Source organism: Cydia pomonella, chromosome 13 (genome assembly GCF_033807575.1).
Source record: "Cydia pomonella isolate Wapato2018A chromosome 13, ilCydPomo1, whole genome shotgun sequence".
NCBI lineage: Eukaryota > Metazoa > Arthropoda > Insecta > Lepidoptera > Tortricidae > Cydia > Cydia pomonella.
The window spans coordinates 17,706,989-17,779,077 of record NC_084715.1 but is presented as its reverse complement, the minus strand read 5'-3'; the positions used below and the strand labels follow the sequence as shown (position 1 = coordinate 17,779,077).

General features: G+C 36.7%; 2 protein-coding genes, 2 long non-coding RNA genes and 1 other non-coding gene across 6 annotated transcripts in view; 3 read left to right on the top strand and 2 right to left on the bottom strand.

The window, feature by feature from the left end:
• LOC133524578 (uncharacterized) overlaps positions 1-383 on the bottom strand; it is a 513-nt gene extending 130 nt beyond the window's left edge. The window contains exon 1 of the mRNA XM_061860660.1: positions 1-383. This exon is cut by the window's left edge and continues 130 nt beyond it. Coding sequence (XP_061716644.1) covers positions 1-383 — 383 coding nt within the window.
• A 13,864-nt stretch (positions 384-14,247) lies between these two features.
• Positions 14,248-20,280, top strand: LOC133524444 (uncharacterized). The gene is made up of 2 exons (XM_061860484.1): positions 14,248-14,772; positions 19,552-20,280. Exons 1-2 carry the CDS (start codon positions 14,264-14,266, stop codon positions 19,565-19,567), a joined length of 525 nt encoding a protein of 174 aa, XP_061716468.1. The 5' UTR covers positions 14,248-14,263; the 3' UTR covers positions 19,568-20,280.
• An 885-nt stretch (positions 20,281-21,165) lies between these two features.
• LOC133524446 (uncharacterized) lies at positions 21,166-32,205 on the top strand. 2 transcript variants are annotated; one of them, XR_009800377.1, is made up of 2 exons: positions 21,166-25,095; positions 31,973-32,205. It is a non-coding gene; the product is annotated as an uncharacterized LOC133524446 (long non-coding RNA). The 2 variants fall into 2 exon arrangements; XR_009800378.1 differs by lacking the exon at positions 21,166-25,095 and adding an exon at positions 26,179-26,316.
• A 3,208-nt stretch (positions 32,206-35,413) lies between these two features.
• Positions 35,414-42,488, bottom strand: LOC133524447 (uncharacterized). Its single transcript, XR_009800379.1, has 2 exons — positions 40,830-42,488; positions 35,414-39,961 (listed from the first exon to the last, which is right to left on the bottom strand). It is a non-coding gene; the product is annotated as an uncharacterized LOC133524447 (long non-coding RNA).
• A 20,876-nt stretch (positions 42,489-63,364) lies between these two features.
• Trnaa-agc (transfer RNA alanine (anticodon AGC)) lies at positions 63,365-63,437 on the top strand. Its single transcript has one exon. It is a non-coding gene; the product is annotated as a tRNA-Ala (tRNA).
• The last annotated feature ends 8,652 nt before the right edge of the window (positions 63,438-72,089 follow it).

Here is a 72,089-nt window from a genome sequence, read left to right as displayed (position 1 = left end):
TCATCTTGGAGCCCCTCATTGACCCAATGGCCCAAGTACTTAAAACGAGTCACTCTATTCAGGGAGCAGCCACAAAGGTTCACTTCTGGTACTGAGGTGGGAACTTTGTTTCCAGCTTTATACACTAGTAACTCGTTTTTTGCAGTGTTATACTTAAGGCCATGGGTCACTGCGTACTCCTCACACATGCTTACCAGCTTCCTTAGGCCACTAATAGCAGGGCTCAACAGCACCATGTGTTCAGCGTAACTGATATTATTAATGGTGACTCCGCCGATCGAGCATCCGCCACCAGTGCCACTGAGCCCCACTATCAGGTCGTTCACGTACAGATTAGGCGAGCTCAATCCACCTTGCCTGACACCGCATTCCAATCTGTACATATCTGAGAGTACACCTGCCCATTTCACTTGATTGGTTTGATTTCCATACCAATATTGGAAAAGATTGATTACCTCCTTTGGCAAACTTGTCTCATTGTATAGTTTCCCCCACCGAACATCATACGAGACTAGGTCAAATGCCTTTGACAGGTCTAAGAAACAGGCATACACTGGTGTACTACGGTCAGTGTAATACTGGACGGTTTGCTTAAGGCACATGATCGCGCTTTCTGTCGAAAGGCTCGGCTTGAAGCCGAATGAACATCATGTGACGTGATGTGTGATGCCAGCAAGCGATCGAGCAAACTGTCCAGAACCTTAGCTATAACTGTAGCCAAGGAAATGGGCCTATAGTTGGACCTGTCAGAGGCATCTCCAGTCTTGTTTTTCATAATCGGGACAACCACTGTCTTTATGAGAGCATCCGGGAGGTAACAATGCGATATACACAGGTTAAAGAGCATCTTAAGGACCCTGGGCATATGTGCACCACCATATTGCAAATGCTCAATGCTTAGACCATCATGACCGGGGAATTTTCCCCTCGTCATGGACCTGATCGCTTGGTCACGATATAGTACCATAGATTTTTTTTTTTAATTTTAATGTCGTAAGTATGCTTACAGAGAGAGTGGTCGTTGGCTGTATGGAATATTTCCTTTGTCAGTCTAATTTCAGTGAGCAACTTTAACAAGTTAGAGCAACGGACTGTCACGAAGTAATGTAGGGAGGAGGTGAAGGTCGTTGCGATTCAAGATGGTGAAGACGTCTCGAGAATATTTTTTTGTGTTTTGCTCATTTATGTTGTATAAAGTGTAATATTGATAGCTTATTAATCTTATTATGCAGTGAACTATCATGGAAGTGTGCATCTAATGAAAAACTAATCTTGAAACGCGTTTAACCATGTTTTAATCAACACCCGGCAATGCATCGTGGCTTTTAGTAAAGTCCAGCTATCTTTTACTAAAAGCTACTACCGAAACTTGACATTGGCAAAATCATTATAGATTTGATGGAAGCCATATTTTAAAAGAAGAAGTATATAGGTATGGTATAAAGATGTTGACGACGGCAAGGTTTTATTAAAAATATATTAAATTATGTAAATGAATAACAAGATGTCTTTTTATTATGTATTTCTAATTCCCGTTTCATTTACACACAATATTCCTATAATAAAATGCGTATTTTAATTAACAATATAATACATTATCAACACTACATGCGATAATACCAAGCGGTCCGAAAATCGATGATCTCCTTTTCGTAGTGTTATATAATAATAGAAAAGATATAGCTTAGTGTGTAATATTGTGAGCAATGATTCCCACATGAACAATTCCAATGTGTATACGAAATAACTCAGGCGTTAAGTAAGGCAAGGATCAACCGCAATTAATATGGTATTGTCATTGTCCCAGTAGAAAGTATTACTGCAATGTTCTGCCGCCGGAGTTAGGAGTCCGTCTTTTCCAATATTGGTATTATGGAAATCAAACGGAGGATGCTGAGATTTTTATTGATCCATCCTTCCTCTGTCGTTACTCCAACAAATAAATCTAATGTAAAATGTTACGTACCTGCTTACGTATATTTTAGTGTTCATTCACACTTGTGATTTGACTGTTCGTAACGCAATGTAAACGTCTCGCAGATGAGGGCTTCCCCGCCTTGGTCTATAATTAATTTTATGTAAGTCTACGTAGCTCGAAACTGCCCGAGTCGCATATCAATATGATGCTATGTTGGTAAATTTATTAATTGTGCCGATAGAGCAATGCGTTATTGTTAACCTTTTGAACGCCAAGAACCCCTAAAGGTGTCGTGTGCTGCCGTGCCCGCAGCGCCAAGGACACCTATAGGTATTATGGTGGACGCTGTCAAAGTAACCTTCACACTTTCGAGTAAGGTTTATATTAGCTCGCTTGCGCCCGGGAGCTTGGCGTTTGAGTGATGTTTGTGTTTATGCCATGAAGCGGTCAAAGGGTTAAAGCGACTGAGAAATATTTTAATTTCTAGAACGAAAAATAATGGTAGACATATTTTAGATCCATGAGCGTTTTTTGTACAAAATTATGTCATAACTGAAGGCCTTTGGTCAGATTCACTTTACCACAGGTATAGGTTACCAATTACCATGGAGGTTCAGTACCCCTAGTGTAAATATTTTCGACAGCGAAACGTGACGTACGCGTTTGCGTTAAGTGTCATTTTGTATGAGATTTTTGACTTTCCAAAACGTCCCGCTTGGCGCGCTGTTCAAAAACCCATACAAAATGAGACTTAACGCAAACGCGTACGTCACGTTTCGCTATCGACTAGATTTACACTAGGGGTACTGATCTATATCAATTAAAAATACCATTGGCACTAAGATTTAAATTTAGAACCAAATCCCCTCCTTTATTTGTTTTCAAATATAGTTTCGTACTAAAAAAAGCAGAATTTGTTATAAATCTCGAAACAACCTAACTAGGTACTATGATACTTTGAAAAATATACTATACCTACCTAAGAATGTAATATTACATAATGAACGACAGACTATTCGCGGCGGGTTGATTCATTAATTTTATAGAAATACACTCATGAAATAGATATTTATTGTCTGCGACGTCTGCGATGACGATTGCACGACCTAATTGAGGAACTCATACTTACTAATTCAGAACGCTTTTTAATACGTATAGGTACTTATCTTAGGCAATTTGCGAAGTTACTTCGATATTATAGACAGTGTTTTACAAGGAACTCGAAAGATTTTAACAGTGTATTGGAGATCATATTTAAAGACTAAAATGTAAACTTTACTGGAAATCGCCTACATTCAGAGTAAATGCAAAAAAAAACAGATTTTTGTTATTACGCCTTTTCGATGATGTCGCTACTATGGGGCGTGATCTAAATATAGGCATTGATAGGTGTAAAAAAGAGACACGAAAAAAGTAAAAATTCGTTTTAGTGATAGGTTTATTAATAACATTTGATTTTTATATACAAATACATTTAAAAACTCAACCAAAATGTTTTTGGGGAAATTGGCCTACTACATGTTGTTCCTCGTACGTCCAAGCAAATTACTTCAATCACACGTTCATGCTCCACATATGGGTCACTAAGAAAACAAACTACCTACTTTAATTATAACAATAACTTTCTATATGCTGTTGTGTAACTAGCCAAAAATTTTATTATTTAAGAATTATACTTATATTATCTCGCAGTGTGAAGTTATACCAATCTACGAGTAAGTGCGTACCTGTACCCCTAGTGTAAATTTATCCGATATCGATACGTGACGTACGCGTTTGCGTTAAGTCTCATTTTGTATGGGATTTTGAGTTTCCAAAACGTCCCGCTTGGCGCGCTGTTTTTAAATCCCATACAACATGAGACTTAACGCAAACGCGTATTACGTCACGTTTCGCTATCGAATAAATGTACACTAGGGGCTCTGGTCGTATCTTCGTGACCCATATGTGGGTCAATGGACGTGTGGAAATAGTTCAACGTGACCCATATATGGGGCACTGGACTGTAAACGTAGAAAGGGTAAATCTCAAATTTCAAACTATTGCGCCTCGATCAACGAAATCGTAATAATAGCCGAAAACACGTCTGTACAAAGCGAGATGAAACCTATAACGCGGTAGGCCCTCAGATGTGTGTGGTTTCTAATAGTAGTTATGTAAATGATACGTAATGAAAGGTATTACACCTGATTTGAGTATGGATTTATAATCTACTTATCATCAGGGGCGGCGTTTGGCCACCGCCTATAGCCTCGCGGGCCGAGTGGCCTCGCGGCCCGATGGTTTATGCATAATTCGGACACCAGAGGGCCTCGCAATATGTTCCTTCAAGTTCCTTGCTTATCATAAGACAACATGAGTATTTTTATGCCTAATTATGTACAGTTACATACACTGCTGTACTTACAGACATGATGTATTATAAGCTCTATATGATATATTCAGGGACCTTATGTTATGGCCGCCATTGCGGCATTGACCACACTGTATGCAATTGACATATCATATTGAATAAAATGACATCTCTAATGAAGAAATTGTAGAAAATATAAATCCATACCCTTGAAACATACGTGTACGTGTGTTTATATGAACTTCTTCCTCACGTTTTCCCGGCATTTTGCCACGGCTCATGGGAGCCTGGGGTCCGCTTGGCAACTAATCTCTAGAATTGGCGTAGGCACTAGTTTTTGCCAAAGCGACTGCCATCTGACCTTCCAACCCAGAGACTAAACTAGGCCTTATTGGGATAAGTCCGGTTTCCTCACGATGTTTTCCTTTGCCGAAAAGCGCCTGGTAAATATCAAATGATATTTCGTAATCGTACATAAGTTCTGTAAAACTCATTGGTACGAGCCATGTTTATATGAACTTATTCCCATTAATTAATGTAAAGGTTAGATTTCATCATATAAATTATTATTACGTTATTTTGTTATACTGAATGAATGGCCGCCGCAAATATTACTCAATGAAATGCCTACACCGCTACGCAGTGTCAAGTTCACCGAACTCGTCACAGACCGGCATGCTGCCTTGACCTGTAGACTTATTTATAATTGTGGCAAAATATTTGTTTAACACGTCAGAACGACAAAATTACACTATTTACTGTCTTTAAGCATATGGATTGTATGGACAATTGGACGAGCAAAGAATGATTTCAAAAAATACATTTCTACATTGATGCGAGCTAATAGATACCTTAATATCAATAACATCTAATATCCTTAATGCGAAAGGTAGGTAGGTAGGTAGAAAGGTCTAATATCAAATATAAGTTTTTAGCAAAAATAGCACTTCAGATAATAAGCTTTTATCGCTGATCGTACTTTTCCATCCACAGGCAAGTAATACTCATCGAAACATTTCTAACAACCCCAAATTCAATTAGGTTGCGATGTTTTATTACAGAGTTCCTATGTCCACTTCATGTCTCCATCATCAGATCAGCTCCATGGTACCATAATATTGCATTGTCAGCCGATTTACATATGCCATTGCATGCAAATTTTCAGCTTCATTGGAAACCGGAAAGAAGGTCAAATTTCACTTCCAAGATTTCACCCGTACATGTAGGTACATTGCAGGTTAAATAAAAGCTTTTAATAAGTCAAGTTTAAGTTCGTTTAGGCGTCGAATTCGCACGATCCCCAATATCGCAGTTGCAAATTTAATTTTGAGCCCCGATAATTTTCCCTATAAAAGCCTTTTCACTACTGGTTAATCGTTAACATATCTACCACTTAACACTAATGCATAAGGAGAAATTGCGACATACAGGTTCTGCCATGAGTCAGAGGAGACTGCAATGCACATTCTCTGCTCCTGTGGACCACTAATGTCAAAAAGAAGTACCCACCTAGGGCGGCACGTATTGCAACCCTATGAGGTACAGAACATTACGGCCCAAAGAATCTGGAATTTCCTGGATTCAACGGGCATTAGTAATGAACTTTAAAGGGCTGTCACAATAGACCAATGCCTGGTCGACGTGGCATTCAAAGGCCCACAAACTACAATAATAATAATAATAAGGAGAAATTGTTATGCATGAGTATGGTGGAGTTGAAGGTTTGGTGTAAAAAGTAGGTAACTTACTATAAAAAACATAACGCAAGTGCCTCAATAGTCCTGATTTAGGTGTGGCAGGTATCTCTCTTACTCCTACATATTCGAGGAATACAGAGGCAGGAATTTCAATTAACGATATTTGTGGTAGGCCCTCAGTTTCGTTCACAGGCTTTAAGAGGGAAGAATAGGTTTGCGATCCTAACGAAATAATGGCACTTTTTCTATGAAATTCCATTTCGGGAGAATACGGTATCCACTAACTAAATCTTAATAAATCACTTTGATTTTGATGTCGATCCCTTCACAATAATATATTCTAGGTTTATAGGTTTCGCTTAAAATAAATGTTTTTTTTTTGTATTGCATATTTAAAAAAAACGGAGAACCTATAAACCTAGTTTTTCATTGTGTCAATATCATACAAAAATCATGGAGAATAGAAAATATTTAGAAGTGGAAAAACATTTTCTCTTTTCGTATGGACACTCGTACGTGGTATCTTCCCTCTTAAGTACCGACCGGTTTTGACGACCGGTTCGGCCTAGTGGGTAGTGACCCTGCCTATGAAGCTGATGGTCCCGGGTTCAAATCCTGGTAAGGGCATTTATTCGTGTAATGAGCATGGAAATTTCTTCCTGAGTCATGGGTGTTTTCTGTGTATTTAAGTATTTATAAATATTTATATATTATATATATCGTTGCCTAAGTACCCTCAACACAAGCCTTATTGAGCTTACTGTGGGACTTAGTCAATTTGTGTAATAATGTCCTATAATATTTATTTATTTATTTATTTATTTAAGTACCAGCTAAGGAAGCCAAGATCATGGCCATGACCTGCACCTATGCCGTTGACGTGATTTTATATGTAATAATATATACTCGTGTGACGTAAAAAAGGATGCCTTCGAGTCATTTCACCCGGGTTTACCTGTGTTACGCCATTGCCAGCGACCTCGATGTCATCGGCCATGCTGACGCAGATAACCCTTTTATATTAAGGCTTGCTCTGTAAGTTAAATCCGCAAAAACGTCTACTGATGTCACCTTATACTGTGGTGCAACATCAATGATGTATCAACCAAAGGTTAATAAATAATCCTATAATGTAACGTGTTAATTCAATTCAGTCTTTGAGTAAAATGGCTTCTTCGATATTTCCGATCATGACGAGCCAACGTCAAAGTGGGGTCCACGTGGGATCGAAAAATATTTTAGGTTATGAATAAATTTCAGCAGCCTGTGTACAGTATAATCGATAAATTATGGCCTCTAGGGCCCTTGCCAGACACGGTTATGGGTAGATAATAAAAAGTGTGCTCAGTAGTTGCTTTTAGTAAAGTGATAGCAGCGGCGGTATCATGGTTCCATTTTTAGGGTTCCGTAGCCAAATGGCAAAAAACGGAACCCTTATAGATTCGTCATGTCCGTCTGTCTGTCCGATTCTGTCACAGCCACTTTTTTCCGAAACTATAAAAGCTATACTGTTCAAACTTGGTAAGTAGATGTATCCTATGAACCGCATTATGATGTTTACACAAAAATAGAAAAAAAAACAATAAATTTTGGGGGTTCCCCGTACTTATAACTGAAACTCAAAAAATCTTTTTTCATCAAACCCATACGTGTGGGGTATCTATAGATAGGTCTTTAAAAATGATATTGAGGTTTCTAATATCATTTTTTTCTAAACTGAATAGTTTGCGCGAGAGACACTTCCAAAGTGGTAAAAAGTGTGTCCCCCCCCCCCCCCCCCCCCCCGTAACTTCTAAAATAACAGAATGAAAAATCAAAAAAAAATATATGATATACATTGCTATGCAAACTTCCACCGAAAATTGGTTCGAACGAGATCTAGTAAGTAGTTTTTTTTAATACGTCATAAAAATTAAAAAAAAATTTTTTTTCATCAAACTCATACCTGTGGGGTATCTAGGGATAGGTCTTCAAAAATGATATTTAGGTTTCTAATATCATTTTTTTCTAAACTGAATAGTTTGCGCGAGAAACACTTCCAAAGTTAAAAAATGTGTGTCCCCCCCCCCCCCCTGTAACTTCTAAAATAACAGAATGAAAAGTCTAAAAAAAATATATGATATACATTACCATGCAAACTTCCACCGAAAATTGGTTTGAACCAGATCTAGTAAGTAGTTTTTTTTAATACGTCATAAATAAATAAATAAATAAATAAATATTATAGGACATTATTACACAAATTGACTAAGTCCCACAGTAAGCTCAATAAGGCTTGTGTTGAGGGTACTTAGACAACGATATATATAATATATAAATATTTATAAATATAGAAATCACCCATGACTCAGGAACAAATATCCATGCTTATCACACGAATAAATGCCCTTACCAGGATTTGAACCCGGGACCATCGGCTTCATAGGCAGGGTCACTTCCCACTAGGCCAGATCAGTCGTCAAAATGGTACGGAACCCTTCATGGGCGAGTCCGACTCGCACTTGGCCGCTTTTTATCACTTGTCACTATGCCCGTCACTTTCGCGCTTAAATACTTGTTAGAACGTGACAGTTAAGGTGACAAATGATAAAGAGCCGACCATCTTAGCTCTACAGGACTTTACAAATAGCCAAGATAGAATTCCGGGTGTTGACTAAAGAATGGTAAAACACGTTTCTAGATTAATTCTTCATTACTTGCAAATTTTCATGTTAGTTCACTGTATAATAAGCTATCAATATTACACTTTAAACAGCATTATTGAAAAAAAAAAGTCGCGACGACTTCGCAATTTTGAAGTTCAACCGAATAACGTGTCCTTGAAATGTATTCCAACATTCTCTTGGATTTGTTAGACCTGTACCCCAAAAGCATAAAATTGTTGTAGTAATTCACCGAATCGCATTTCACCTCGATCTCATATTTAATTTTCGCATTGTGTCTCAATAGTTTTTTTTTCTAGTGGCTATAAGTTTTAGTCGCATTTCACCTCGACCGTGCATTTAAACATCGCGTTGTGACTCAATCGTTTATTACTTTAGTCGCATTTCACCTCGATCGTGTATTGTATTGGCGACGTGATTCAACGCAACGTCAACGTCACATAGATAAAATTTTAATGAGTTTGATAGCACTTGCGGCTTAATCCTACAAGTACAAAACGTGTTTAAAAAAACACTTAATTTTAGTGCAAGCATCAAATTAACGTATCAAGTTAAATAGAGTCCCAAACAAACGTCGATCGCGGCGAAATGCCTCTTCGGTAACATACTACACGAAAAATTAAATACTACAAATTAATTATACTAATGTCAAAGGCTACGGGAAAAAGTGCGTCAAGTAAAAAAATCCAGTGATATCTTTTTCATTCAAGGTGAAATGCGATTCGGTGAATTACTACAACAATTTTATGTTTTCGGGGTACAGGTCTAACAAATCTTCTCTCGGTGTTTCTTCTCAATGTCAAATTAATCACGATACGGATTGTCAGGATTACGTGTCCAAGTTGCGGTTCTTTTATCTTTAATTTTGAGTAAATAATATAGAAGGAAATATTAAAGGAAGAAGACGCCAGGAAAAGCTGAGATATGCATATATGAATCAGGCTAAGGAGAAGATTAATGTAGGGTCGTATCAGGAGCTCAAAACATTAGGGGAGAAAAGGCTTGGATGGCGGTTACTATATTTTGCTGATTGTTCAACAAAAGGTCTCCGAAAAAATATGATTAAAATTTGAATCATCCAAGTATTTATCAGTTACAAGTTAAATTATTACATTATGTTACGTAGACGCTTTAAGGGTCCCACTGGTTACCAAGTTCGCCGGACGATATTGGCCTCTCGGTTATTTACGATTGTGAGCTTTTGCGAATGACAGAGGCCAATATCGTCCGGCGAACTGGCAATCACTAGGTCCCTTAACAGTGTATTTATAGCTAATGAATATTATCAACTAAAATTGTTATTTTATTTACTTATTCTCTTTTGGGTAGAAGTCAATTAAGTTATTATCGTGCAACAGGACAGATTGAGGACGTTAAAACGTAATATATATATATATATATAGCTGAACTCTAGGGGACTTTTCAACCTGGTTCATTTGTGTGAATCAACTTTTTCTTGTATTTTGCTCATCAACTTTTGTAAGTTTTAACATGGTCAACAAGGTCCTTTATATATATGCCAGATCCGGCAGAAATAAAAAAGGCTAATTTTTATTTAAAAATCGGTTTACTCAGTGGACGAACTCATTTTCATACAAAAGTGTGTGACGGTTTTGTCCCCTGGGTCACTGCCCTTAAAAAAGTTATAAAATAACAAATCATGACAAAAAATATTGCATTACGTAGCTTGTTTATCTGTTCCTATGTGATAAGAAAAAAATAATTACATTAAATCCGAATAATTTTTTTATCACTAAGTCAAAGTAGGTCAAATTTTTCTAACAAATAAAGTTGATTCAACCAATTATATTCACTTATACTATGTTAATACTAGGTACCCTAGACTTTAAATAAGTCAAGGGATGCCCCTTACTTAAACGAAGTGACAAGTTTAGGGATGTCCCGTAGGATCTATAGGTTCACTCAATATAATGAGTCATGCAATTTCTGATATAATTGTTTAGTGTGATTCACGCATACACACCAGTTAATTAGGCGTTATCTAGACTTGTGGCCATATAAGGCATAATCTTTGTAAGGTGACAGTACAGTCAGCTTCTATATTATTTCTGTCAACTGTCAGTGCGAAGTAAATAATATCTTTTCACCACACCAACTGGTAAAAGCTCACTGCATTGTTCAAAAACTAACGAGAAAGTTGCATTTTATCCACATGTGGGGCAAAGTAATCAGATGCACATTTTGAGTTGTTTCCTTATGTTAGCTAGCAGAATTGACTTTTAAATGATGATATTGAATGATATTTTCTTATAACGTTCACTTGGATTTGATTTGGTTTGATTTGGTATTTCGTAATTAGTTTTTTCCTCGCGTTGGCGTGGTGAAAAAAATTGTGCTTCACTCGGAGGCAAAGTTTGTTTAAGCCTCGTGCATTGATATCCTCGCAACGCTCAAGATTCGACTTCACAAACCACTTGCTAAGCTCTCGGTCCAATTTTAGAATCTTTCCTTTGCTCGGGTATCAATATTAGCACGAGCGGTTAAACAACAACTTTGCCCCTTGTAAAACAAATAACTTTTTTGTCATTATGTTCATATCAGAGTGTTTTTGTCTGCCCTAATTTTTTTTGACAAATTTATAATGAAGTCTTTCGACATTTCGATAATATGTTTGGCTGTTTCGTAAAGTCCTTTAGCTACAATCAATTACCAAAGCACCAGAAATAACATTAAAATATGCAGATAGATCGCCTGTTATATAATTATTTTCCTATTTATTTAGGCCATTTATATAGATCGCAGACCTTCGAAACCACCATTTTTCTCTGCCCCAACGTGACTATCGGCATCGAGACGAGAACAAATAGGAAACATTCATATGAATCCACCAATTCCCATCTGTGAATGGCGGGGACAAATGAGAAAACACCGTTTAGCGAAACGCTAGCTTACTAGTTTGAAGTGTCAATTTCGAGCTTTAGTTTCCATTCAAGCCTCAAGCTCTCACACCTCAAACAAGTAAACAAGCCGTGCATGGGTCAAACAGGAAAACAAAAACGATTAACGGGGTTAACGATTTAGATACATTTTCCTAAGACTTTAATCATTAAAACTTTTAAGAAGAGAAGGTTTTATTTATTATGCCTATAAGGAAATTTACAGTAAGACAATTAAGCTTTTGAATCCGTATGTTTTATGATCTTCAAAAAACGCATAACCTTCACACATACTTACTGAAAAAGTTTTTGACCCGCGTACTCTCTAGGGAGCAGCGCCTGCTTAATCACATTAAACGCTTCAGGCTGCACCTAACGCCAACAGCCATCATTTTATAGTGTTTTGTCAGAAAGATAATAAAATTTCATATATTTTCGATAAAACTGGCAGTAGTAAGGTTACAACCGAAAAAAACTTAAATTTTTTTTCGTCACTTATTTAAATTAAAATAGATTATCAGAAAAAAACATATCAGTTCTCATATCTTGTAGATTGGTATATATTTTTTTCTGCGCAGAAATAGTCATATTTAATATAAAATATGGTTCAGTGTAACTCAGTTTTACGGTATTTTGCGGGAGGAGGAGCCTTAAGTTTTCGATACAAGATACAAAGGTGGCAGATCCTCCAACGCGTAATGAAGTGTCCGTAAACTTTATGTGGCAGCACCTGCGTATAAGTGTTATGTGTCAAGTTTTAGTTTTCAAGTAGTTCACAAGATAGCAGACCATCCAGCATGGTCCCCTTATAAAACACCTCGTAAAGAGACTATAACCTGAACCTTTTTGCGTTATTCGCCTGTGAGTAAGAGCATTGCCTGTTGCGTCATGCGTCCACGCAGCTGAGTCAGTCAGCTACCTAATGACATGGGCGCCGGCAGCGGGGTGCAAGGTGGTGCACTTACACCCCTCTGGTAGAAAAGAAAATATATTAAAAAATTACATGTTTTTTACGCGTTTGCTCTGCACCAGCATTAGAGTATCAATGATTTTGATAGCATAACTCGGAACTATATAACACAAAACACAACAAAAATGACTGCATCGATTCTTCTATTCCATTTATTATGCACCTCCCTGAAAGTAATCCTGGTGGCGCCCATGCCTAATGATCCTGTATTCAATAGATCTATTCCTCTAGTTCACAATCTCTTAAGTAACTATACCACTTGATCACCCATACAAAAGGAGAAAACGTTTTTCCACTTCTAAACATTTTTATCAACACTGAAAAACTAGGTTTTTCAAAATGTGCATAACAAAAAAAAAAAAATTTAACTTCTAAACCTCAAATATTGTGCTGAAGCGATCGACATCAAAATCAAAGTGATTTGTTAAGATTTAGTCAGTGGAAAACGTTTTCTCTCGAAATGGAATTTCATAGAAAAAATACCGTTACTTCGTTAGATTCAAAAAGCTATTCTTCCCTCTTTAAATGAAATGCAAGCGTATAGATATCGGCTATATTTTAGACAACCTGCCATAACAACAGGTTTTTAAAACTTAGCTGTCTCTTTGCATATCGTGAAATGGTGATGCATTCGAACAAAAATGTATCCGGTGAGCTTACGCTATCAAGGTATTTTTAAGTCATGGTCAAGGTTTTCCCCACAGCAGTTCAGGCTGTGAGTTAATTTAGTAACTAAAGTCATCAAGAGTGCGTAATGTTTCATTGTTGAATTTCGTAATAGACTTTTCTTTTTTGTATATTTAGAATTGATCAAGCTTTAACGAAAAGCGTAAAATGATTAAGGATTAAAGACGCACATGTGATACCTCAGTAGTTGCAGGTGCACATGAGCTACAGTAACCGTTTACCATCAGACGGGATATATACTTGTTTGCAAAATTGGCGGGATACCGAATACGACCTTACGAGTATTTAAGAGGTTAAATAGGTTGGGCCAAATTTTTTTATCTTTAGTTTAAGTTGTTAGTAATTTTTATTATGTATGTTTATTTCTTTGTTTTTGGATACTAAAAGTATTTAAGAGGTTAAAAAGATAAACGGTTAGATGATATCTGTCGACAAGTACCAAAACATGGATAAGATTAGTACAGGATAATCGGCGGTGAGAGAAAAACCATTAAATTTGTAAACGTGAATAATATTAAAAGGAAACATCGATAAATGTACTATGTAATAAAAAAAGCTTTTTGATTATTACTTTCGACTTAATTTAATTTTTATTCCTAAGTGCCGCTTGTTGACTTTTCTCAATTTGATAAATCAATTACAGGATAAATAATAAATACATAAAAACTATAGTAAAATGTAGCCATTTAGGTACCTTCATTGAGTACATACTAGGAAACCAAAAATTAGACAGTCGTAGGTATATCAAAATACCTATATGATTATTCTTCCGGTTTAACGGGTTACCGGTCTTATCTAAGGTATTGCTTGATATTCTTTTCGATCTTTCTTTTGACATACTCAATTCATATTATAAGTATTTACGTAATACAGGGTATCAATTTAGTCATCTGCAATAATTCACGGGGTGAATATATAGGTCATACTAAGCAACTTTTATTATGGGGATACCGTTTCATACATTTTTGCTATTCTGACGTTGACCGTATGGAAGAGCCAATAGGGATTCAATGGGATTTAAAAATCATTATGCAATTTTCTCAACTATGGTATCCATTTACGTCATTATCATTTTATAATGCAAATGATACCCATAAATGATTTCCCAAGTACCACTAGTCTTTGGAAAATCCGTTTCCTTCTGAATTCGTCACATCACAAGGAAAGCCGGCGCCCGCGCACGCGCCTCTTTTACATAAAACCAGGCAAGGCTCTGTGTAGAGACATTCACGTCGTAGCACGCGACCAGAGCACACGTCCTCCAAAGAACTCCAAAACAACCATGTGGCCTATTACTGTCATTCTGTGCCTTTGCGCGTCAGCGTTAGTCGTAGCCATTCCGATTCAATCAGATAAATCGATCGCGAGTGAAATTGGTGTTTCTACAAGCGATATGGACCCTAGATTGGAAATACAAATACCGCAAGATGAAAAAGGAATATCTCAGTTACCTATGGAGTTGAATATGGAATCAGTGCCCAGTGATAGATTAAAGAAAAGGATGAAACGCAGCGTTATGCCTCGGATGTGTCCAAAAGGAAAAATCAGAATTAACGGGATTTGCATGCCAAGAGAGACGTGTGAAGAGTAAGTTCCTTTTGAATATTTTTGCATTTTGGGTTTGTTATTCTGCAGATAAATAAATATATTTACTATATAATAGGTATCCAATCATCATGTGGATAAACTCAAAAAAACTTCACAGAGTACTAATATTGCGGTTATGTGAAACTCTTGTTAATGTGATTGTCACATTGACTAGTTATTATATTTGACATAAAGTTAAGAATTGTTATTACTAATTTAAATACTGTTTGATTAGTGCCTAGCTGTAATGTTAAAAAAACTCGGCTATGAACATAAGTGATAACATTTCACAAGTTTTACACTAAGTAGTGTACATTCAAGAAATGTAGGTATCGATATAGTCAGTCAATATCATGATCAATCAGTATAAATAATAGTACAAAAATAGAATCTAAATATTTAAACATGTCATTCATGATACACAGTAAATTCTCAAGAAATGGGAATATCCGTTACTCCATTTATGATATAAGTCACATTTATAATTATATAATAGAATAGAATTACAAATCATTTAACTATTGAGTTGCTGTAAATGAGCATTAAAATAACTGCGGTCAGTTAATTAAGTGGTTAATATAAAGATTGCTTAAGGAAAACTGCAGCTTCTCTCCTTAACAAATAGGTACTATTTTGGGTAAGTATAGAAACGTTCTCTAAATTTATTTCTAAATATTTAACATTTGAATCGCGATATCTCAATTGCGGCTATGTTCAATAAAGGATATTATAGGTGACCCAAATTAGAATTTGAGGCGATCATAATCATGACCGTCATGTATAGGTATGTGCAAACAGTCACCACCGTTTAATTAAGCCTCCAAAGTTTTTACCACTTAGGGCCTGTTTCATAATTGAATTAATTGTTACTAACGTACCCTACGTTAGTAAGAATTATTTTACTGTTACTAACAAAAATTATTTTGCGTATCTGGCAGTATGCGTCGAATCCGATCTTATTGCGTATTTATGAAATAAATGATTTTTTTTATATCTAAGTAAAGTCCTGAGTGCTACTTGCTGCTTATCTGACGAATAAAGTCATCTTTGGCATTTCACAATTTTCAAATAAGCTTAACTGGTGCATAAAGTGCTAAGTTTTGCAGGAAGTATTATCTGGCAATTAATTAATTTGTTAATTAACTGCCAACACTTTACTTGGACATTGTGAGACAGGTCCTTATTGTGTAATTCCAATGGAGATCATTTGTTCCATCCACATTGTCTTAAATTAGGAAATTTAATTTAAAAACACTTATTAGAAACAAATTTAGATGAATAGATGACTGCATTCTGACCTCGCACAACATGAATTCATCAACCTTGCTCTCCGTCATCAAGATGGTTGGTCGGGAAATTCCCTTTAAATGTTAATTGTAGGCCATTGACCAACTATTTAAATGTTGGAGAGTCACAAGTCACAAAATAATACAGCGTGTACAGGACAATGATAAATGCAGCACATATATTATTTTAGTGAGGTACTAAATATTATGTAAGTTGTCTTCAAAATTTGAAAGCCATTTTTAAAGCACATGCCACATGGATATAGAAGGTGTCCATAAGAACTCGGCGACAAAACAACGCAACCTCATATAGTTTGTACTCTTTAATAGTCAAGTGCAGACGGCGATAAAAACTTGTATGAATTTTTTTGACTTATTGTAGATTATTTTTGTGTTGAATAGTATTATAACGATCGACTTCTTTTAAAGCTTACAACATAGTTCGTAAAAATAGATTTTTCCTCATTTATTAGTAATTGAAACGCACACGCTCTTAAGAGACCTTCGCATGGATGTAACGAGCAAAATGACGTGTGACCGTTGTTACAACTAACATTTAAAAGCCATTCAAAGTGCAAAAGTAGGCAACATGCAATAGGTATGATATAAAAAAACAATACGATGGCGCCGCACTTCTAGACGTTAATCAATGTTGATTAGTGTAATTAGTGATCGTAAATAATGAATTTACAACGTTCTTATGCTTTTGCTTAGACACACAAACTAGTAACGTTTGATAGGTAGCAGTACTTAACCAATACCTAGTAATGAATTATGGAAATTACTCATGCAGGCTTAGGTATGTACTTGAGGTTGTAAACAACATTATCGTCTAATTCCCTTCTAACAAGAGAGATGATTAGTGCCCAGACAGTTGTAGTCATCATCATCTCAGCCGGAAGATGTCCACACTGGACAAAGGCGGGGAGGCCTTTGTAAGGATCTCCATAACGAACGGTTAATCGCTGCCCTCGACCAACGGTTTCCCGCGACTTTAACTAGATCGTCTGTCCATCTAGTCTGGGGCCTTCCCACGCTTCTTCCTCCGGTACGTGCTCGCCACTCGAAAAACTATCTACCCCATCGGCCATCGGTTCAGCGAGCAATGTGGCCCACCCACTGCCACTTAAGTCTGGCAATTCTCTGAGCTATATTGACAACTTTGGTTCACCTGCGGATCGCCTCATTTCTGATTCGATCACGCAGAGAAACTCCGAGCATAGCTCGCTCCATTGCTCTTTGAGTGATTTTGTGGCTTCTTATGAGGCCTATTGTGAGTGATCACGTTTCTGTGCCTTACGTCACAGTTTTACTACTACTTTTACAACTGCATGTTTCTGTGCAGTTGTAGTAGTAGTAGTAGTAAAACATTTTATTGCACAAAACAAGTACATAACACAGAGAAAATACAGTAAATGTGTAAAAAGGCGAACTTATCCCCTGAAGGGATCTCTTTCAGCTAACCTTTAAATTAAATAAATTAAATTAAATATCGTTTATTTTCACCTTGCAAACTATTATACATACAATAATAAAAAAAATTTTTTTTTGAAACTGAGCAGTTGTTTTTCCACGAGAATAGACCGGTCATAAAATAGTACATTACGATACAAGTGCGAAAAATAGGAAATTCGAAACGAGTGGCGATAAATTAAAACACGACCGAAGGGAGTGTTTTAAATCGACACGAGTTGCGAATTACCTATTCGCACATGTATCGTACAACGTTTTACAGTACATATGGCCCTTTAAATGTTCGACACAGTAACGTAATATGCTACTTCTCGCACTAGTGCTATAAAGTAGCCCCATATGTACTGTAAAAACATATTTTTGATTAACATCTAGTGGTATAGTCTATTGGAATTAAATTCAGTTTGATTGAGAAAGCAATGGAACTAAATAAATGCTACTTGATGCTTTATGAAAGGTTCTAATTAGATTGAAACGGAGTGTACATTGTAATGCACAGTAGGCTTTAAGAGGTTAAATAAATTTACAGTATCATAACTGAATACTCTTATAATCTTGACCAAAATAATCGTGAAGTTTATTCAAGTCTAAACAGACATAAACACTCGCTAATAACTGTCATAGTAAGACTTTTTGACATTGATTGAGGAGATGACGTTAATTATATCAAACAAAACAAATTAAATTTGTTCTCCGAGATAAAATACAATGCAGTAGATACCTACTCATTGCATGCAAAGAAAATGGTTCATTATTATGGATGATCGAGTCGCTGTTTCTTTTTACAAACACATCAAAAACTGCATTCAGGATATTTTCAATTTTCACAAACTATTTTAACAAACATCACAGCGTTATTGAACATTTCTCGAAAGTGTTTTTCGCTATGTTGTATGCGTTAAAGTCTCGTTTAGCAAAAATAAAGTAATAAATAATTAATTACATGTATGACTTTATCAATCGCACATGACGAATAATTATTCAATACTTATATAATGATGTGTGTGTCACCGTTTACCAGTAACCGAAGCGAATTTAATCGCAGTCATGTCTGTGACAAATATTAGATCATTACGTATGAAATTGGCGTTTTGTATGGAGAACTTTAACGAAATTCGACTTTTCATACAATTAATTTTGCGGATTATTTCGTGATGGCATTTTCAAACCAAAGAAATTTTTTAAGGCACATTTTCTATCTCATATTTTTTTTTAATCTGTCCCGTCGGAAAAATATAAGTCATTTTAATACTCGAGCCGGCAGCACATGAAAAGAGCTGTTTTCAGGGCGGTATTCTGAATACACAAAACAATAAAAGTAGCCAATAATTGTATGAAAGATCGTTGTTATGTAGCGCACTAATGAACTCAAAAAATACTTCGAAGTTACTATTAAAATAAATAAACTATGACATGACTAATACTTGTGAACAAAAACGCCAATTTCATAGGTAATGACCCAATAGTTCACAGAAAGTTTACTTCACTGATGTTGTTAATAACTCTTACGTAAGACATTTATGGCAATCGACTTCTGCTATCCAAATTTAACACAAGTAGCTACTCATAATACCTACTGCCTTAGACAGTACAATAAAAACAAAAACATAATAATGCTCTTTTAATAAGTACAGTACATACCTATTTATTTACATATTTGCATGGCAAAATTTCATCTTCTCTATTTATTTATTTTAATTTTATTTATTTAAGTAATTAGATCACAATACTATACTTAATTACAAATGTATCGTTAAACCAACACAAGGACTTGTCTCGATATTCCATCCGTAGTAGATTGCCTGTTTTGTAGTCTTAGGGGCCCACTGATTACCAGTTCGCTGTACGATATCGGCCTGTCAGTTATTCGCGATTGTCAGCTTTTGCGAATAACTGACAGGCCGATCCCGTCCGGCCAGCTGGTAATCAGTGGGCCCCTTTACCATGTGCAATGTGTTGTCATTTACTTATATTACAGTTAAAATTACCATCAATTCATCTTTTTTTTTCTTTGTTTCAGAACGGGGGATTGCTAACAACATATGAGCAATGGCATCGGTGTTACAAGACTAGAACAGCTTTAAAAGCGGTGGCGATCTACATTTACTACGAAACGTGAATTTTGTTACCAGTGCCATTTAAAGAACAACCATTATCTTTATAATGTTACCTATTTGATGAAACTGATGAAACTATGAAGTGAAGAGCTATTTGGCGAAACATTTTTGTAACCGATGAAACTATGAAGTGAAGAGCTATTTGGCGAAACATTTTTGTGGTACAAAGGTGTGTTACGATATATTTGGTAACTTTAGCCGACACAAAAAACATTGTGGCTGTTTCATACATTTTAGCTGGCCATTTTCTATGGGAGGGTAAAAATTTTTTTTTCGCTATTTCATCCCATAGTAAAAGTTGCTCAGTATAATCCGAAAACCTCCCTGGCAATGGGAATGCACATATTTTTTGGCCACCTTGTATATTCGATGCTGATGCTAAATTGGAGTAAAAAAATACAGTCAACAGCAGGAGAAAACAAAAGAAGACTTACCAACGTGGACAGTTTAGTTAATTTAGCCGTTGTGTTTGATGGCGTTCGGTTATTTGGTACAGCAGGACTAATTTTGGTTGGCCAACGACTTCATTTAATTCTGATACTGTAAATTTATGTAAATATCTATCTGCTACACACCGCCGGCTTACCAAACGTCTAAATATACTATAAATAATTTGCGTACAACGAAGACAATTTTGATTATTTTTGACATTAAAGATAAAGATAGTTTATTTTCTAAGTAGGCATATTACAATGCGCGAACGTCAAATAAAGCTGCACCGGCAGTAATCCTACACCTCTGACCCGAGAATATTTAAATCCCTTCTAAATTGTAGGAGGGTATCCCAATATGGGACCGGCAAGAAACTCGGCATTAATTAATCATAATATATAATTATTTGAATGTAAGTACTTCAACTAGTCGGTAATGTATTTAATACCAAAAGTAAGTGTATACATATGTGTGTGTGAATGTTAACAGGGCAGAAAATAATTTGCTCATAAGTGATATCGTGTGCCATTTTTTTTGCTATACTGTTGAAAAATGTATAACAAGATGCTCTCTATAATTTATAAATTTTCAGTATTAATAAATAAGTATTATGGGACAGTCGCCATCAGATATATCGGAGCGGCCGAGGTACTCAAATATTTCTGAGCAGCAATAAATTTCAATAAATTCTTTACAGTAAATGAGGTCAATAACATCTGAACATCCAATTCGCCATAAATATATGAGCAGTGGTTTTTCAATTAAATCTGACCACACAACGAGACAATAATATCTGCACAGACAGGATGATCATAAAATCTGAACATTTAGGGAAAATATACCTTAAATCACTTAGCATACAGTTTAAATGTAATCGTACAGATGTAGTGAATATTCCTTTTACAAAATAAGTAGGTATACAAAATATAAATCTGCGAAAAGCAACTTCACGGTCTTGTTACAAGAGACACATTTGAATAAAATATTTTGGCAATTCACGAAAACGGTAACATACTGTCATTGCATATGTGTGTCTCACGTTTTGATCTGTCACTACGTCATTAATTCCGTGCAAGTATCAAATGTATTCTAGAGAATTAAGTCATTGTAAACGCTGTATAAATCATCTGTCAAGATGTTAAAGGCCTTATGATGAAGTTATTGTAAATATTATATAATTTAATCGTGATGTTCTTAATAAGAATTCTGTCCTTATGTAAGATATGTACTGAAAAATATATTCATAATTTACGTAATTTGTTTTTGTGTAGGTTTCACCAGCGCTTTGATCGCTGGGATAACATACCTAGATTGAATGGATTTTGAGCAATTTGCTTGCCTGTGTAAAGTATTATTTTTAATTTTATTGTCAAGTTATCACAATTAATGTTTGGAATTCAAATTAAGTTATTACAATTATTAAGATTTTACATTTCTTAATTAGGTATAAACTTTGTTTTGTTTGTTATACTCGCACTAGTAATCATTAGTAAAGGTTGTGTGTTGTGTGTTAATTGATAGTAGAATATACATGGAATGGCCAAATATGACTGTTTTGTTATGTCAAGCTGAATTCTAAAACAATTGTTTTTGTTGTAAAAATACACCATTTTTTTAAAGAAAGGTTTGTTTTTGTGTTTTTATCCATCTCCATATACTAACCCAAATTACCAACTATGATATCCTTTTATCTAGCTAGACTTATATAGACTGATGCCATAAAATTCATAGAATAATAGGTACCTATTTTTCCTCTTAGTGCCGCTCCTTACTCTCAACTATGGTCCCATCTGGCAGAAAGCACGAAACTTTGCATGCCTATAGATTTTAGGTTTATAAGAATAAATAGAAGCATAATATGAAAACCATAAACTATAAGTTATAACAAAATATTACCAAAGACAATATTGTAGAGAATTTTATGGAGAGTATACTTCTAGACATTTTTATTGTAGGTTTCACAGTTTAAATGAAAATTTATAAAAACTAAAAATGGCGATATAAAAGTGGGGGGAGGGATAGAAACAATAACTTCTTCTTCTTCTAAATCGGGCTAAGGAGCCGTACTATCTTAAGGCTGCACCCGACGCCAACGACCTCGCGCGTGTGGCCGGAGCTGATACCTCTTACCGCACCACCCGCTGCAAAAGATCGAGCGCGCAGAACTATACGTTTGAAATAGAATTTCACTTGCTCGCGCACAGGTCCGTCTAGCAACACGACTTGCCCCGCACTGACTTTACGGACGAGAGCGGGGTAGTGGTAGGCAGGAACCTAGGCGGGATTTAGGCTTATTTTTTTAGCATTTGAGGCATATTTTTATGAATTTGCAAAAAGCAAGAAAACCAAATCATTATAATATAGTGTTTTGTCAGAAAGATTGTAAAGTTTCATAAATTTTCGATAAAAGTTGCAGTATTCATAAAGATACAACTGAAAGAAATAGGGTTAATTTCAAGATTTTTTTTCTACACTTTTTTAAATTAAAATAGATTTCCAGAAAAACCACATCATTTCCCATGCCTTGTAGCTTGTTATTTTTTTTTTCTACTCAAAAGTTGTCATATTTAATATAAAAAATGGTTCAGAGTAACTTATTTTTACGGTATTTTGAAGGAGGAACCTTAATGCTCCTTTTTATTGAACTGGAAATCAGTGGGGCCCTTGAATAATGACACACCCACTCAAACATATTACAAAATATACTCTTGAACTGAGTCGATGTTTTAGACTTATGATTGCCAATTTCCGCTTCTACTTACCTACTCTTATATAGATGTGCCGTCAATAGAAGTAATAAATAAATCGTATCCAATTTAAGACGAAGATTTTCAAAAATTACCACGTTTCTATGCCATCAAAATTGATAAAATATTCATATACTACCAAGGAATTTGAACTGTGTCATTTTGTACATTCTGACAATAACAAAAATATGAGATTTCTATCAGTGTTCATATTGATTTTCACTTTGACAAAGTCGCCATCAGACCTATCGGAGCGGCCAAGGCGCTCATAAATATTTGAACACGCCTCTACTGTCAAGGCGTTTGAGTACATTATTTATTTAATCGTATGGCATTATACATATTATATAGATACTCGTATAGATAAATCACCTAACTCCAGAGAATTAACAGTCGTTCAGTTTAATCATGTCTTCCAGGGGGCCTCCACTACAACGAAGATGGGTACTCTTGGAAAATATGTCGGACTACTCTGTTCCTCGGCACCACAGTGACAGGCAGGAGTCTCCACCCAGCGGCAACGATATTTATATAGGACACAGCGACTGTGGCCGGTGCGCAATCCATTAAGGTTACACCATGTCCGCCTCAGCAGTTCAAACTCATCTATTTTCTTACCCAGAATAATCCCCGATCCAAACTTTCCATTCATAGCAGTAGTCCATAGTTGCGTCCACTCCCGGTTAGCGTTGTAGTCTTCTTTTTATCGGGGGTCTTAGCGGGGATTTAAATCTTCTCGGATCAGAGGTGTAGGGTTAGAGCCGGTGTAACTTTATTTGACATTCATAAGCGCATTGTAATATGCCTACTTGAATAATAAACTATCATATCTTTATCTTTTGAATGAGTCAACGCAATATTGTAGGAAGGGTTCCTGGACTTCAGGCGACTGTTTACTATTTACAGGTTGCGTGAATTCATTATGTATTTGTTAGAGTGCATGATGTTCGGAGTGCACCTCGGCTGTTCCGATATATCTGATGGCGACTTTGCGAAATGGTGCAGAAATCAAATTCCTTGAGTAATGTTATATACTTGCGGGCCTACCGCGAACCACGATCGACGTGGTGCCTCCCTGTCACACTAACGTACGAATTTATAAGTGCAATAGAGAGGCAACATATCGAACGTGGTTCGCAGTAGGCCCTCAATGATTACATAAGTACGGCACAGAGGCGGGGTGGTTAGTGACCCCATACGGGTTTTTAGACAGACACCCAAAGGAAAATTGAGCAAGCTAAGCTCGATGTTTCTCTGCAAGATAGAATTTGACTAGCCAGGTTTCTTGAATTCGGTTAATGAATATGTATATCTTAAAATGAGACTGAGTACAAAACACGGAAAAAGTACCTTAGGTTTCCTAAAACCTCATACAATTTTATGATCCTACATTTTCCTGTACAGAATAATTCATGTTTAGTTCCCACTATGCTTCTGTCTCGTTATGAAATTAATTGCGATGGTAACGCCATTTTGTTTTCAAAGACTGATTGTCCTAACCACTTACAAACACATTGATGCGTGTTCAGATAGGTCGGGCGCACATGACACTAAAATGATTTCCGTTGTATGACGTGGCCACCCTGTACCTTTACTAAGAGTCCAGGGGAAAAACGATGACATATTTTACGCCATATTGACACAATATAATATACCAGACTTTTAATTTAAAAATTTCGGGGACGGTGTCAAAATTTACCTACATATTTCCTAAGTTTTCAATAGTAATAGTTGCTTGACAATACCATTATGTAAATACCATAAATCCAATTAAAATTAACACTTGTTGTTTTTACTCATGAGTTTTCATATAAAGCCGTGATCGCTCCGAGCAAGACCAGTTATAATATAGCCGTAAAGCTGATCACATACTATCATGACGTCGCCTCTTATTTGTGCCTTCTGCGTGGCTACATTCGCGCACCTTATCGCGAGTCAACCAGTAAACGAAATTCATAAAAGGAAAATGAACGCGAGTGAAGAAATAAATAAAAATAACCAGTATAAAACTGCGCCAAGCGTTGGTGTGCCTAATCGTATAAATGAAGAATTTGATAAAAATGCAACGCAAATTAACTCACTTGAACCAGACAAAATAATTCACAGTGATTTAGAAACAGTTTTACCGAGTGGAAACATAGTGCGCACAACACAAATAGCTAAAAAACCGTACAGAAATGGACAACGAAGAGTGCGAAGACATATTTTTACAACTAAATGTCCTTCAAATAAGATAGCAATTGGATCAGAGTGTTTCACGTGTAAAGAGTACGTATTAAAATATTTACTTTATAAGTATTTTAGAAAAACCTATAATTGTTACTTAGTCGATTGCTTAAAATAAATATAAGAAGATCGTTAACAAAATTTAATTGTTGCTGTTCTATTTTTATACCTGTTTTACGCACACATAATCTTCACTTAACTGCCAAGAACATATTTTTAAAGTATTTGTTTATACAAATGTCACAAATGTCTACGTTTGTTTATACATTACGTCCAAGCTGATACTTATATGTAAACACTTTCCATAAATTAATCATTTTGAAATTTATTTAGTTAATGACAGGCGATTGAATAAAAAAAAATCAAATATTTCTCAAAAGTTTGTAGATAACGCATATCCGAGAAGCTCAAAAGTTTTACTATCGAGTGGCATGTGCATACGGTTATCTATTACTGGTGTAATTTTGAGCAGTGCATTATGAATTTATGACCGCTTGCGTACATCCGGTCATCGGTGCCGATGTATTCTTTCAATAGCTCCCAATAACTCTACCGCTATTCATTGGTACTTTAGGCCCCCATGACTCCGCCATTTGAACAATATTATAAAGTGAATCGACAAAACAGTTTCATATAAAATAACACTAGAATCTGTTGAGCAATTCGACATGTAGATGAGAACAGAGCTGAACAGCGAAACAAATATACGAAATCGTTTTTGCCTAAGCTGAAACGGAGACGCGTTCGCAGTTTGCGATGTTGAAAATTATGTAAATTTTACAATATTGCATGTTTTTTACATTATAACGTATTTATAACGTTAGTAAATTAACCCAGTCTTCAAACCCAGCGGCAACCACAGCCGCAAACATTGACGCCAATATAATCCTTTTACGTATGTAATTTTCGCCATGAGCGAAGTTACGGCTGCAAGTTTGCAGTCTGGTGGCAAAAGTAGCCGTGGCCACACGTAACAATGAAGCCAATCCTTCTGCTATGCGTCATAGCGATTTCTTCCGTCGCGTGTGATCCGTTATATCGAAATGTCAAAGAAGCAACTACAGTGTCCACGAACGCTATTAGTGAATCAAACAATCAACTACCTCCGATCCCTATACTGAACCAAAGTGAGCTTACAAAAGTTAATCATGTCAAAAAAGTTAGAAGGATGAAGAGAAGCATTACAGCAGTAATAATTAATGGAAAGAAAGTTTGTGCTCATGGCAGGATATTACTCGAAAATGAGTGTTTTACGTGCGAAGAGTGAGTTCTTAATTTGTCATTTCCTAATAAAATGCAAAATAAAGTGTTTATGTTGATCAACAGAAACAAGTTTTTCCAAAGGAAAAATCAACAACATACTACTTGGCTCATTAACATGATCTTGATTTGTTATGAAATAATACTTAATTTACAAAATAAGCGAGAAGAAGGATGTTAAATGTTAAATTTGTATCTGCAATAGGTACCTACACTAAGTAAAAATCTGTCTTTATTTTTCTCAGTATTATGATAATGAACCTGTTCACATTTCAAACCAACCTTGTACAAGAAATACATACCTAACTTACGTTTATTGACCTGATGTGAACGAAACTTTTGTACAAAATCTTTACACATATGTCAGGTGACAACCAGTACTCAAAAATCGCAAAAAAACTACCTTGTTTTGATACAAGTACGGTTCTTGATGGCCCTGAACTTGTGGTCTCTCCGTTTTTCGAAGATCAAGTACGCCATAGTAAATGTATGGTAAACGTGATCTTAGAAATCAGACAGGCTATAATTAGTGAGTTTTTGTTGTCGCGTGATGATATGATACTGTTGCGCCGTTTAGAAGCTAATTAATAAGACTTTTAATTTTAATACTTTTGTAGTTGCCATATAATCAAATGTAACTTCTTGTAAAACTGACTTCTTCAGTAGTTTTTAATTTTAAATAATAGATAAAATAGTACTCAAGTACTTAGATGTATGAACCATAAAATATCAAAGATGCATGATGCGATAAATATCAAAAATTGAAATTTTAATAAGTACTGATAGAGATACAAATCGTATTTTTTGTTAAGGTGGTTCGATTTTCATACAAAAAACAATCGCTATTTATTAATTAATTACACAATATTATTACATAAATAGTTGCGCATCTATCTACTTTCGAATATTCATTCGCGCTAAATTAATAGAAAAACTTTGTTTCATACAGAAATCATGCAATAATCAACGTTATATTTTTATAAATTTTACTCATGTGTGTGTGACAAATGTCGTGTACAAATACATTGCGGCGTTGCCACTCCATGCTTCGGACGGCCATCGGCGCGACGTTGCGATGTTTGACGCGTTTTTAGCTGACTCTGTCGACACTGACACTCAGTGTGACCAGGCGTACGATAATTGTCGTACATGTACGATAATTTGGGCGCCGGTATGACATAATGTTCCAAAGAGCATTATCGTACACTAAAGTACTATAATTTCAGCCCTTGGATGATGCCACCTTAAAAGTCTAGTAATTTGAAGCAAAATATGACACTCTCTCAGAAATAGGCTAAAATTACTATCTTTTGGGTGTTCGGCTCCTTGGTGTAAGTTTAAAGTTTAAAATGTCTCAATTTCCTGTATACTGTTTGAGTCTATCCCAAAAATACACAAACATAAACAGATTTTTTGCGCAATTTAGACGAAAATTGTCTTTTTTTTATTATTAATTGGAAATTTAAGCTTATTTTGCTAGACATTTTTAGGGGCTGCCTTTTTGATTGGCGTACGATATTTTTTTCAACGGTACAATAATATTGACACCCAAGTACGATAATTCTCTTCCGCTCGCCTGGCAACACTGCTGAAACTTGACAGGACCTGGGGGCCTACCGCGAAAACCTAAATTCGCAAATTGCGGGGATCTTTCTCTTTTACTCTCACTAAGACGTAATTAGAGTGACAGAGAAAAATGCCCGAAATTGACGAATTTGGATTTTCCCGGTAGCTGCCCTGGTGCTTGACGTACTTGATAGAAAACAACGCTGCCGCATGTTCTGAATTGTGATTTTATGTGTTTTTGGATTGAAAATGATAGCGACGTCTAAATCAAGTTACAAAAATCATCGATATTCTGGTCCGCGAAAAACCAGGAAAAGTGTAACTGGAGTCTACAAAAATGACCAATTCATAGAAAATATGACCTAGAAACTAGTTAATTTTTATAAAACTCAATTTTGCCCGAGATTGTACTTAGGCGAATACCTAAGGGAGCTAAGTGTATTGATCTTGAATAATTAGTTGGCTAATATATGACTCCAACATGATATGGACATTTACATCATAACTATTATACCTAGTTGGTTACTAAGTTCTGTTACTCGATTTCTTTCTTTCTTCCTAGCGTTGTCCCAGCATATTGCCACGGCTGAATGGAGCCTGGGGTCCGCTTTGACAACTAATCCCAAGATTTGGCGTAGGCAGTAGTTTTTACGAAAGCCACTGCCATCTGACCTTCCAACCCAGAGGGTAAAACTAAGCCTTGTTGGGATTAGTCCAGTTTCCTCACGATGTTTTCCTTCACCGAAAAGCGACTGGTAAATATCAAATGATATCTGTTCTGAAGTTCTGTTACTCGATTTGCAACCTCTTTATTCCCGTTAAAACAAATGCTACTGAAAAAATAAAAAATGGCATAATGTGGTGGATTTGTGAGCTATAATTATATACCACACATAACGCTTATCTCGTCGTATCTATAATGAATTGGGGCCTAAAAGAGAATCGTATTCCAATTTTTTGAAACGCTTGTATTACTTTCTATATTAACTAAAAGTTGCCTTAAAATTCAGCTTTTATACTAAAAACGGCTTTAAATATGTTAAATTAACAAAATATATTTTGACAGATGCTTTCGCGCCCAAAACGCTCTTTGAAAATTGTGTGACGTCACAGTTTATGGTTTGACACATAACTACATACACACGTAGAAGACACGAACTGTCAACTGATATTTGTCATTTGTTGTTAATCGCCTAACTGTCAACAGTGTCAATCCGAGAGTGTGACGTTATCAGAATCTTCAATGACGTTTCGAGTTTGGTCACGTGACGTGTGTCAAAAGATATTTTAAATTCAATATTTACAAAAATATGGTCATTACAGGTCCCCTAAAAGTAGTTTAACGTGTTCTTATAATCCAAAATAATTTATTGGGATACAATTATGCCCTAAGATTTGTAGATGGAAACAACCCTATTGCGTTGCACAAATGTGGGCACCCGCCAAACATGATTTTGGGTGTGTCATACTCAGGGGTAACACAGATTCATTTCTGTGAAAAAGGTGTGAAAACCGGAAACTGGAAACCGTTCTCGAACCAATAGTGAAGCCCTTAAGCCACACCCTATTTCAAAACCAGCCATGGATCTTTGAACAAGACTCAGCTCCTGCACATAAGGCAAAAACAACTCAAGCCTGGTTTCGAAGGAACAAAATTGACTTTGTTGCCCACGAAGACTGGCCGTCCTCCAGCCCGGACCTTAACCCCCTGGATTATACCATATAGCAGGTTATTGAGGAGAAAGCCTGTGCTAAACCCCACACCAATCTTAACTCCCTCAAGCGGGCCATAGTTAAGACAGTGACGGAGTTAGACATAAAAATCGTGCGTGCCGCTATTGATGACTGGCCTCGTCGTTTCAGGGCCTGTGTCAAAGCCAGAGGAGGCGATTTTGAATGATATTGTCATATGTGATTTTTGTGTACTTAATTTTACTTATTATTTTATAATATATACTTTATTAAACTTTCGTTGGTATATTTTATGTAGATAAAGATTATTGCAGTAACAGAATTTAATAACCAACTAGGTAGAAAACAATGCAATACATAAACACATAAATTGGATATGATGTGATCCGTTGAATGAAATGTCGAATGAAACTTCTAGTTGTGTCAAAATATCGGGAAATCAATAATATAAACAAACATGGTAAATATCTCATTTCTTTTTATAATGGTTATAAATAGAAGGCCATGCGATTTTGTAACTCACTGTAATTTAATTAAATGTATCGTAAAAAAAGGTTTTAATTCTACTGTAAAATAGTACCTACTTTTTTAAAGGCTGGGCAGTAAGGGACAAAGCGTTTTTTCCTGAAAAAAATACCGGAAAATCTGACTTACAAATTTGGACTTTCTTAGGTTCATTCTACTTAGAATCTTCTCCACCCTAGCATTAAAAAAAGATATCCTAAAATATCCATACCATTACGTCACATTTTAGTGTGAAAGAAATTTCAGTGTAAAACTAAAATTTCAATACAAATTTTCGGGTTTTTATAGCACGAGGATTGATCATGCTAGTGATTCTGAGTTGGAAGAACCCAAAAATATCATGATGTGTGAGAATCAGATTTTTAATATTTTTATGGAAAAACGCTCATATTTCTCATAAAATAATTTATTAATAATAGGTACTTGATAATACTGATAACAAAAAAAAATAATGAGTCTCGAACCCACATCCTCTTGCATGTATTTCCACGTACATACCGCAACGCTATTGAAGCCTACTCACGCTGTGCCAAATTGTCTACTACAAGGATCCCAGTACGACTGTTTGAATGTGTGAGTGATAGTTAGAAATAGAGTCAAGAAACATTCTGTCGACATTAAGGGGTAGTTTTTGTACAATGAAGTGTTCAATGTTTGTTTTAATAGTTCAATATTTATTTAAAGAGTGCGCTAAACGTAATTTACAGTATAGAAATACCAAAGACTACTCCACAAAAAAATTAAAACTCAAAATTTGCAATTGTGGCGCCATCTAGTGAGGTTTAAGCTTTGGGTAACCTAGTCGAACCACCTTAAGTAAAGCCAGATCACAATACGAGTAATATTGTGTTCTAAACTGATTATATTGATTGATTGATAATAAATTAAAAATCGCTTTATTATTTATTTATTTGTCTAACTATCACGGTTTATGAGATACAGTGACAGACGGAAAGACAGACAGACGGACGGACAGCGGAGTTTTAGTAATAGGGTCCCGTTTTACCCTTTGGGTACGGAACCTTAAAAATCACCCCGCTTTCAAAGGTACCCCGATGCACGTTATAACCAGGGCCCGTACTTTTCATGCCGTTGACGCAAAAATGACGTAAATTAACATACAGGGAGTTTTTTACAACACTACAAATTTAGATAACTTATTGACGGGTATCAAAATAATACTTGAAATGTGAATAAAAGCTTGATATGCTGTTAAAAATCAAAAATATGTATTATTTAATAAATTAATAAATTCTTACTTGTTTGAGTGACAATAAGATGAAAGTCAGTTAGAATTTTCTGTACTGATTATCAAGTATATGTATCAGTTAGCTAAAGAGGTTGAAAAACGATTCATTATTACGAAAATACTAATTGGAATCATACTCTATGTAGTGTGACGTCATTCTTCTGTCAACGGCATGAAATGTCGGTTAAAATTTAAACAAGCTTATAAGTACTTCATCCCAGATAATATTAGACTAACGGCCCGATTCGAAGAATGATTTAGGAATAGTACATTACGATACAAGTGCGAAAACTAAGAAATTCGAAACGAGTAATAAATTAAAACACGACCGAAGGGAGTGTTTTTAATCGACACCAGTTGCGAATTACCTATTCGCACATGTATCGTACAACGTTTTACAGTACATATGGCCCTTTAAATGTTCGACACAGTAACGTAATATGCTAATATTCGCACTAGTGCTATAAAGTAGCACCATATGTACTGTAAAGATTTTTAAAAGATTGATAACTAAACGACATATCATGTAAATGAATAATCGATAAATTGGGTAGAAATAATTTCTTCTTCGAGATTTTATTTAGAACTAGGAAGTGAACACTTCAATAAGTTCTTTTTTTGTTACAGAATAAACTACGAAGATGATCGATGTACTTGAACTATGATTGAACCAGCGACGGATTTTCAATATTGATTCTTGGAAGAAGGGTTGCCGTCATCGATATATAGATACATCGACTATAGGATGAAGCCAAATTTATTTATTTTATTGAATAAGCGAATGCTCAATAGGTTAACTAAGTAGTTCCGATAGTTTTAACAAGCTGGCTGACAGAGACAAGGCGAAACATTTTACGCTTTTAAGAATGTAAGTAACTATAGAAAACAACAATGTTAGCTCTCTTATTACCGTCTATAATATTAAGTCTTTATTTATGGAGCATTTCACGCAATTGTTTACCGTTTTCCCATAAGTACATTTTTTTTCAGAAAATATAAATAAATAAATATTATTATAGGGACATTCTTACACAACGTTAAGCCAAGATCTTACCGTGGGACTTAGCCTTGTGTTGTGGGTACTCAGAGAACGATATATATAATATACAAATACTTAAATACATAGAAAACATCCATGACTCAGGAACGAAATATCTGTGCTCATCACGCAAATAAATGCCCTTACCGGGATTCGAATCCAGGACCATCGGCTTCATAGCCAGGGTCACTACCCACTAGGCCAGACCGGTCGTCAGATATGCAGGTACTTATAGGAGTTTTTATTCTGACACAGTAAATTTATAAAATAATGACTAGAAACCTAACATACGAAATAAAATGCGTACGGGACAGCTTGAAATTACTCTTGTATTAAACATATAAGTACGTGTACATTATGTATTTTAAAACGAATAACTAAACTACAGTAAACCGAGGCATTGTGAAACTACAAAATAAAATACAATACAAAGAAATAATACCTATACATGAAAACAAAATACAAGTTAAACATTGAATTTGGGTGACGATGTAACAGCATGGCACCGTTACGTCGTCTGACTCGGCGTAGGATATATTTATATCCAATTCTATGAGTGTCATATTAAGAATAATGAATGTTTGTGTATTGAATAATATAAGTGATTTAGTTAGACTGAAAAGTTAATAAGTTTATAAATAAGTTAAATTGTGTATGTAATAAAGTTCTCAAAATACATATAAGGACGGATACAGACGGACTGCACGCCGACTGCATGCCAACTGCAACGTGGCTCTCATACAAGGTGCAGTCGGGTTGGAGTCCATCTGTACCGGTCCGGTAGTAAAATGCTAGTTGTTCCAAAATTTTATATTTAGTCTTAATGTTTCCTTAATACATAAGTAGTTTGTGTAAGTAGGTAAACGCAACATGTATAATGAGCTTCTCAATAGAGCAAGTGTTACTTTCTCACACTGCTATATCTCTAGCCGCGTACACATCAAAGCCACGACAAATGAAATTATAATTCATCAAAAATGGAGTGGAATGGTAGACTTTTTTATATGCTTCTGGGACGCTAGAGATTATGGTAAGGAATAGTCTCTTGATCAGGGGGCGAAACTGATCCTTTTGGGCATTCTGGGTTCCGTTAGGCTCAGCATTGCTACGAGCAATTTGGTTTGATACAACTTGACGTCCCTTTGACAACCACAGATAACATAATAACTTGAATTTTGACAACCCTAAATAGCAGAGAGGGATAGTGCCATACATTAGAAAGGGACAGCATGAGTCGTCCCTGAATGGCTGTCGAACTTTGGTTTTGGTGGAAGTTTCTGTTCTGTATGGTAGTACTATTACTTATTCTGTGGCGTTATTATTGTACAGTCAGCGTCAAATACTTTGTAGCAACCAAAGCAGCCAAATAGTTCGGTACACCATATATTTAGTATGGTGTACCGAACTTTTTGGCCACTTTGACTGCTACAAAGTATTTGACGCTGACTGTACAATAAGCGCGATTCTAATAATACGTCTTTGCATTGTATATTTATATCGCCATTACAGTCATATTCCAAAACAATCATATACTTGTCTACTGCATAAGGAAAGTAGAAAAGTCACGAGTATTATTTCATACGGCCCGATTCGAATAATGATTAAGACACGTTTAAGATCTTTAAAAGGTCGATAACTAAACAACATGTCAAAATTGACGTTTATTTTGATTCCGCTGTGATCCCAATAAGATCTGTCTATGATATTTGTAACGTAAAAGTGACATTGGTTGCTCGAATCGAGCTGCTTCTGTCAATTATACGACATACAAACGATATCTAAATGGGAGCTTATCTAAACCAGAACTTAACGTTATCGTATCTCATTCTTCGAATCAGGCCGATAGTCTTTCTTGTCATTGTTTTTTTTCTTTTATAAGTCAAATTGTTGCCGAGTTATGGGGTGCCATTACTTACATAACTTATTTTTTGTGTAATTTCTTGCATAATCCAATTAATTAATCCGTTTTTATGGTTGTTAAAGTCTATTTATGACGTCATAAGTACTAGAATAGGCTTTTTATGTGACATTATTTATACGTATTCTAAGTATGATTCAAACGGCTGTGTAAAATGTAAGTATCTAATTAATTTATAGAATAAATACTAAATGATGTATTGAAATATAGTTTTAATGTTAATACTATGTCTCGTGCGTCATGGTAATCAATTTATTCCAGTGTTTTTAATGCCCTTAAATCTAGTTTTTGGGATTTGTAATGTAGGTAAAGGAAAACTCCTATTTATAACGTGTTACTAATATATACATGTAAAATGAAGTTTTACAATAGAATTACAAATAACGAAATACACATTCATATTTTGAATCAGAATGTTTTTTTTTTTTCAATATGCAAATCCAATAATTGAAAAGGCCCGATTATAATAAGTGTGATTGTATTCAATAGGTACGTAAAATAATGACTATCGAATAATTATGATTTTTATAATATTTTAAGACCTATTGTAACTTTTCCTACCTCTATTCAAGTTTTAAATATAAACCGGAGATAATAAATTGTTTAAATGTTTACTAGCGTATTATTGAACTACACTATCGAGCAGAGGCCTTGCAAAGGAAAGGCATTACATATTCACATATGTATACCTAAATTACTCCATCTTATCTATTCTTCGTCGTTGTACACCGTTGTATACCCCATTTCATTTATCATGCCGGGATTACACTTGAAACTGCACAAAGAGAACCATAATGTTGATCTGTTGTTTAACAAGTCAAAATAATAACACAAAAGGATCAAGACCGAACAATGGATGTAAGACACGACGCGACGCCGCAAAAAAAAAATGCCTGTTATCTTTTGTGTCACTACTAATATTGTTTACGCCTAATGACCGTCTCAAGTGGAATCCCGCCATAGTAAATGAAATGGGGTATAACAACCCTGCATACAAACTTCTATGCAGGGGTGGTACCTCTTCTCCGCAGCTGACTGTACTATAGTCTAGTCTAAGCTCTTTAGACCTGGAATTGCGGTCTTCAAGACACTTTGAGGACTTACACCAATCAAATCAACCTTTGTGGCTGTTTAATATTCCTATAACTGATGATATCTACTGTGGTTTGCTCTCCTCTTCTAAAGTTTGCCGAACCCTACACATGTCGCTTCGAATGATGGTCCCTATGACTAATGTATTTTTTTGGATCTTTGACACATTAATTTATTCAGAAACGTAACATTTAAGTAAGAAAAATACGGTAAAAACATATGCCATCAAAAGCATAACTTGTAAAAAAACAAATCTCGTAACTCAGTTCTTCTACCGTATATAAAAAGTTGCGAGTTCCATGTAATACCAAGTCGGTTAATTTATTTAGTCCTTAAGGTACCTTCTGTCTTAAGTTATAACGTAATTAGCTTATAGTGGCCATCATCGACATCTTATAGTGACCATATCAATATTAGAAATCTTTCATGTTTTAAATAAATAGATTGATAGATTTTTAATTAAGCCTATTCCATTCTTTTCGTTCCAATGGATGCTCCCATAATCTGTTTTTCTTGATAAATCTGACACGTGCTTGATCAACCATGAGAGAAGCAATTGATTAATGCAAAATTTTAGTTTTTATATTAAGGAAAAAATGCAAACGGAAACAAGATAATATTCGCAAGGGCAAGCTCCGAACAAAACCTTAAAATATTAAAGTTTGGCTCGATAGAAAATAACACGAAAACATATAAATATATTTTCAGTTTTATATCGTTACGCTGCATACTATAGCAATATGATGTTAATATAAAATAGCCAAGATACATTTCTTGGCCAAGGAAATTGACAAGCAAAAATTTAAACACAAGTACATATATTTTTAAAGTAATCAAAGTAGAGGTACTTAGTAAATTTTCCATCACAAGTTTCACGCAGCGCGCCATATCTGTTGTTTCCTTCTACTCGTAATTTTCTGGCTTTTCGCCTTCTCTTAACAAAAGTATGCATATACATAAGCATGTAATATGTACTCGTAACGGTACAATACAGTGAGAACGCAGCTCGCAGGACGATTCATATGTAACTCAGCTCACCGCGGCAGATAGCGATGTCAGTTTGTGAATCACTTAAATCCCTTCAAGGAAAAGTGAATAGGTTAGCAGGTAAACTACACCTTTGACCAACGTTTTCTATTAAGTAAAGCCTAGGCTGGGTTGCTGGTCAGTATGGAATAAAGTTGACTTTCAGGTAAAAAAATAATTATTGAAACACACTTATATTGCCGACTGTGCTATGTGCGCCAACATTTTGGACTAGCCAAATTCGTATAAGCCCAAATTCGACAGATTGTAATGAATATCCATCGAGTTTGGGCTTAATCATTAGGTTACTCAATGATACCCAATTATTATATTATCATCTAGGTTATGTTGTCCATATATTAAAATCAACATCGAGTACATAAAGTACATTGAGGAGCGAACGTAGACCTTGACACTCAAAAGATACTCTAAGAAACCCTGAAGGCCCGACCACCGACAGTTTTCTATCTATCAATATGTAGATGGAATTCTGACATAATAATACTTTAAATTCTCGTGTTTTGTACACATAGAGAGAGACAGAGAGCCATAACCACGGTGACAGAGTACGAAATAGTACATAAATCAAATTCCTTAAATTAATTACTTATATTGAGAAATGCTCTAACATATTACAGTACCGTGACTGTATGAAGACCTCTTACGTAGTTTTCACAATAGTAATGACTCACTCAAGGATAGACTGACCGATAGTCACATCCACTCAGTCGAGAATGACCGATTAGGATGACGATTCATTCAAGATAATTGCCTCAAACTGTACTGGCAAATCGATTCCCGAATGCAAAATTTGAGGTTGCCAGGAAACCAACATTGTTTGCATGAAGCAAATAGGAACGACCCATGCAGTATCATTATGCTATTAGAGTTTAATATTATCTTCAATGAATTATAAATCCAACAGAAATTTTAAGATAGGTACTCAGATATAGATTAATCCAACAATGGATAAATGAAAATTGATGATTGGACAGACTTTGCCTTATAATTTTATTATATTAGCTACCACATGTGCTGGCTTTATCTAATTTAATTCGTTTCAGAGTGTCTAGCAAAGGTGACAATCGCTTGTGCTACTACAACGAAACGCTTTGTGTCTATCGTTCTTTCATATTAATGTGACAGTACAGTTGCGATTCGTTCTTTACGAAGCGTAAACGATTAGCAGCATGTTGGCTGCGCACCCAGAACACTATACGCCTGTCCATTGTTACAATATCACACGAACAAAACGAATAAAATTTGTTCAACAATGTTTAATAACATTTCCAACCATTTACATATTCGCTTGCGTCACAGCTCAAAAAAATATTAAAGAAATGTACCATGGAGCGGTTTATTATAATATTAATAATCATACAACCGCATAGGAAAATCTGCATTATGTACAATCACCATGAAAGTCAGTCACTTAACGTCATTACAAACGTCATGGAGATTTGTCACATAAAGACTAATTGTATAATACATCAGCCTATAATTATTCGTATCAATACCCACATTTATTCATTCTACCGTTTTAATACCATAAAAGGAAAACAAGCGAATCAGTTTTTACATTATGATAATTTTTATGAAAACATTAAAAGACATAATATGAATATGTATGTACGGTCAACCAATTTGATTCCTAGGCCACTATAGAACCATGTCATAATGACTTCTACGACAGGGCTTATTGAGTGATGCATGTCATGTATAGAGTAGGTAGTTAAAGCGACAAGGTTCTATAGTGGCCTAGGATTCAAATTGGTTGACTGTACGTCTAGTAAAAATATTAAATATTAGTGAGGAAACTGCGTCATTACAACGAAAATATATGTATATTTTTTCTCAAAAATATCTGGTAAATTGGACTTACTGGTTACAAAATTATGTGGCGTAATGCATAAGGTATATATAGAAGCTCTTGTAGGAAATCCTCATACTGTTTATCTTGCCCCGAGAAAAATAAATGAGGTTTCTTTTACCCTATATGACATTACCGAGTTATATTTTTTACGCATTTGGGGTCGAAACGCTTGGGACGTGGGGGCTAAGCGTGCACCGGCTGTACAAGGACTTAGCGGCGCGCCCTTTAGACGCCACAGATGACCAAACGGCTGGCCAGTATTGTGCCTTCTGGACACACTGCCCATCGGCAGAGACTTGGAGGATGAGTTTTTTTTATAGGACCTTTATTTTAAGTTTATTTATAGTTAATATTATTATTTTTAAGCTTATCTATAATTTATTGTTCTATGTTCATTTAATTCTATAGTCTCATTAAATAAATACCGTCTAAAGCTTAGTCAAAAATTCAAAAAGTTAAAATACTGCAGATAGGCAATATATAACGGATGCCCTAGATCGTCTGTTCAAAATTAATAAGTACTTAGCTTGCAATAATTTGTAAACAAAAGTGTGCCTTGAGCATGTCCCGATCTGCTTACCACTCAGCCGCGTAACCAAAGTAAAATAAAGTACCTAAGCGCGTCTCAATTTTTACAAAGAACTCGCGAGATCACCAGAAGTTCACCAGATGCATAGTGGATGTCATTTTTAGGGTTCCGTAGCCAAATGGCAAAAAACGGAACCCTTATAGATTCGTCATGTCCGTCTGTCTGTCCGATTCTGTCACAGCCACTTTTTTCCGAAACTATAAAAGCTATACTGTTCAAACTTGGTAAGTAGATGTATTCTATGAACCGCATTATGATGTTAACACAAAATAGAAAAAAAAACAATACATTTTGGGGGTTCCCCATACAGAACTGAAACTCAAAAAATCTTTTTTCATCAAACCCATACGTGTGGGGTATCTATGGATAGGTCTTTAAAAATGATATTGAGGTTTCTAATATCATTTTTTTCTAAACTGAATAGTTTGCGCGAGAGACACTTCCAAAGTGAAAAAATGTGTCCCCCCCCCCTGTAACTTCTAAAATAACAGAATGAAAAATCTAAAAAAAAATATATGATATACATTACCATGCAAACTTCCACCGAAAATTGGTTTGAACCAGATCTAGTTAGTAGTTTTTTTTAATACGTCATAAATGGTACGGAACCCTTCATGGGCGAGTCCGACTCGCACTTGGCCGCTTTTTATCAATGTTTCCTTCTAAATTAAAACATAATTGACATAAACAAAGTTCATCCTCACTTTCTCGACACGTGGCAAACCAAGAACAAGCGGGCATCTTGCTCGTTTTTGCCCAGAACGTGCAAGTTGTGGAATGAGCTACCTTCTGAGGTGTTTCCCTTGCGCTATGACATGGGGTTCTTCAAGAAGCAGGTATTTAGGGTTCTCAAAGGTTGGTAACGCATAAGTGGCTCTTCTGATGTTGCTTATGTCCATGGGCGGCGATGACTGCTCGTTTGCGGCCTATTACATTAAAAAAAACATACCTGCATGGTAGTAATAGTGTTCCGTAGCATGAGGACAAGTACAGGCGTCGCGATCAACAACGCCACGAATATGCCGACGCCGACTCCGAGCGTCCGACGGGCTGTCCACACTTCGTGCTGCACTGATGTCCTTAAGAAAATGGAATTTATATTAAAAACTGCAAAAGTGACTCCACGGTTAAGTTGCCTACATTTTTAGTTTTATCCGATTTATTCAATAGAAACTGTGACAAAAAATAACTGTGCGTGTGACTATGATATACTAGATATGTATTTCTATTATTATTATGTGGTACTTTATTTCGTGCACGGTGTAAAATAATCTATAAATACATTACTGTGTAAATACAGAGAACATTTCTATGATCATGTTTTTTAAATAACTATAATAGGACAATTTTACACAACTTGACTAAGCCCCACAGTAAGCTCAAGAAGGCTTGTGTTTTGAGTACTCAGACAATGATCTCTTCTTCTTCCTCGTGTTGTCCCGGCATTTTTCCACGGCTCATGGGAGCCTGGGGCCCGCTTGGCAACTAATACCAAGAATTGGCGTAGGCACTAGATTTTACGAAAGCGACTGCCATCTGACCTTCCAACCCAGAGGGTAAACTAGGCCTTATTGGGATTAGTCCGGTTTCCTCACGATGTTTTCCTTCACCGAACTGCGAACTGCTGCCAATGATATATTTCATATATATTTATATATATCAAAACTTAAATACATAGAAAACCACCATGACTCAGAAACAAATATCTGTGCTCATCACACAATTTCCTTCCTGGGATTCGAACCCGGGACCATCGGCTTCATAGGCAGGCTCACTACACCTACACACTCACTCACTACACCAACTAGGCCAGACCGGTCGTCAAAACCGGCGGCCAGACCGAGCATCGCTCGTCGTTCTTTTACCATATTATCGTGACATTCGCGTTCCAAAAAGTCAGTTTGAAGGTGTACTATCCTGTTCATACTAATATCAATAGAAGCTTACCTTATTACACTCCTGAATCCATACTGAAACCGCCGCAGCTTGTCTAAACAGGTTTTCGAATCCTTTGCATAGTTTGGTCCATCATTGCTCTTTATATCGGGCATTTTAACAGTCTCATTTATAAAGAACGACGTTTTGTAACTGAAACAAAGGAACCTTATTTTAATTTTAGCGTGATACGTATTAGGGTTATTCCGATGGATATTTGGACGAGTTGAGAGTAATGTTCGTGATTGGATTCCAAAGTCACACATCTCTCGTACGACTTAAATAAAATGAATGTCTGTTAAATTTCCTCCTCATGGAAGAAATAATGTTTAAATTATAAAAATAGGGGGGATCCCCTACGCTATTTGCCAAAAATACCATATTTGAAAAAAAAAACTCATACTCTTTAAACTGCTGGATTGATTTCTATCAAACATAGCTAAGAACTACCGCAAGGAAAGTCGTTTTCACGTAAAATCCGCATCAAAATCGGTCCATCCGTTGGGGAGCTACGATGCCACAGACATACAGACAGACAGACATTGGCGCTAAACATATAACAATCCTCTTTTTGCGTCGGGGGTTAAAACACCAAACAGCGCAAAGGTGACAAGTTATGCGATGCGTTTTTATTATACATTGTTCTGTGTCAACGATGCGTCAACGTTTTTTGAGCAGTGAAGTCCGACCAATTCTAACTGATAATTCTAAAGGGGCCCAACGATTAACAGTCCGCCGGACGCTATCGGCCTGTCAGTTATTCGGAACAGTCAAACTTTTTGTTCTAACTGACAGGCCGATACCGTCGTACGGACTGTTAATCAGTGGACCCCTTTACAGACACTCTATCAATATTTTTAATAATAATAGTGTAATAGAAGTACTGACCGAGAAAGAGCATTCATTGCACAAAAAAGCTCATTCGAGCTATGCACGGAATGCGGTCAGACGAAACTTGCAAACCTCTATTTAAAAAACTAGGTTTACTACCACTTCATTCTTTATACATTTACGAAGTGTGTATGTTTGTTTAAAAACAATATCTGGGAAACCGAGCTTTGCTCGGAAAACATATAAAAACTCAGAAATGCGCGTTTTCCCTGAGATAAGACCTAGCTAGATCGATTTTTCGCCCCCGAAAACCTTCATATAGAAAATTTCATCGAAATCGTTAGAGCCGTTTCCGAGATCCCCGAAATATATATATAAATATACAAAAGGTAATAAAGGTATAAGATAAACATACATTTAAGAAAGCCTGTGACAGTCATCCACGCGCCTGCCGAAACCCGGAAACATTGCTCCCCGATACACATCCAAGATTGGCAAAGCATAAAAAAAGCTGCTTGATTATGACTATAGAAATCTATAATAAATTGCCTGCTGACATGAAAGACATGAATATTGAAATGTTTAAAGTAAAATTATATCAATGGCTCAATAATAATAATTTCTATAGCATAAACGAATACCTTGACTTGAAATAATTGGGAGCGTGCACGACTGTCACGCAACCTAGTGCCCGCAAGTCTAGGTGAAAACGTCAATTCACTACATCTTATAAAACTACTCCAAATTGAAAAACTACTGAACGGATTTTCATACGACTTTCATCTATCAATAGAGTGATTCTTGAGGAAGGCTTAAGTATATATCGTCGGGGATAGTGCAATACCGCGTAACTAACAAATGCAGTAAGGTCCAATTACCTTGTACATTGTTTGAATTTCGAACTCTTACGACTTTGACGATAACTTGTTAGGGTTTTGTGTAAATTGTTTGAAATATAACGATGTTGTCGGAAAAAATCACGCTGGCTAGGAGCTTTAATCGAAAACGCTGCCTAATCCGTTTGAGCTATAACAACACAATGTATGGTAGGGTTGTCTCTCTTTCATAGGTCTACAAGAAAGTCCGCGATTTTGAATGCCTATCTATTAAGGATTAGTAAATTACCCATTCTTAACTTCTAGGTAAAGATCACATAGTATGTGGCATTTGCAAAGCTATTTACATAGAAAATTATTAACAATTAGCAAAATAAATATGTTAGTTATATTAAGCATTTCATAAGCTTACAATGGCCCCTTACACCATACAATTTAAATGAATATTTCAGGAGTAATCGTAAATCAAAGTTTCATTTCGAGCCATATAATTGTACGAAATGTTATAGACGCTATCCGCAGTTAGTTCAAATTTTTACCACCTCATGCGCTGGGATCGCTTTACTTACCACCACCATGCACTTCGCACGATCCCATGAATAATTGTGTAAGACATTAACTTAATTGTAAATAATAATGGTCGAATACTTGTAATTTATTAACATTATATAATATATATATATTATTTCAAATTATTATAGCTTTAAGTTTTTGTGTATATTTGCATACCAGCTATGGTTAAACATAGAAACCTACCGCCTTTTGTAACACCTGTGTAAAGATGCATGCATGTTATGTATGGTAATGTTTAAAGCAAATAAAATATTCTTATTCTTTTTGACGCAATTCATTAGAATCATTAGACCTTAAGAAATCCAGTCTTTAAAATTCAAGTTACTTACAAATGTTATTCCAAGTTATAAAGTGTTTGTTAAACTAAGTCTAAATCTGATCGGCTATTTTTGCGTGATGAGTCACAAATATAGAAACATGAGAACTTTCCCATATTTATAATACTTATTTGTTGAATGCGCACCTACACAGAGGCCCCGGCGCAGCGGTTTTGGTAATGCATATTTAGGCAATGACATTCTAGCGAGTCTCCTACGCAAAATGACTTCTAAGGTCGCGCTTTGCCGGGTAACATAACTAAATACTACTTTGATGTCATCAAACGGCGTTCTCCCGGTACTTTTTATATACAAAAACAGTACCGGAACCGGGAAATACCGGGAGCATAACAACTCTGACTGAACCAGTCCTTACAATTTGTACGCTGTATACAATTTCATTTTGTAGATACTATGTAATTTTTGTTTAAAATATGTATATGATACCGTGAATACGAAAAAAGTCTAAGATACCTCCAGAAAAAAACTATAAATAGGTAATTTATACACAGCTTCCATATATAATTTAATAAATCATGTTCTATTTATAAATAAATATACCTTACGCTAGACGGGAAAATTGTATACATTTGCATATCTACGTCACGTAGATACAGATTACCTTGTATTTCCCACGCCGAGATGTAGGTTAGTCATACATTTATTTTACTTTGCTGTCTTTGCTAGTAAAATATGCATGTAATGTGTAGTAGAATCTACTAAATCTTACAGTTACTTAGCTAAAAAAATAATTGACTAAATCCTAAAAACAATGCAATTAATAAAAATAATAAACGTTATAAAAAATAGTATGAATGCAGGAACTGAATGCTGATTATCCATTAACATAGGTACATAATATATTATTTAGACTTATATTTCTAATTTGTATTTGCTTAATCACCAGAACACTAATTGACGAGTACCTATAGCTAGAAGGTGCTAGAAGTAATACCTTACTATGAGTATATGTGGGATACAACTAATTAATTTCTTCTATTTCCAAAATCCAAGAAAAAAGAAGCAAAGCCGTCTAATACAAGATTATCAGTCTGCCGCGTCAATATTTCCGAGCATTTTTAAGAAAAACCCCTTTACATACCTAAAACACTTATAACTTATTAGCAAGAAGAAATAATAGCTTATGTACGGGATTCCCGTATCAAATTGAGCACGCGTGCCGATAAGTGGTTTTGGCATGCGACCAATGATTACGATCTGTGCTGTGATTCATAATACGAACACACATCGCTGCAGGTGATCCAGTATATCCGAAACCTCTAGATACATTGCATCTATAAAGTCTATGACTGTTTCATCTAAAAGCGTATGTTGTAATCCCCAATACCTTCACAAAGGGCGTCTTTGCAAGAGAAGAATCCATTATGATAAGAAACAACCAGTCACAAGGAAAACCTACATATGAAAAATCATCCCCGACCTTTATAAAAAATACCAAAAAGATTTTGTTAGCGCGATGTAGAAATCGCCGCTCCCGGTACAGCGCCATCGTGCGTGATATTTGATAAACCATTTTATACGCGAGTGCTCTTCGTACTCGAACTAAGGGTATCGTATACTGGCCAGCCAGAGGCGAACTGTTTATTAGGAATAAGAATACTAGTTTATCAAGTGTGTAAATGATTCCACCTTAGGTAGGATAGCTTGTTTATAAAATTCCCACGACCTGCTCTAATGATCGTAAGCTAGTGTTAGTAAGTAGATTATAAGTCGACCATTTCACACTTCGTCATAAGGTATTCCCCGAGTATTTATGGAACCTCCTTCGCGTTTAGCCATGCAAAGTGTCGATAAATGCATTCTAGTGCCTTGACAATTTGAGTTCCAAGTTTTATGTATTTAGGTATACAATTTTCTTCTCGCCTACGCATACACGCAGGGTATCGAAATATACACTATATTGCCTAGAATATTGGAGTTACTTCAAGAAATTTCAAAGCACATTGACCATGTTAATATGAGCCATTGACCAAAAATAATGTGATAAGAATGATAAAGATAAGTTGATGATAAATTAATCAAGCAGAGTCCTAAGCCGTCTTCATTGAGTCTTGTAAGTAAGACTAGAAAAAAACCAACCTCTCATTGCGGTTCTTACAATCGAATCCCAATCCCACCAATCATTCGTGTCAACTCTGAAAGCAGATTACCAGTTTGCCGGACGCGATCGGCCTGTCAGTTATTCGCGATTGTCAACTTTTGCGAATAACTGACAGGGCGATATCGTCCGGTGAAGTGGTAATCAGTGGGCCCCTTTATTAGCAAAAGTAACAAATAATCTACAAGATGTAACAAAACTAGTGGGGATCCATATGCAAATTATATCCATATACATATTCGGTTACATTTGCTGATTAGGAAACAGTATAAGATTTTGTTTTGACGCAAAATAAAATATTTTTTTCTATGAGGCAGGTCGTCCAAGTCGCCCAACCCTTCATACAAAGGCCAAATATTTATCGCGTAGGAGTAGCACCCACTCATAGGAATATCCGCTAGGGCTACCTACGTACCTACATTACGTTAAATTGAATCATTTTTCTATTGAACACTTGATTGTCATGTAACATACTGACTATACTGAGGGGGTCTAGCCAAGTTACATTTGTTAGAATTAACTTAAATCAGCTATAATTTAAATCATCGGTTAAAGCTAGTACCTATACATAAAACTTACCTTAAATTATGATGGTCATCTATTAGTGCTAAATTTATTTATTTACTGGCTGTGTAGACAAAAAGCGCTGGAGGCCTAGCGGTAAGAGCGTGCGACTTGCAATTCGGAGGTCGCGGGTTCAAACCCCGGCTTGTACCAATGAGTTTTTCGGAACTTATGTACGAAATATCATTTGATATTTACCTGTCGCTTTTCGGTGAAAAAACACATCGTGACGAAACCGGACTAATCCCCACAAGGCCTAGTTTTACCATCTGGGTTGGAAGGTCAGATGGCGGTCGCTTCCGTAAAAACTAGTGCTTACGCCAAATCTTGGGATTAGTTGTCAAGCGGACCCCAGGCTCCCATGAGCCGTGACAATATGCCGGGACAACGCGAGCAAAAAGACTAGCTATGTAGACAAGATGCCAATCGTTAACGCTCCGTAGCGAACGAAACGCAACTGTCTGTGTCGCACTAATATGGAAGAGTGAAAGAGAGAGATAACTATGGTACGATACGGAGCTTGAACGATTAGCGTCTTGTCTACACAGCTAGTCTTCTTGCTCGCGTTGTCCCGGCATATTGCCACGGCTCATGGGAGCCTAGGGTCCGCTTGAAAACTAATACTAATTTCTTCGACATTAATCACACACGGATTCGTTCAAACGCTGGCACCGACCCGGACCTTGATAATCAGAATCAGAGAACAACCTACGCAATACTGATACAATCATATGATTTTATGGAATTCTTGCATGTATGCGTGCATTTCATGCTTTCCGTTCCATTGAGGCATGTGGTCCAGAGGATAGGCCAGTCCTCATTTTCCTCTGTAGATATTAACATTTTAAAAAAAATGGACAGTTTCTTGTATATCAACCACAGCTATTCCCGATGTTTAATTTTTTTCGAATCTTTAATTATTATGAAAGTTAGGAGCGTTTAAAAAGTTGTATGAAATCTGTTTTTCGCTCCTAATTTTTACACAAATAAAAAAATCGAAACTAGATAAACATAGGGGCATCGTTATGGTCTTATGGTTAATATACATAAAAATATGCAAAAACATTTTTCACGTCAGCAGCTGGAACAAGGGTAATTTGCTGCTTAAAAACAGTGAGCAAAATCGCATTTTGCTCACCGAGTGAGACAAAATAACATTCAAGTGACCTTTAGATTCGAATGTCATTTCAACGTGCGGGGCCTAATAAAAGTTCGAAATATTTGGATTCTATTGTCTTTATCCCTTTCACGTCATTAGCAAAAAGAAAGAGACAAAAAGTGCATACGTAATTCAACGGTATATTGACGGTTTATAATAGACCCCCGAAATAAGTCACACCGCATCGTTCCAAAACACCCTACGAGTCTTCATTCGTAATAATTAATTAATGAAATAAAAGTTTAAAATTTAATAAAAACACCATATTTTACGTATTTTATTATACAATCAAAACAATGAACTTATACAAATTTACCCAATTGTTACGCAGTAAATAATTCTACTTAACTACTTTTAACGATCTCTACTATAGTTGACAAATAGTAGTATCCGTAATTCGGACCGGATCTTACAAAGTTTTTTTTTTACAAAAAAAAGCTGTCGATTGAACTGTCAATTGATGTTCGTTAATTTATTATTTTCGTATAATTTTATTGAAATTTCTTTCATTTTGTTTTATTGCGGTAATTAAAGTTAATTGTTATAATACCTTCAGAAAACATGTGTGAAATAGTGATCCGTCCGTCTGGATTACATTTTCTCAGGTTGTATTTTTTGATGGCTGACTGACGTGAAAAATTTTGTGTACTACACGAGATCAAAGTTATTTACATCTCGTGCGCTTTTGAGTCCCTTACTACGCTCAAGATTCTAAATTAAATTCACTCGCTACGCTCGTGAATCTATTATAGAATCTTTCGCTTGCACGGGACTCAAAACAAGCACTCGAAGAAATATCAAACTTTGCTCTCTTGTTGTACAAATAACTATTCCATAACGTCAATATCCAGAAAGGTGAATGGGGATTACGTTTTTTTTTTATACTACGTCGATGGCAAACAAGCATACGGCCCGCCTGATGGTAAGCAGCCTCCGTAGCCTATGTACACCTGCAACTCCAGAGGAGTTACATGCGCGTTGTCGACCCTAAACCCGACCCCCTCGTTGAACTCTGCCAACCTTACTCACCGGCAGGAACACAACACTATGAGTAGGGTCTAGTGTTATTTGGCTGCTGTTTTCTGTAAGGTGGAGGTACGTTTGTATGGCGAAGCGGCCGAAGCCTCTTAAGACTTGCAAGTGAAATCTGATACAAAACTGTTTACCATAGTCAATGCGCATTACTTAAATTAGTTAAATGCATATATAATATGTGTGATACATAGAAATATGATACATCATAGTAAGAATCATATTGCAACTAAAAGTTTGTGACTTGAAAGACGTCGTAGGTACACTTTTTTTTTTCACTCACCTTACGTTAATACTTCAATGCGCTGTGGTATTGACTCACCACGAGTCACCAAGAAAATACCAACTAGGTAAGTATATATCAAAGATAAAAAAACCTATCTTTACCTCGGTAAGTTCGTTAGTTACATTTATTGCTAAGCAAAAAATATAAGCCTCCTTACGTTCACAGATCTGTGCTTTAATTTGCTATACTGATTTCCCAGGATACATTAAGAGGCTGTCAACGCCCAATGTCCTTGAAATTGATGTTACTTAAACAGTTTTTTTAAGAAAGACTATTCAAGTAAGAAAAATATATGTTCATATTAATTATATGTATTTCAAAGACCGTGGTTGTACTCGATACATGATTGAACGAAATCGGCTCGATAGAAAATAATTGCAAAGATTGGTCTTAAAATCACAATTAACCGGTTTTTTGTCTTTATTGTTTTGACTTATGGGTCTGCAATTAATATCACAATTTCAAAACATTTATATCTAAACCGTGGTTGAGTAAAATATTACACTAATAATCCACTTTTTTTTATTTAAATATTTTTCTTATTATTCCCTTGCCCAGGCCCAGTAACATGCGACAGTGCTATCTCATTTACTCCGATAGAAATAGACAGTGTGCGCGCTTTAGGTATTGACAGCCTCTTAATAAACAACTACATTAAATTAGTACGCAAACGTCTTTGACACCTATTGAGGATATCACTCAGGAGTATCTAGCGCCAATGTTTTAAACTTCAGTTATATATGTTACCTATTACAACAGACTAAATGTTACCTATTATAACGACAAGCAAGCTTTGACTAGGATAGTATGTCCGACTCCACAGGGTATAAGGCTTCTAAACACATCTCGATCGGTTCAAAAGATTACAAACTTTTATCATGGTTATCAATATCATTGACATTATTAAATGAAATATACAGTACCAAAATTATAATAACCTAATTGTTGTATTCAATTACTGTTGCAGATGGTAAGATAGTGGGAGACAGAAGACGACAGCTTATATATACGAGTGTGACTTACGCATAGTTTTCCCGCGACTTAGTCCGTATAAAACAAAGAAGGTGGAGTTTTTTTTATTTTTTTAATACTACGACGGTGGCAAACAAGCATAAGGCCCGCCTGATGGTAAGCTGTCTCCGCAGCCTATGTACGCCCGAAACCCCAGAGGCCGTTGCCGACCCTAACAACCCTCCCTTCCCTCGTTGAGCTCTGGCAACCTTACTCGTCGGCAGGAACACAACACTAGTAGCTTAACTTAGCACCACAAGGAGTACTTCTAAGCTAATTTTATGCTACACCATCATAAGGGAACGTGCCCAGATTAGGGGAAGGGGGGTTCTTCAAAATACTACGCTCTGTCACAGGGAGGGGGGGGGGGGGTTGTAGGTTATCGACAAGCTTTTCCGAACTCAATCTTTTTTTTTCTAATTTTTGTTTGCAAAAAAAATCTGTTTGCAAAAACATATTTATTGAAAGTCATAAGTACTAGGTGAAAACTAGAGTCTTGGCAAATATTACAAGCGGTCACTGAGGGGAGGGAGGCGGGAGGCGGGGAAAAAATTGTGAAAATAGGTCATGTAGTATGGACGTGTTTCCTGTAATTGTAGGCCATGGTGTGGGGGGCAAGCGGGGCTCCCATAGTATTTCTCGGGCTGCTTGTGTGATTTGTAGTAGGCGACAATGAATAATTGATAAAATCTAGCCTCTATGTAGAATATTATAAAAGTGAAACTAAATGTTCAGCATTGTAGTGAGATGAAATCCGTAATCTCTGCTTTTATCGCCGTAATTAATTATGTATGTAAATTACAGTTAAGGTTGCTCAAATTATATAAATATTCTTATTGAATCATATGTGTTATCATAACGGTTGTAATCAAATATTACGAGCCAATATACTTTAAAAACCAAATATTTATGATCTCACATATTGACCATTTAAAGCGGTAGTCAGTGAGTCAGGTCCGGACACAAAATATTACTTGAGCTCCGGTGACAGTATAAACATACCACAAACTTGTTAATAATCCCAATAATAATCTTGATCGATTTCTTTCACAGCCTAGCAAGGTTCATAAATGATTGCTTACAAAGTTTTATATTTTACAACCCGTAAAACTTTATTTTCTAATTAGTAGCGTTAATGTAGTGTGTGCGAATATCAACAGAGAGCAGGTCTGGTTAAAGTGGCTATTTGGGAGAAACGTGATGACTCAAGGCCGCGGAATTAAAATGATTGGCTTCTGCGTTAGCCAAGCTGACCAAATTTCACTGCTTGCATGCCATTATGATACTTGTTGCTACTTCTTTATGACCTAGAATAGCATACTCGTTGCGAAGTGCATTGGTTGTTACTATGTTGTTATCTTTGTTTATGTACACTTATTTAAGATTGTGTTTTATCTTGTATGTCAACTTTCACGCATATCTAATTGCGCGAGTCTGTTTTAATATCAATGCAATGAAATACTATGTGGTATCCGAGTTATTTCGATATTAAAATTACTTACTTTTGAAAGTTGATTTGCGCGGTTTATTTATTTATTTATCGTATGGCGTTTACACACTGGTTACATACATATAAAAAACTTAATTCAAAATTTACATTTCTGCAGATAAATACTCGCATCTTTTGTCAGGTGTTTAAAATCCTCAGCTGGTCCGTTATATTTCGTGACGGGGCACTCGAATACCATGTGCTGCACCGTCTGCTCTGGGTGTCCGCATTCGCACGCCGCCGACTCGCTCCACCCCCACTTGTGCCAGAGGTACGCACAGTTACCGAAGCCAGTTCTGAGGCGGTTAAGTCTGCACCATATTTCTCGGCTTTCCGTGAACCCTTGAGGCCGTTTCCCTGGGTCTAACTCAAAAATGGTGTTGTCTACACTGTGCTGAGCCTCCCATGCTCTCATCCACGCTTGGTCGTCCTGATGTGATGGGTTGTGGGTGTGAAAGATTTTGGCCGGTGGGTTTCGAGACTTGAGTCGGGTGTTTTGAAGACTGCTCAGGTCGTTATGTATCGGCAGTGAAGAATTATCAGAAGTTTTTGTGACCTCTCGTATTAGGCATTTCTGTCTCCGGATGTCCGGTGGTGCTATGTTACTAAGGACCGGCAGCCAATACAAAGGCGTTGGCGAGATGCAGCCCGTGATTATTCTCATTGTACTGTTAAGCTCAACATCCACACCGGCCACATGTGCACTGTTCATCCACACGGGGGCACAGTATTCCGCCGTTTTGCGCGGTACATGGGTCATACACAAGTGTTATTAAAATGTTTATTTCTGTACCGGAAATAGGAGGGCCTTTGAAGTAGGATTTTCCCATATCAAGCGCATATACCTACTTCAGATATATAAACATTATTTCACAAATTAAACTTGATGCTAACAGAAAACCAATTAAAAAAATTATCAACTTACTGTCTGACCCAATTTCTTCATAGTAATTTGTATGGGAGGTTTAGATGCAGGTCTTTACGGGTTCCTTTTATAGGAATGACCTGCGTTTTTTTCAGGGTATTTTGAGGTTTTATCATTATATTTATGCGTTGTAAAATGTTATGGACATCCTAACCGGAAAGTGAAATTGGTGATACAAATGTCCGCAAATTGAATACTCCAGGAAATTACTGTGGGACCGGTTTTGGACGATTTAAGTCACAACTAAAACTTAAAATTCAATATCTTTTATTGTCGTATGTAGTTTTTACGAAAACGACTGCCATCCGATCTTTCACCCCAGAGAAGAAACCAGGCCTTGTTGGGATTAGTCCGGTTTCCTTATGATGTTTTCCTTCATCGAAAAGCGATTGATAAATATCAAATTGGGTCTCTATTGATTCCCACAAAGGTTTAAGTCATAATATATTGTTAGTCCAGATTTTCGTTGGTCATAATCTGGTTTTTCTCAGAAACGCGTAACTTTTGAGGATTGCTATAAAACATTCCTAACCTAACCTATCTATAGGATAACCTTACGAAAATCCCGAAATAATTATGTCACACAAAAAAGGGATCTGTATCAAATTATATATCTTATATATTTAAGTTGCGCCTGCGTTGACACCCATCTGAGCGATCACGCAGCGCAGCGACTGATCGCGCCGTGCCCCCCGCGCCACCCACCGCCTCAAGTGATAACAAAACGGGTTTTTAGCCACAAAAACAGAACGGCCTTCGTCTTAGTCCAAACAGCTCGCGGTGGACGCGCTCAACCACGAGTTCGTGACGGCGGCCACTGCGTGCGGTGCGCCCTCTGCCGACCACGGCCGATGCATTTCCGCCTTGTCGGAGGGGTACGCTGACGCCGATTGCTCGCTGAGGCTGAGGGCTTTCACACCGCACGAAGTCGCTAATTTATTTAAATATTCTGTTGCGCCTAAAAACAGCACTGACGCTTATGGCTTATCCACTAACCTGCTAAAGCAAGCCAGCCCTACAATTAGCTACGTGTTATCCCACTTATTCAACAACTGTATGCGATCAGGAGTGTATCCGGAAACCTTAAAAAAAGTTAAAATATGCCCTCTTTATAAGGGTAAAGGCAAAAAATCAATTATTAAATCCTATCGCCCCATATCATTGGTTCCAGGCCCGAGCAAGTGTTTTGAGGCGGGGTTAAATAAGCGTTTACTTGGTTTCTGGGCACCGCGGAACGTACTGTCCGAGAGCCAATACGCCTATCGACAAGGCCGGTCCACCACAGACCTGGTGCGCGAAGTGGTGCGTGGTGTACTGAGTGCCCGCGAGGCAGAGCGGTATGTAGCCGTAATTTGCTGCGACCTATCGCGCGCCTTCGACACGGCGGACCACGCACTCGTCGCCGACAAACTTGCGCACTACGGCATTCGGGGACCGGCCAATAAGCTAATATTGTCATTTATGACAGACAGAGCTCAGGTCGTCGTTGGCGCCGGAGGTAGTGTTGTGTCTGCGGAATTACGAAACCTCATGGGCGTTCCCCAGGGCTCGTGCCTTTCCAACACTTTGTTTAGCGTTCTTTTAAACGACTTGCCAAAGGCGATAAAAGGAGCGGAGATATTTATGTACGCTGACGACGTCACGGCAGTCGTAACCGCATCCGCTGAACATGAGTTGGAGGGAGCGATAAATGACATCATGGAACAACTACACCAATGGTTCCAGTCCAACGGCCTGGCCATGAACAAAGAAAAAACATGCTTCATGACGTTCAAGTTAAACGGTCACCCCAGCCCAACCCTGAGGGTGTGTGCGGGCGGTGCCCCTATACAGCAAGTTTCCGGCACACGCCTCCTGGGTTTCCAGCTCGACAGCGCATTAACATGGGAGTCCCATATCGATGATCTGTGTGGCAGGTTGGGGCGGGCATGCTATGCGCTACGGCGCCTAGCGAGCACCGCCGGGCTGTGCGCGGTGCGCCAGTGTTATTACGCAACTATGCACTCACTCCTCACCTATGGCGTGGAGTTATGGGCCCGCGCTTTGGACTGGAGTCGCGTATTTGTTATGCAGAAGCGTGCCGTCCGTATTATGACCGGTATACCATCAGATGCCCCAGCAAGAGACCTCTTCCGGGATCTCAACATATTGCCCCTTCCTTGCCTTTACCTTTACCAAGTGGCGGTGTTTACACACGAAAATCTGAACAAGTTCAAACTCAAGGGAACGAATGATAACTACCATCTCCGTAGCAATGCGCATAAAAACAGACTGATCGCTGATCCGCACAGACTCGCTAAGTCCCAGCGATCTGTATACTGCGCTGGACCATCTGTTTACAACCGCTTACCCGATAGTATCAGAAACACAGCTACCACCGCGGTCTTTAAGTGTAAATTAAAAATGTGGCTCATGAGCGAAGTGTTCTACGATTACGCAGAATACTTTAACCTACCTATTATAATTTAAAGTAAATAATATTATTGTTTCTGATTATATAAATAATATTGTTGTTACTATTATAATTTGAACTTTTATACATTGATTTTATAATGAATAATTAATTAATTCAACACTGTGTTTTTATAATCGTAATTACAAGGTATAAAGTACAGAATGTACTCACTATCAAGAAATGACTTGTAACTTTTTGTTATTAATAAATATTTGTATTTGTATTTGTATTTGTTTTCCCAAATAAGCTCTCTTAGCACCTCGATCCTCACCCATCCTCAGTAAATGGCCGAACCAGCGAAGTCTGTGGCATTTCGTTTCGCCGATGATATTGGGTTCGGCCACTAACTCCTCGATACCGCTGGAGCGACAGTGTACAGGCGGATCTGTGCCAACTCAAAGCCGATAACTGGCAGGAAGTGGCACAGGATCGGGACAGGTGGCGTTCTCTCGTTTTGGAGGCCAAGACCCTCTTTGGATCACTGCGCCACAATAGTTAGTTAGTTAGTTATATATTTAAGTTCCAGAAAACGCATTGGTACGAATCGGAACCCACAATTTTCGGATTGAAAACATAGGACGCTTGTACCGCTAGGTTACCCATAGCCTTCCAGCGCTCTTTACATTTATTTAAACGTTATTAAATTTTAAATTTACAAAAAAGACTACAAATGGCGGGCTCACTTGAGACATTATCTTCCAGTCAACCATTGAGCTAAACAGAAACAGTTTGGTTCAGAAGTGTAAAGAGTCTATATGGAAATAGACACAAGTCGAGACTACTATGATACTATACTTACACAAAGATACATTTTTTTTTTTTCCTTATTTTTTTCAGGAAAAGGCTTTTTATTTTTGTAATTCTAGTTTACCTGTTTATAGATTTTGCGATTGAGATGACTTAACCGAAAGGCATAGTAGATACAAACGAATACATAACCCGCAGCTGACTCATCAAATGATGGATGGATAAAAGGAGGATAGATAATTCTTGATACCTATTTAAAATTAACTAATTGATCATAATTAATGGTACTAATGGTTGAATATGACTCACTGTTTGTATCCGGATAAATTTAAGTAATAGATTTCACTCTTCGATGTGATCTTGGTGGTTCTATTTGTCTTACTTATGTCTTAAAACTTTTTCCCGAGTCTAGGTAATGGTGGTAGGGAAACTTTTACTGCAATATGATATAATTTGTGTTAACATTAATCATACTATTCATATTGGTAGAAAGTCAAAAATGTTAAATGTTAAATAAGGCAAACAAGCACACGTATATGGTTTCGTTTGATGGAAACAATTAGTACAATTACTGTTGCCCATGGACACCTACAATACCACAAGGGTTGTAAGTTTGTTGCCGGCCTTTAATATGGGGGTACACCTTTTTCTTGAAGGTCGTATCGGTCCGGAAATACCGCGGGTGACCTTTCATCAGGACTGTTATATGGATGACATTACTAATGTTATAAATGCGGAAGCCAGTTTAGATATTTATTCCTCAATCACGGCTGAGTGGATTTGTATGAAAGTGAAATTGACATGAAAAAATGCAGACAGGAGAAATAAAATACATAGAATATTTGTATCCCGGAATTAACTTCCTAATTCGCAATGCACGCGATTAAACGTATTGTAAATGAATGCGCAATGATTGAAGGCTCTCGACACTAGCGACGGAATATAACTATATAGACAAAGCTATTTTGGACTTCAAAAAACGCTTACCGTGACTGATATTTATCTGACATGTAGCTCTGACAGTAATCCCTTCTCCATAATTATACTCTGCCCGCAGCTTTGAATATTACCCTAAACAATTTCCCGCTATTAGAAGAAAGTTATGATTCGTAATTAAATGTTCAGCTAAAATAAAATTCTGTGTCGAACATCTTGCGCGGTATTACAATATTTGACGTTATCAAGCTGCGGGGAGTAGTTGCGACACTCACGGCAATTGTCACACACACTCAGGTCAATTTTGAATTGTAGCAAAGAGGTTCTAGTCTGACACAAAAAAAAACTATTTATTGACGCTCTAAACCTAAACCGACTGAGGCCAAGAGTATGAGCCAAGAGGTTGTCGCTAAGCTTGAAGTCTCAATCGCATTGGTTCTAGTCAGACGTCTATAGGTATTATATTTTGTTGATAGACACAAAAAGAACAACTATTTGTTTATTTACGATTAAAATCGACTAAGACCAGGTTTACGCTAAGCTTGAAAGTCTCGATCGCAATTCAACCAGGCAAATAGGTCATTCATGTAAATCACGGTTGCTCCTACGTCGTCAGGTACACAGGTGCTTTACAAACATGCTTGATTTTTTGCTCAACCACTATGAGAAAAAAATAGGCAATTTATTATATGACTTCTTTGCGGACTAAATAGCCGGCCGAAAGAAAAATACCTTAAGAGAACGTGCAAACAAAGAAAGTGCAAAAAAGAAAATAAATCTAAAACAAGCTGTATTTTGCTAAGAAAGCCCAAACAATTCGCTTTAGAAGCCTTTCTTGGCGAGTTTAGGATAAATAAAGCTACGAAACTTCAATTTGTGGAAAGTGTGCAGTCATCAGTGGGCAATGTTCCTATATTTTTTTCCTCCAACGACATACTATTGAGAAATACTTCTCAATAGTATGTCGTTGGAGGTTAATCACACTATAACATCGTGTTTCCTCCGGGATTTCTATGACTCTCTCTTCTTGGATTCGATGACGTGAAGGGTCATAGTCAGTTACATTCATTGTTAATTATAAATACCTACTAAGTACTCGGTATTCTACGACTATTAATATATCAAAATGATGCACTATACGTCTTAGTGAGTAGCAGGAACTGCATATCAACTATGTAAATACTAGTTAATTACAAGAAAACGCCAATACGTCAAATATGAGTTCATGTTGTTTGAATAGAGTAGTTCAAGTCAAGCGTGTGAATACGTGGTGATTATTTTTAGTTCCCCGATAAGCGATATTTGTTTTAAAACATATGTTATGATCATGATTTTCTATCGTTTGCGAATACATCTGTATACATTGTTTTACCTTTATATAGTATTGATCCTGACATCAACGAAGCAAAATATGCATACGGGGTTAGATTAACATGGTTGTGTGTCTGAGGCATCGTAATATCTACGCAGATGAACCAAAATGAGTTCTTTTTAAAATAGTAATTTTTTATCGATCGAAAATATCAAGATAATTCTTAGCCATGTTTGGTGGAAACGTGTCGGAGGTTTTTGAATGTAGCCCGTGCCCTTAAACAGGCAAAAGGGTGTAAGAAACTACGTAAAATAGAACCTTCATTTTTAAATTAAGTGGATAATATTCCACCTGTCTTATAGAGGCTACATCCAGCCCTTGGTTGGTTTCATTAACGATATATTTAAATATTCCTTTAGGTAACTAGTATTATAAAATTTCATCTTTGTTATTGATATTTGTAATTGTATGCTGCATTGCTCATGATTTATTTTTATTATTAAACAACTTGACATTTTAAAGTGGCCTTGTGGCCTATTATCTAAACAAAACGTTTTTTTATTATACTTACTAATCAATAACTGTCTGCACTTCCTCATACTCCAGATGATCTGCCTTCAGATACTGCACGGCCGCGTCCAAGTGCTCAACCCCCGACGCCAGATTGCTGGTTACACGCACTGATGCTGCATCTATCTCCTCAACAGACAGGTATTCCAGGTCTGCGTGGGCACGGGAAAGCTTCTCACGGGCCCTGACGAGCTCGTAGGAAGCTGACAGCTGCCTGGAATTGACAGATAGTTAGGTTAATGGTGAATAATACTTCAAATAGAGGTAGGGGCAATAGCTTTTGAGGACTAGCCCACCATGATAGCAACCATTATAAACTGTTGGTTATTTTATAAATTACTTTTTCAATAGTTGTTGCGGCTGGCATACGTAACTAATAAAAAAATACTACAAGCCAGAAAAAAGACTCTTAATTTTCATGTTTCAAAATAGTGGGTGACCAAGTACAATTCAATACAAATACACTTTATTGCACATCTCAATTCAGAAACAATACAAATAATACAACACATTAAGAAGAGGTAAACAACAGGCGATCTTATCGCTAAAAAGCGATCTCTTCCAGACAACCTTTAGGTAGCGGAATACTTATTAGCACCTCCATGGAATAGTACATTTCGGCATTTATTCATTAATTCTCACTTGGACAAGCACGCGGGCACATACAATATTAAGGGCGGTTTCAGACTAGCGTTTCATACGCGCCTGTAAGCTCGTTTTTGGAAACATAGGCGCGTGTAGATCACTGACTGTCAAAAATTTAATACATTTTATTTTAATAAATTATACGCATGGCGGCAGACAGGGGGGAGGCCTTTGTCCAGCAGTGGGACACAATATAGGCTATAAAAAAATCGGTTTGCACTCCGAGAGTGCCGGCAAAAGAAGTGAAAACTTGAATATTAACGTTGTGCATTTTTGATAATTTGGAGAAATTGAGTAGCAGTTTTATAAAAGGAGATAATTCTCTATTTTCGTGGAAGATATTTTGAAATACGAATTTTAGTGTTAATATATAACATAATACAGAGTAATTCATGAGACGTGAGCAGGACAACAGCCTACACAATCAGTAAATGTTAATGAATCGTTCACCATCATATTAAGTAATCAAACTTTTTGGTAAGGAAAAATTTGAGTATCTACAAACATGGACACCCAACAGCACAAAGATATACAACACAATTAACAACGATTAAACCTCTTTAACCGTTATGACAGCACTTTGATTATGAAGAAAATAAAGTGTCTCACTTGAATGAGATACGATTTTTCAAAAGTAACCAGGCTTCGATGACATTCAATTTGCACGTCACCATGATGTCACGTGTCCGTCTTACGAATTTTCAATCTAACGGCCACGTGACCCTGACGCGAGTTTAACATTTTTTCCCCGTCACCAAAAATGCACAGCGCCGCTAAAGAAGTTTTCACTTCAAAAAACTACGATGACATTGACTTGACACACGGTTTCGTGATTGTTTTCTTATAACACCAAAGTGTCCTTACAACATTTGAAACTGCTCAGTATTTGGTATACAGTGACTACCTAATATATCGGACCGGATAAATACAAGGAAATCCAACCACAGGTAAAGGTCAAGTAATCATTCAATTAGCGTCTCCGTTATAAGATATGACTGATAACAGGTCTCGAACTCTGTCTGAGTCACTCATGACTCACTGGCACGAGTCACATGTGAAGATTCGTAAATGAGTACCCGAGGAAGCTGTGTGCGCTTACTCATTGTCAACAATCGAGATGTAACACCTAATGGGAATTAGAGTTGTGATTGAACTGACGTTTGTGTTAGTTTATCGCATTCACTGCCAGGGGGCGTGGCCTAGGAACAAACTTGTATGACGGTGAACGCATATATGCGTCGGTGGCAGTGAATGCGTTAATAGTTATAAACTGAAGTGTGTGTCATATAATTACGGCCCGATTCGAAGAATGAGATACGATAACGATAAGTTCTGGTTTAGATAAGTTCTCAATTAGATATCGTTTGTATGTCGTATAAATTGACAGAAGCAGCTCGATTCGGGCAACCAATGTCACTTTGACGTTAGAAATATCGTAGATAGATCTTATTGGGATCACAGCGGAATCGAAATAAACGTCAATAGTGACATGTCTTTTAGTTATCGATCTTTTAAATATCTTTACAAGATCTTAAACGTATCTTAATCATTCTTCGAATCGGGCCGTTACTTAAAGAAAAAGTGACCAAGTTATCTAATAGTGTGACTTCTTAAAAACACACAAATTAAACTTAAATTATATAATAATACACAAATTAAACACACAAATTAAACTTTAATTACCTATATTATTATTATTATTATTTTATTAAATTTAGATTTGTACCTAAAGTAGTTGACCGAGCGTTAGCGAAGGTCTTCGTTTCAGCTTAGGCAAAAATGCTTTCGCTTGTCCGGGTGTCCTTCTCTGCAGGTCGCATTTCTCAACAGATTCTCGTGAAATTTTGAGACCAGGTTCGGTAGTGAGATAGAAGTTTTCTGACGTTTCGGTTTTTGGAAAAAGTTTAAAATGGCGGAAGTAATGTTATTCAAAGTTGTATGTGAAGTCCCCAACCCGCATTGGGCCAGCGTGGGGACTATAGCCCAACCCCTCTTGCGCATAAGAGGAGGCCTGTACCCAGCAGTAGGACGTATATAAGCTAAATTATTATTCTTTATTATTAAAGCTATTTGGGTTATACTCGTAACTATTTTAAGCACGGTGTATATTAGACCTATGCAAATTGTGTGTGTATGAAACGAAGCAATAGAACAACATTAGAAGAAAGTAAATAATACAACGCAACCTCATTTAAGGTATGATATGAGAATAACTATGAAAAGCATACAAAAATAAGCCCTTTTGAAAATATACTTCTCATGTGTTAGAACCGTAGTATTTAGAATTTGACATAAAAACTACCCAACTACAATCACAACCCAGACCCACTACTAAAACTCTGGTATGTATATAAGTTCAACATGTAATTTATTCAATCAGGCGGCATTTTTTCGAGCGATGGCGCCATAGTTTTGGCCTATACTCTAGTAGGTGGCGCCACTTTTTGATATTTAACACATGGTGGTGGCCTAGCGGTAAGAGCGTGCGACTTGCAATCCGGAGGTCGCGGGTTCAAACCCCGGCTCGTACCAATGAGTTTTTCGGAACTTATGTACGAAATATCATTTGATATTTACCAGTCGCTTTTCAGTGAAGGAAAACATCGTGAGGAAACCGGACTAATCCTAACAAGGCTTAGTTTTACCTTCTGGGTTGGAAGGTCAGATGGCAGTCGCTTTCGTAAAAACTAGTGCCTACGCCAAATCTTGGGATTAGTTGTCAAAGCGGACCCCAGGCTCCCTTGAGCCGTGGCAATATGCCGGGACAACGCTAGGAAGAAAAAAAACACATGTAACACATCAGTGACAGAATAAGGATCAAAGTCAGATGTCGTTCTGAAATTTGGCAGTAAATTTACTGTGGCTACAATATTTACTTTGACAATCCACCTCTATAGCAAAATTATTTTTGTCAATACCAATCTTTAATAAAATAAAGACTAACACAAGAATGTTTTAAATGCACCGCTATAGCCAAAATCCTGCTTTATATTCTTCAATTAACGAAAAACCCCGCACTTTAAGGATAGACTGAGATTTTCTCAAATTTTTAGAAAGTTCAGTAATCATCAGAAAGTTCGTCTCGTATTATTTGACCTATCGATTTCGTAACAAACAAACGTGGCCGGAGGTCAGACATACTTGTCCAGCAGTTTGGTAAGCATTATGAATTGCCGTCATAAGCTTATTTTCTGTGCGGATCAGTCAGTGGGCCTAGAAGGCAAAGGGTAAGCAGAAAAAGAGTATCTCTTTAACTGAATAAAAAAGGACCTCAAACCGTCATAATCCTTTTTTAAATACTTATGCTTTGAGCTAATTGCTTCCATGCGATGCGAATTAAATAATTATTTCAAAATAGATTAAATATGCAAAGGTATTTTATTATAGTCCTTTATAATATAATATACAACTGTTCTTCATATTAGACGCACTATGACCTACTAGCATACATAGGTATAATTTTAGACAACAAATTAAGTATTTTGGAAGTACGATTTAGGTATTTGGCAATAAATATTTCATTTTTAAATCCAAAGGAAGCGATTTACATGCAAATACTTCATTGATACAATTGAAAAGCAGATAGGACAATTCAACCAATTTGTCGGCAAAATTGTGCCAATGACAGTCCCTTTTTGAATAAATTACTTAAATCAAAGAGAAATTGAAAAAGAGGTGGATTGTCACAGAACATTTTGTAGCCACAGTAAATTTACTGCCATCTTTCGACACCTACCTCTTCTTCTTTCTTTCTTTACCTCTGGAGTTGCAGGCATCCATAGGTTATGGTAACCGCTTACCATTAGACGGGCCGTATGATTGTTTGCCACCGACGTAGTATTAAAAAAAATGACACATGGTTTAAAACTTTTAGAACGGCATTTGACTTTTTTCCTTTTTCTTTCACTGATGTGTTAAATTTGTTAAATATCAAAGAGTGGCGCCATCTTACCGGGCATCAGCTAAAAGTTGTGGCGGCATCGCTTGAAACGATACCGCCATACCTTTGGCCTTTGCTCTAATCCTAGAAAGATCGCTTTCATATTTAATATAAGCTATTAAGATATTAAGTTTTTATTATGCTAAGTGATTCGTATTTGAAACTAACTTAATAAATAAAATCTCCACTTTTAACTAAAAACATAAAATGTAACCAATTCTCCCCTATAATGATTGCTTCTGACATTAACTCATATTTCATACCATCCATCCATCAGCCGCCCAATATGGTAGCCCCGATCCAACGCAGTAATGCGGCAACCATCTGTCACTAATTTCATCGTGGAAATTGACAATGACATATCCCTCATTAACGCTGCAGCGCGTTCCAATAGTAATGCTGATGCTGCTGTCATTCGAATGTCACCTTTAAGATAACCCCTTCCCTTCGTCGGGTAAAAATTTAAACTTAAAAATCGGATTAGTGCGAGTCGGATTCGCCCACTTTTTAGTGTTTGTTGCGTACTTTTTAGTGTTTGTTGTTCTAGCGGCAACAGAAATACATCATCAGTGAAAATTTCAACTGCCTAGCTATCACGGTTCATAAGATACAGCCTGGTGACAGAAGGACAGATGGACGGACAGCGGAGTCTTAGTAATAGGATTCCGTTTTACCCGTTGGGTGCGGAACCCCGAAAACCAACTACAGGAGTAAAGTAATGTTGTATCAAGCAAAAACGTCTGCGAACGATGCTATAGGCCCATATGGTGGACATGTTATTATTTGCTGTGTTGAGTGGCGTCTTGGTGGATCAGATGGAAGAGCACTGGGCTAGCGATCCAGTGGTCGTGGGTTCAAATCCCACCCAAGCCAGTAAATTTTTCCACTTTTAATCTATTTTAACTACACGTAAAGTGGTATACTACAAACGACCAATATTTAACTTGACGTGTTACAACCAATCAACACTATGGAATCTAGAGGATAAGGAAGCGCAACACCCGAGCATTGTCTCGGAATTCCCTTTGCGATGGCAATCACATGGAAAGGCCCGAAGACAATTTTCCTGCTCAGAAAACGTTATTATAAAAAGTTAATGGTATGGGTCTACCACTTATCTCAGGCGGTTGGTAATTTAACTTATATATTACTTCGTAATGACGAAGTGTGCCAGTGTTTTGGTACGCAAATCAGGTTTGTGCATATGTTCGTTTGTGCGCAAGTTCGCTCGGCATTATATAAATATGAACGGGCCTATGTGTACTTTTGAAATCTTTGCCAAGAAGTTGCGCGTTGTTTTTCTATTGGAAGTTTGTCGAGTTTTCGAACTAATACTAGTTTATATACATATAACATTAGTTTATATACATATAACATTAGTTTATATACATATTACATTAGTAATATATAATACATTTTGTAAACCAGTTTCATGCAGCAAAGTCGTCAACTAGTCAATAGATGACCATAATAACTTCAACGCTCAGGCTAATACTAGTCTTTTTTTTTAATAGCCTACATTGTGTCCCACTGCTTGGTAAAGGCCTCCCCTGTCTTCCGCCACTCGTCACGGCTTTGTGCATGCTCCCGTCAGTCGCCACAAAATGAGTCCAGGTCGTCTCGCCATCTCTTTTTTGGCCTGCCTCTGCCTCGGGTGATCTGTGGTGCCCATTCGGTCGCTATTTTGGCCCATCTGCCCGGGTGCATCCTACAGATGTGTCCTGCCCAATCCCATTTGAGCTTGGCGGCCTTCACACCCACATCGCCGATACCAGTTTTGGAGCGCAGCTCTGTGTTCCTTATCCGATCGATTCTACGGATATATACTAGTAGATAATATTATAATACTAGTAGATCATTATTTAATATAAATAACGTATCCTCTAGCCTCCTCGGTCCCGATGTCCTTTTAAAAGGACAATATCAATTCGAATTTCGAACTGTAATGGAAGGTTCAAGCGGCGTGCTATAATACGAGTATACATTTGATTTGTATTATAGTAGAAAAACTAATATCGGCAATAACTCGGAATTACATTTCCTTGGAATTTATTGTAACATTGACATTAGTTTATTGTAAGTAAACAGATACGATATGTTTGTTATATTTAATCAATCAATCAATATTTTATTTGTCATAATACGGTTTACATGGGATCTAAATCTAATTAATAGTACATGCGTATTATTAATTTATTATTATTATGCATATTAACACAATATTCTCCAAATTATACCTGACTCCATTGATGATTCCTATGATAATTCCTCCAAGTCACTTTTGGATTGGCTTCATTTAAAAAATAATTGAAGAAATATGTTTTCATACATGGGTGTTTATTTAGTCACTTGCAATTTCAACTGTCTAGCTATCACGGTTCATGAGATACAGCCTAGTGACAGACGGATGGACGGACGGACGGACGTACAGCGAAGTCTCAGTAATAGGGTCCCGTTTGACCCTTTGGGTACGGAACCCTAAAGTAGAGCTTTAAGAAAAGAGCGTAATTCCATCTTAAAGGCCGGCAACGCACTTGCAACTCCTCTGGTGTTGGTAATCCTCCATGGGTGGCGGTAATCGCTTACCATCAGGTGATCCGTCTGCTCGTTTGCCTCCTCTGTCATAAAAAAAATTGTTTAGGGTTTTAGTTTTGTTTTGACACGACCTTAACGATCGCTCACGCTGTCACGCTTGTTGTTTTCTTGCAAAAATCAATCACAATCGTATTATTCTCTCCGGACTCAAGGTCGTAAAACAAAATCAGACACTTAACAAATTGTTAAGGATCGGCCTCTAGGGCTTCGGTTCTCCCGTTTGCTTTCTGCAGGCCGGATTGGAAGGGCACGTGCACTAAACTTAGCCCTTTGGGAATAGAAATAACTGTACGTTGGATATTACTCACTGTCCAAAGGTCATTTTGTATACCTTAAACGACTTAGAAGTCACTTGAACCCGCCGCCAAAAAGCCGCACCCATACAATCGAAATTACGCTCTTATTTAAGACAACATGCTTAAATTAGAAACTCTAAGTTTTGTATGTAATACTTCTACTCGCTAAAATTCTTGCCTATAAGTACCTATACCTCTGGGTTGGAAGGTCAGATGGCAATCGCTTTCGTAAAAACTGGATTAGTTGCCAAGCGGATCCCAGGCTCCCATGAGCCATGGCAAAAATGGACAACGCGAAAAAGAAGGGACAAATTCTACCAACGTAAACTACTAGACATGTATATGAATGTTACTGAAAGGTTCATGTCAAATTTTACCTTTTGAACGCCAACTGTAAGTGTTATGGCGGACGCTGTCAAAGTAACCTTCACACTTTCAAGTAAGGTTTACATTAGCTCGTTTGCGCCCGGGAGCTTGGCGTTTGAGTGATGTTTGTGTTTATGACATGTCATATGGCCTTCAAAGGTATAATGTTATTTTCAGAATGTTTAATGAGAACGTAACTTCTATTATGTATGTTGGCAGTTAGGTTTGTGTGACTCTGAGGGCCACCCCACACTAGCGTCTTTTGAGCGCTATGAAAAATGGCGTCGGTGCACAGTTGAGCCAACGCGGCATCGAGCAGCAGCCATAGAATTGACTGGACGCCGACGCCCGAGAGACGATAGTGTGGGGTGCCTCTTAAATGTGTTTCGTGACGTAAAAGAACAATTACAACAAATCATGCAATATATTGCCCGGTGCACAGTTTAGCCAACGTTGCATCGAGCAGCAGCCATAGAGTTGACTGGACGCCGACGCCCGAGAGACGATAGTGTGGGGTGCCTCTTAAATGTGCCTTCCGTGACGTAAAAGAACAATTACAACAAATCATGCAATATATTGCCCGGTGAGGGATGCGTTCATAAAATTAACTTTTAGGTAAATACTAACTTCATGATACACATGTTATTTATTATTCTGTTCCAGTGTTAATTACCCCGTAAAACCTCTTCTTTTTATGTCAATTGTATATTTCACTAAATAATACCGATACCTCTCCAATTAGCTAGCCAAGGGCGGGTTTAAATCCAGCAAGCTGTACCCACAGCTTTTTCATTATCATTACTTACACAGTGAAACTGTTGCACATTGTTGAGTTGACATAAATACTTACCTACACTGTACCTAAGATGGACTAATTACCTATCTAATATTTATACCTATGAACTGCTGTAAAAAGTAATGAAATAAACGTATTTGTATTTGTGTTGTAAGAGCATGTAATAAAGCTTTTGGTAATATTAAATAAAGAATAATAAAGTAAAATAAAATTCTTCTTTCTAGGAATAATATCCCTTATTTCAAGAGCTAATTATTAAGCTCGTATGAAATAAAACTTTTAATATTAGTTTTTTATATTCAGTAGGTACAGTCGCGTCTAAAAATATCGATACGGACAAGGTGCCAAAAATATGTATGCACGACCTTATTGCCCATATATTATGGTAGTGTATACATCTTTTTGGCACTTTGTCCCTATCGATATTTTTAGACGTGACGTACCTATAAAAATAAATTGTATTTGGCTACAAAATGTACCCATTGAAGTCCGATTGCGGATCCGTTGCGAAGTGAAATTTGACGCTAATAGGATTATCTGAAAGCCTATTGAAATCTTTTATTTGGATCTAATTTTGCCATCAGTCGGTATTCAGGGCGCATTGACTTTTATTTGAGTATTATTGAGATCTGTTGTGAATCAAAGTACGATAAATTTGTTAAATTTGAATAGATCTCCACCTTTCTATCCCATATATTAGATATATATCTTTTCCATTTGTATATTGCAGGCGTATATTATGTCAATTATGTGTATTTATAAATGAATAAATATTTGGGGATAATCTTACACAGATCTAGCCCCAAACGAAACAAAGCTTGTAATATGACACAAATAAATGCTCTTACCGGGATTCGAACCCAGGACCATCGGCTTCATAGGCAGGGTCACTACCCACTAGACCATACCGGTCGTCATTTATGAGTTATTAATCTCTATTTTTATCTTTTTGTCCTACCTAACTTAAAATATTTCTTAATTTTCCCCTACCCAAAGGAAGAGATAGTCTTTTAGGGCCAAGATCACCGTGATACATAAATTGTTTATTTGAGGAATTTATTTGTTTTTTTTTTTTACTTTGTAGTGCAAGTGAAAGTGAAAGTGTTTGTGTGTAGTGAAAGTGTGGAACAGTTTGCTCGAATCCGTAATCAGTGCACCCTCAGTGAACTCTTTTATAAACAGACTCGACAAACATTTTATAAATGGACAAAACACAAGTGCAGGACATTGATGTGCACATATAAGCTATAAGCTCCCTTTGCATTCATATATAATAATGATAATTAATAATTTTTAAGAAAAAAAACCGATTTCAACGAGGGAGACCGGTGAAAGAACGATTATTGTTGATTTTGGATTTCATACAGTGAAATTAAAAAGATAGTATCCTACGCCTAATTATGTAGAAAAGTAGGTAACATGTTTTTTTGTCACTGCACCCACCTTGACACATTTCAGATTTGCCCTTCGGTTGACTGGTAAGATCCCCGCAATAGGGTATTCGATTGTATTTATTTATTTTAAAAAAAACTAAATAGGATAGAAATATAAAAATGTGCCTTGAAAACCTAACTGCTTGATAAACGTGCAAAGAGAACAAATTGCCAAACGTGAACTATGCATAGTTGAAGAGTTCCGTTCTGTTCATCATCAGCAGTTCCACTTCATCAAATGTCACTTCTACAGATGTAAATACTTGATTTGTTGATGAAAATACTAAGATCACTATATATCACTATAATGAATACTTAAATTTCCACGAATAGGATATTAAGTAATGTGTATTTTTTTTTATATCATTAATATTAATGTTTTTGATTTTGATTTGGATTTGTATATTTTGCGACGTATGTAAATATGCTCTATAATAATTATAACGTGTAAATTGGTTTTACTAATAAATAACTTAGGACTTATGTACATGCCTTTAACATTTGAGGAGTTCCCTCGATTCCTCATGGAACCCATCGTCAGAACTCGAACTTGACAAAAATTTGTTTTGAAAATCTAATTTGCTTAACAAACACAGCGAAGAGGACAAATCGCCAAACGTGTACTATGCGTCGTTGAAGAGTTCCATTCTGATCATTATCAGCAGTTCCACTTCATCAAATGTAAATGCTTGATTTGTTAACGAAAATATGAAAATCACTATATGTATGCCTTTCACATTTGAAGAGTTCCCTCGACTCCTCATGGATCCCATCATCAGAACCGAGTTTTGACAAAAACTGGACCAATCTGTATATATATATAAATTCAAACAAAAAAATAATTATCAAAATCGGTTCAGAAATGACGGGGTTATGTAGTAACAAACATTAAAAAAAAAACATACTAATTGATAACCTCCGCCTTTTGAAATCTTGAAGTCGGTTACACATATTACATCTACTACATCTATCATATTACTATTGGTATCTGTATTGTAATACAGATCAACATTTCAAATATTAATTTAATTGAGACTGAGCTTTCAATAATGAATTATAAGCCAATTCGAACGCGCACTGAGATAAGAATATAATCTAAATGATGTGATTTTGTTATCGTGCATTTCTCTCGTCGTCCGTACACGTATTGGCGCGAGCGATAATAGGCGTACTTATTATTTTCTTCATATGACATTTCTTCAACCAAAAACGTCATTTTTTTATACTAGGTCGGTGGCAAACAAGCATACGGCCCGCCTGATGGTAAGCAGTCTCCGTAGCCTATGTACGCCTGCAACTCCAGACGAACCCCTCGCTGAGCTCTGGCAACCTCACTCACCGGTAGGAACACAACACTATGGGTAGGGTCTAGGGTCTAGTGTTCAGTTATTTGGCTGCTATTTTCTGTAGGGTGGAGGTACTTCCCCAGTTGGGCTCTGCTCTACATCTGGAATGACATCCGCTGTGCTGTGCCCTACCACACAAAGCGAGACGACATTCACAATGCCCATACCTCTCTTATGGACGTAATTAAAGGACGTCCCGGGTCCTTTTGACACTGACATATTAGATCCATAACTATTCCAGATCTAATTCATAACTTGTTATTTAAATCAAAATACGCCTGTCAATGACATAATTTAGGTATCATTCTAATGTCAGCGTACGTTCGAATTGGCCTCATACTTAAATGATCGATGATGACACGTATTAATGATAAATACGGTCTACATTTTAGGGTTCAATAATGCATTTAATACAAATATTTTTGGGTCATGTCATAATACAAGATAAACGGCCACTGTGGCATTTCAGTTTTAAAAGAATGATAATTTATAAATAAATATTTAGGATCCATCTTACACCGATCAACCTAAGCATACTGTAACAACAAGATACACACTTAATAAAATAGATAAATACACACATTACTCGTACATAGAAAACCTATATAACTCAGGAACAAATATTTGGGATAAACACAAACAAATGCGTTTTCCGGGATTCGAACCCAGGACCTCCAGTTTGTATTCACTACTAAGTTAGAAGGCTGTTAATATACCACACCTCAGTACATATTTTTACTAATTCGGACCACTTTAGACTACGTGCCCTGTTAATAAGGACGTCAATGTCGGTTCCTAGGGAAAATCCAAGATATGTAAAACCAAAGAATCTTTGAAAAACCTGCCTATCGTCCCACTGTTGGGCACATACACTGTGCACAGGCCTCCTCTCATGCATGAGTCGGGGTGCGGGTTTGGGACTTCACATACCCTTTTGAATTTCTTTACAGGTATATACAGGTTTCCTCACGATGGTTTCCTTCGGCGAAAAGCTACGGCCCGATTCGAAGAATGATTAAGACACGTTTAAGATCTTGGAAAGATCGATAACTAATCGACATGTCAAAATTGACGTTTATTTCGATTCCGCTCTGATACAAATACCTAATCTATCTATCTACGATATTTCTAACGTCAAACAAAGTGACATTGGTGTCCCGAATCGAGCTGCTTCTGTCAATTAAACGATACCTATCTAAATAAGAAATTATCTAAACCAGAACATACCATCAGCGTCATCGTATCTCATTCTTCGAATCAGGCCGCTGGTGTTAAATTTAATACCACATGATTCCGTAGATAGGCTCCGAAAAATTTATTGGTAACATGAGCCAGTATTTGAACCCGATATCTCCAAATTGAAAGTTGGACAGCCGTCAAATCCACTCAGGCACCACCGCCTTTTTGTTTCTTTTTTTAATCGAGTGTTCTCCTCGCGAATGCCAGGAGTGGGTATACTTGTTAATACCAAATAATAATGCAAGAAATACATATTTCTACAATTACTATAAAAATCCAGGGCATCCTTTGTATCAGAGTAGATTCCCTTATGGACCTATTTGAATAAGAGCGGGTAACTGTTTTGTTTTTATCCAAAAGGCGATAAACACAAACTGATTAATATTATATTTCTTCAGTCCCAGACAAAACAAACACATATACAAAGGGCTGCTTACGCTTAGGGATCTTCACATATTTAAGTCATTGAGGAAAATACTCTCTAATAAAATAATAACCTACCTATGCTCATGGTACCTATCACTCATTCTCTCATGTATCTTCTTCACGAATTTGACGATACGAAGGTAAGTGAAGTTTGATGAAATATATTGTTAGACAACAAAGGTTTTACAGTACACTGTGTATAAGAGGATACAGGAGATGATAATTAAGTAATTCAGGTGAATATATCCGTCTCGCTAACGGAAGCAGCACCTAAAACTAGTCCGATAAAGACAACGCTAGGTTAGGAAAAAATCCATTGTAAAAATCTCAAAAAACGATGTTTCGTACTCGACTGTTTTCTCCTCCAAAACTTAACCAAATGTAACGAAATTTTGAGATTTCAATGGTAATTATATTATCTCTATTGAACTGTTTTGCATTTTAGGCTAACTGATGCCACTTTTGAATGCCATTCTTCTCTTTGCGGCCTAGTAAATTAGGCCGATTTTGCGAATATTTGAAGTACACTAGCGCCTAAGGAAACAAAAAAAAGCGAAACAGTCCGACACAGATATTAATAATAATAATCTATGTTGAAAACATCATTACTCTAGCTTCAAAAACCACGGAGGAAACAGTCGAGTACGTTTGTACGGAGAAATGACCACTCCTGTTGCCTCTTAAGGGCGGTAAATAAGAATTCACGAACAAGCGATAATTAACACAAGTTCGTAATTTTTATACCGCCTGCACACACAATGTTTTTCATCACACGTATGTACGGTTCGAGTAGTAACAGATAAATTTATAGATCGAAAATGTCGTAATTATCTGATACCGTGGAACCACCAGGTGTTAGAGTAAATAACTGTTGTGGCGTGTAATCCCATTTAGATCCAATGAAAAAGAACATAGTAGACAAACAAACAAACCATTGGTTTTTTTCTTATCAAACATCGAAAAATATCGAAAAACTAAGCTGCCACGGGGGACTTGAAACCTTGTCTTGGAAAACTTGAAGCTTCGAT

What these genes read in the sequence shown, in the direction of transcription:
- LOC133524444 (XM_061860484.1), top strand. Translation starts at nt 14,264, where the DNA reads ATGCAAATGATACCCATAAATGATTTCCCAAGTACCACTAGTCTTTGG.